The sequence below is a fragment of the Suricata suricatta genome, chromosome 15, assembly GCF_006229205.1.
Source record: "Suricata suricatta isolate VVHF042 chromosome 15, meerkat_22Aug2017_6uvM2_HiC, whole genome shotgun sequence".
NCBI lineage: Eukaryota > Metazoa > Chordata > Mammalia > Carnivora > Herpestidae > Suricata > Suricata suricatta.
Genome location: NC_043714.1, coordinates 16,013,424 through 16,085,512, shown reverse-complemented (window position 1 = coordinate 16,085,512; position 72,089 = coordinate 16,013,424). Strand labels below are relative to the sequence as shown.

At 37.4% G+C, this 72,089-nt stretch overlaps 1 protein-coding gene, 2 long non-coding RNA genes and 1 other non-coding gene across 6 annotated transcripts; 2 read left to right on the top strand and 2 right to left on the bottom strand.

Annotated features, from left to right (window-relative positions):
- Window positions 1-6,374: 6,374 nt before the first annotated feature.
- Window positions 6,375-6,845, bottom strand: LOC115279415. Its single transcript, XR_003903436.1, has 2 exons — window positions 6,809-6,845; window positions 6,375-6,572 (listed from the first exon to the last, which is right to left on the bottom strand). It is a non-coding gene; the product is annotated as an uncharacterized LOC115279415 (long non-coding RNA).
- A 106-nt stretch (window positions 6,846-6,951) lies between these two features.
- LOC115279602 lies at window positions 6,952-7,058 on the top strand. Its single transcript, XR_003903531.1, has one exon. It is a non-coding gene; the product is annotated as a U6 spliceosomal RNA (small nuclear RNA).
- A 17,075-nt stretch (window positions 7,059-24,133) lies between these two features.
- Window positions 24,134-33,834, bottom strand: LOC115278749. Its single transcript, XR_003903081.1, has 2 exons — window positions 33,690-33,834; window positions 24,134-24,363 (listed from the first exon to the last, which is right to left on the bottom strand). It is a non-coding gene; the product is annotated as an uncharacterized LOC115278749 (long non-coding RNA).
- Window positions 33,835-34,038: 204 nt separating this feature from the next.
- Window positions 34,039-64,506, top strand: VCPIP1 (valosin containing protein interacting protein 1). 3 transcript variants are annotated; one of them, XR_003903079.1, is made up of 4 exons: window positions 34,039-37,154; window positions 45,489-45,575; window positions 57,746-60,040; window positions 61,277-64,506. XR_003903079.1 is itself a non-coding variant. In XM_029923248.1 (3 exons), the coding sequence occupies exons 1-3, from the start codon at window positions 34,442-34,444 to the stop codon at window positions 58,615-58,617; spliced, it is 3,672 nt and encodes a 1,223-aa protein (XP_029779108.1). In that variant the 5' UTR covers window positions 34,039-34,441; the 3' UTR covers window positions 58,618-64,506. The 3 variants fall into 3 exon arrangements, 1 of the variants encoding a protein (XP_029779108.1); XR_003903080.1 differs by having other exon boundaries at window positions 57,746-61,447; window positions 63,731-64,506; XM_029923248.1 differs by having other exon boundaries at window positions 57,746-64,506.
- The last annotated feature ends 7,583 nt before the right edge of the window (window positions 64,507-72,089 follow it).

Here is a 72,089-nt window from a genome sequence, read left to right as displayed (position 1 = left end):
AAAATACAAAAATACTGGGGCGCCTGGGTGGCTCAGTTGGTTAAGGGTCTGACTTTGGCTCAGGTCATAATCTTACACCTTGTGGGTTCGAGCCCTACATCGGGCTCTGTGCTGACAGCTCAGAGCCTGGAGCCTGTTCAGATTCTGTGTCTCCCTCTCTCTGCCCCTCCCCTTCTTGTGCTGTATCTCTCTCTCAAAACTAAATAAATGTTAAAAAACTTAAAAAAATAATTTAACAATACAAAAATACAAGGGACCTAGATTTTCTAACGTTTTTTGTGAGTAGTATTTTCCTTTTAAGGTAAACTTTTAACTCTGAAAGAGAGACTAACGCCATCCACCCTCTCTTTTAAGTGTACATGTGTTTTGAAAGAAACACTTTAGAGAATATTTGAAAATTATGTTCAGATATATTTCTATCACTGTATAATTTTGTTGCAAAAACATTGTGTTTGTGTGTCCTTTTTAAAAAATTTTTTTTAATGTTTTATTTTATTTTTGATACAGAGAGAGACAGAGCATGAGAGGGGGAGAGCAGAGAGAGAAGGAGACAAAGAACCGGAAGCAGGCTCCAGGCTCTGAGCTAGCTGTCAGCACAGAGCCTGACGCGGGGCCTGAACCCATGAACGTGAGATCTGACTTGAGCTGAAGTCGGAGGCTTAACCGACTGAGCCACCCAGGCGCCCCAGTATTTTTGTTCTTAAAAAAAGTACTTTAAAAAGTAATGAATTGCCAAGTAATAAAGTATCAAATGAAAGCAAAAAGACTCTTCTATGATTAATAAAATATCATTAAATTATTTAAAATATATTGATTAGGGGCGCCTGGGTGGCTCAGTCGGTTGAGTCTCCGGCTTCTGCTCGGGTCAGATCTTGCGTTCGTGGGTTCCAGCCCCGCGTCAGGCTCTGTGCTGACAGCTAGCCCAGAGCCTGGGGCCTGCTTCCGGTTCTGTCTCCTTCTCTCTCTGCCTCTCCCCCTCTCATGCTCTGTCTCTCTCTGTATCAAAAATAAATAAAACATTAAAAAAAAATAAAATATATTGATTATTTCATGGTCTTAAATTTTGGTTTTCTGGTTTACTGTGTGTACAATATATAGCATAGGAGGTCATAAATACATAATTTATATATGTGTACATGTTGTTGGTGTCATCTAAGAATTTATTGTCTTTTGTTCTATTTCTTATATATTCAGTAGCTATTTGTTGAGTACCTAGTGTGTGCCAGGTACAGTACTATGCTCAGAGAGGTAGAAATTAAAAATATAATTCTCACCCACAAACAGTAGTTTAAGTAATTTATGAAGCATATAATAAAGAACTGTTCTGGCAACTAATCTTCATAGAATCACCTATTTCTCAGCTCCCTCCCCTACCTTTTCTCCCAGCCCTTGGCATAGATAATGATTTCCTGTGGGCCAGGATTTGAACTTAAAACTGTTCATTTGAACACCCACTTAGCTTTCATATGGTTTATTATTTTTTAATGTTTATTTATTTATTGGGGGGAGGTGCAGAGAGAGAGGGAAAGAGAGAATCCGAAGCAGGCTCCGCATTGTCAGTATAGCCCCACTGATGTGGGACTCGAACTCATGAACCATGACAGCATGACCCAAGCCCAAATCAAGGGTAAGATGCTTAACCGACAGCCATCCAGGCACCCCTCATGTAGTTTAACTTTTTAAATTAATTTATTTATTTTGAGAGGGAGACAGGGAGTATGAGTGGGGAAGGGTAGAGAGAGGGAGAGAGAGAATCCCAAGCAGGCTACATGCTGTCAGAGCAGCGCTCAGTGCAGGGCTCAATCCCACAAACTCTGAGATCGTGATCTGAGCCGAAAGCAAGAGTCAGATGCTTAACCAACTGAGCTACACAGATGCCCCTCCTATAGTTTAAAGAAACCATTTACGACTTATTTTCTCTTCTAGATATCTGCAAGGTGCTTTTCTACAATCATCTGTAAATATAAATACCACTGATTCAATAAGCATTTCCTCTTCAAAGCACTGTGTTAAGACAGTGTTCAATGGGGCATCTGGGTGGCTAAGTCAGTTGAGCGTCCTGCTTCCACTCAGGTCATGATCTTGTGGTTTGTGGGTTTGAGCCCCGCGTCAGGCTGTGTGCTGACAGCTAGCTCAGAGCCTAGAGCCTGTCTTCGGATTCTGTGTCTCTGTTTCTCTCTGATCCTCCCCTGCTCATGCTGTCTCTCTTTCTCAAAAATACATAAAACTTAAAAAAAAAAAAGACAGTGGTTCAAGTTACAAACATACACTGTGCTTTCAAAGGGATTTAATATCCTTGATAGGAAATGAGAAAAGCAGATTAATTTTTCTTTATGCTATGTGGACTGCTTTCACTATTAAATATTCCTCAGTACCTTGCCTTTTTAACTATCTCACTACTTCTGCCTGGTGTTTCTTTAAGTCTGGTACTATAATGTTTGAAAGTTTACAAGCATGCTATTTGGTTTCAACCACCTCTTTAATTATCTCATTACCTGTAATTTCAACTCATGACTGGGATAAATTGCTTTTAATTGCTAGTTATTTCCACTGGAGAACAATCATGAAAAATGAGAAACAGAAGAAAAAACTACTAGAAGTTAAGATCATGGAAATTAAATTCCTACAGTGGAATCTCATAACATTTCCCTAAATAGCAAAATAATAATAATAATAATAATAATAATAAAATTTTTAAAAATAACCCAAGCCAAACCAAACCAAACAACAGTACTATGAGGTACTGAAGGCAAGAAACTGGGTCACAAAACTACCTGCGGTCTCATTTACTTTTAAACTCTGCAAAGTCAAAGATCACAGCCTTTAGAGGAAACTGTATCTGTTTGACTTTTTATTTTTTTAGAATTTAAAAAAAATTTTTAATGTTTTTTATTTATTTTTGAGAGACAGAGAGACAGCGTGAGCAGGTGAGGGTCAGAAAGAGAGGGAGATACAGAATCTGGAGCAGGCTCCAGGCTCTGAGCTGGCAGCACAGAGCCCGATGCGGGTCTCCAACCCACGAACTGTGAGATCATGACCTGAGCCGAAGTTGGGATGCTTAACCGACTGAGCCACCCAGGCTTAGTGGTATTAAAAATTTGGGTCATAGTGTGGAAAATCAGACTTAGTTGCAAAAGTCTGTGATAACATAAAATTCAATTTAGAAAAATATAAGCCGCACATTAAGGCAATAAAGACACAATAGCTTTATTTAAATTTTAACTGATACATATAAACTCCTTGGGCTATCTGTCTCACCCCCCAAATTCCAATTTTCACTATAATAATCATTTTCATAGAAGATAGAAAAATACCATTTGAGCAGATTTCAGAACAGCATTAGTGATTAGGCATATGGCTTTAGAGGAAAACAGCTCTGGATTTGAATCTTACTGCTGCCTTCCAGCTCTGGACCCAGGCACATTTCCTGACTCCTCAGCCTCAGTTTTCTTACCTGCAAAAGTAGTTCCTACTTCACAAGGTTGTTGTGAAGATTAAGTGAGGTAACTTATACTTACGTACCTACTCATTATGGAAGGCAGAATGATGGCATCCCAAAGACATCCACATCCTTGTCCCTGCAACCTGTAAATATGTTACATGACATGGCAAAGAATTAAGTTTGCATGGACAATATGCATGGACTTTCAGGCCATTATGCTAAGTGAATTAAATCAGACAGGAGAAGACAAATCCTGTATGATCTTACTTATATATGGAATCTGAAACAGAAGAAAACACAAATGAACTCAGATACAGAGAACAGATTTGTGGTTAACAGAAGCAGGGGTTGGGGGGAGGGGTGAAACGAGTGAAGTCACAAGGTACAAGCTTCCAGCTATAAAATAAAGAAGCCATAGGACGTAATGTGCAGTATAGTGACTATAGTTAATAATACTGTATTATATATTTGAAAGTTGCTAAGAGAGTAGATATTAAAATTTATCATAACAAGAAAAACGTAACTGTGTAGTGATGAATGTCAACTAGACTTGCAGTGATTATTTAGCAGTATATCGAATCATGATGCTGTATACTTGAAACTAATATAATGTCATATGGTAATTATATCTCAATTTAAAAAATTAATTAAAAAAATTAAGGTTACAGTTGAGATAACGATTGCTAATCAGCTGACCTCAGGACATCCTGGATTTTTTGAGTGGGTCCAAGGTGATCACAACAGTCCTCCAAAGTGGAAGACAAAGAAAGCAAAAGAAGAGTTAGAGAAAAAGATGTGACTACGCAAGGATGGTTGGGGAGATACAACATTGCTGGCTTTGAAGGTGGAGAAAGGGGCCTCAAGCCATGGAATGTCGGTGGCCTCTAGAGTTGGAAAAGGTAAGAAAAGGATTCACTCCTAGAGCCTGCAAAAAAGAGTGCAGCCCTGCTGACATGTTAATTTTAGCTCAGTGACACTGATGTCAGACTTCCAACCTAGACAGCTACAACATTTGTATGGTTTTAAGTCTCTAAATGTGTGATAATTTCTTACAGTAGCAGATTAAAAAACAAGTTAGAAATATAGCTACATCACCAACTCTTTACAAAAGTTGCAGTGTGAGGGCAAGTGGGGCATATAGAGAATTCTCCTCCCCCTCCCCACTCCCAGTTTTGGAAAACATGCCAACTCACAAACATTTCCATTTTTATTTTCTTTATATAACTAACTGCAAGACTTCAATTTACCGTGCCACGGGATAATTCTCCAAGCAATCTAAGTGCTGTTGGCTAACAGCTTAACCCATTATGGGTCCTTGATGATGGCAGGTTATAGTTATAGAATATAAATTTTACCTAAGTACTATCTGGTTTCATATATTTTATTTATTTATGTTTATTTATTATTTTAAAATATTATCTTATTTTTTTTAACTAAATTCTACCTCGGCATGGGGCTTAAGCTCACAACCCCAAGATCAAGAGTCCCATGCTCTACCTACTACTGAGCCAGCTAGGTACCCCTGGATTGTTACATTTTTATTTGTGTCTAGCACCTGAGAGTATCATACGGATTAGTTATGAACTGACCATGCCAGAGACTCTCCGGAGCAGCCCTGTCCTCTCCTGAGAGGTGAGCACAGCAGTTGCCAAAGGAAGCAGGCCACACTCACTGAGTCCTTCCTGCCTCTTCTTGGCTTTACCAGAAACACATTATATACATAATTGCCTTTAATCTATGTAACATTGCCATCATCATCCCCTTTTTACAGATAAAGGAACAGAAATTCAAAGAGGTAAAATAACCTACCCAGGTCACAGGGCAGGAAAGTGGCAGACTGGAGTCCATTTGATTTGAAGCTTGTGGCATTTCTAGAACCTTCAATGTCAATGGGTGGTTTTGGGCAAAAGGCAGCAAGGACCATGTGTGGAAGCTTACAAACTTAAATGCTGAAAGCACTTGGGAGGCACCCCAAATGGTGAGTGTCAGAAGAGGTGAAAGTGAGGTGGTAAATGGCAACTGACCATCAGTCTTCATGAGTGGCAAGAGGTGCATGCCCTCTCTAAAGGGAACGGCTGATGGCTGCTACCGGCTGATGGCCGCTATGTGAGCACAAAGCCCCAATTGCCAGATCCATTAATTTTTCAATAAAACTAGCAATACACATTTTAAATGTGAAATGGCATGATTACAAAATGCTAGGAACGAATTGAGATTTTCTCAAAATGCTGTACAGGTCAAATACGCCACATCTATCAAGCCAATTTTCCATATGGGCTACCAATTTGAGACCAGTAGGATCCAGGGGAGTAGTCCCTAGTCTTGCTAACAGAGAAGCTATGGAAAGGATTGAATTTGATTCTGACTGAGCTCACTGAGTGAAGAAACACCCTAAGCTAAGAACAAGGGAGGCTTATTCCAGGGCATTGGGACACATTGAAGAAGAGAATATGACTCAGCTTTCTCATAAGTCTTCTTAAAGAGACCAATAATTGGGGCACCTGGGTGGCTCAGTTGGTTGAGCATAAGGCTCTTGATTTCAGCTCAGGTCATGATCCTGGGGTCCTGAGTGTGGAGCCTGCTTAAGATTTCTCTCTCTCCTTCTACCCCTCCCCCACTCACTTGCCCATGCTCTCTCTCTCTCTCTCTCTCTCAAATAAAAATAAAGTCATCTTAAAAAAAAAATCCAACGAGACCAATAATTAAGGCAACTCTAAACACATCAACCCATCTGGGGTTGCTAATACATAGGCATGTTGGGGTGAACCATCATTGATAAATAATATGCTTATCTGCCATATATCTGTACATGATCATTAGAAGCCAGATTATTTTAATTTTTAAATAGAAGATAGCTTAATTAATAACATGAATCTAATTATATATGCAAAAAAGATGACATATAATATCTGTTGAATAAGAAGACATGGCATAAAGCTTTGAAAATATTTATTCAAAATAGTACAATATCAAAAATGAAAACTACACTTAAAATTTGCTGATGCGTGTACTCAGCAGAAAGCTCTGGTTGGAGAAACACAGACATCGTTGTAGGACACACTGAGGGATGAGCTGATGCAGGAGAGATGCAGGCTGTACAGGAGATGTCATCTTTGAAGAGCTCTGCAGCCTGGTATAGATATGGGGGGAGAGACAGCCGGATTAAACCCGGGTTAGGAAGGTTGAAGAGAAGGACAACGGAGGAGGGAAGAGGGCCCAACTGGGGGTCAAGCCATTCACACTTATTAAGGAAAGGAGGAGGCAACAGGCAGAAAGATGAGGACAAGGGCGAGTGGCACTTGAACAGGCACAGGTGAGGCTCACAAAAACCGACTTCACATGTTTACACTATTAGTAATAGTTTACATTTGGGACGCCTGGGTGGCTCAGTCGGTTACGCGTCCGGCTTCGGCTCAGGTCATGACCTCATGGTTCATGGGTTCGAGCCCCGCGTCAGGCTCTGTGCTGACGACTCAGAGCCTGGAGCTGCTTCCGATTCTGTGAGTCCCATGCTCCCTTTTGTAGCACATATACTAAAATTGGAACGGTACAGAGAAGATTAGCATGGCCCCTGTGCAAGGATGACACCCAAATTCGAATTCTGTGACTTCCTCTCTCTCTCTGCCCCTCCCCTGCACATGCTCTGTCTCTCTCTCTCTCTCTCTCTCTCTCAAAAATAAACATCAAAAAAATCTTTTTAAGTTTACATTTTAAAGTACACTGTAATTTTCAAAGCATTTTAAACAATAGACTATTTTTTAGAGCAGTTTTAGGTTCATAACAACATTGAGCAGAAAGTGTAGAGGTCTCATATAACCCCTGCCCCCACACAAGCACAACCTGCCCCACCATTACAACATTCATTATAATGGATTGCCGGAGTCCAGCTCCAGCAGGTCCAGGGTTCCCTGAAGGATGGATGGTGTCGGCAAGAGAGAATGAGAGCGCCAGGAGTTTCTTTCTGATCACCAGGCAGGCATCTCTGCACTGACTTGAGAGTCAGCTTTATTTATGGAAAAAAATGTATGGAGTACACAACAGAAGTGGCAATTGCCTTAGACAATGATTTCTGATGACAAATTCTTTGGTATGTAAAAATTTCCCAGAACATGGACTGGTAGAAGACTCATGCATAATCTCTATCAACAGTGATTGTTGTAGTGGATTTAGATGCTTATCATATGGGGAAGGAAGATATTGTCAGCATTCAAATACAAGGCAATGTTTTTAGCATAGCAAAAGCAAAAGTTAGTTCTTTGCGAGCAGGGGTCAATAGCCTGTTTTCTTGAGGGGAAGAAAAACGGGTTTCTCAGGAAATGTAGTATTTGCTCCTATAATCACAAAAGGAGAAATTCCTACAATAAGTTCCTTCACAAGGTGCAATTAGCATATTTTAGGATAAGGGGACAAGTCACTCCTGATACCAGTCAACAAGGTGCCTTGGGGGTCTGTACTCAAGCAAAACTAACTGAGTGGGGGTGGACATTGGTCACCGTCTGACGGCAAAGGCCTTGCAAACTTGCCTCACCTCACAAAAAGTTTTCTCAACTTCAGTGAGTTCAGAAATGTCTTCCAACAATGCATGAACCTACATTGACACATCATTATCATCAAAGTCTAAGATTTACATTACAGTTCACTCTTGTTATATATTCTGTGGGCTTGGAAAAATGTATAATAACATGTCTTCAGCATTACAGTGTCCTACAGAATAGTTTCATTGCCCTAAAATCCTTTGAGCTCTGTCTATTCATCCCTCCCTTCCTCCCTACTCCTGGAAACCACTGATCTTTTTACGATCTCCATAGTTTTGCCTTTCTCAGATTGTCAGTCATATAGTTGGAAAAATATGGTATATAACCTTTTCAGATTGGCTTCTTTTACTTAGTGATTTGCATTAACCCACCCCCATCTTTTCAAGGCCTCTTGCCATCAGATGGTTTAATAACTCATTTGATTTTAGAATTAAATAATTTTCTATTGAGGGCCGCCTGGGTGGCTCAGTTGATTGAGCATCTGACTCTTGATTTTGGCTCAGGTCATGATCCCAGAGTCATAAGATCAAGCCCCACACTGGGCTCTGTGCTGAGCAAAGTGCCTTAAGATTCTCTCTCTCTCCCTCTGCCCCTCTCCCCTGCTTGCATGCTCTCTTTCTCTAAAATGAAAATTAGTTAATTAATTAATTTTTATTGTCTGGATGTACCACCATTTATCCATTCACCAACTGGAAGACCTGGTTGCTTCTAAGATTTGGCACTTATGAACAAAACTGTTATAAATTCCATGTTCAGATTTTTGTGTGTGAACAATACATTTTAACCTTCATAGTACGAATTACAGAACAAGTGTTCTAAGTAAAATCCTTAATAGCCACTAAATCAAAGCATTTATCAATATAACTGGTAGAGTTTATCTTTTGAATATCCTTTGAAACAACAGACAGTATGTTACTATGTTAGGAATAAAAAACTCTATATTGATGGTTTCAACTAATGTTTTGAGGAATGACCTATTATGTAATTTCCCCCTCTCTTGTCTCTGCTTCACCCCTTCCCAACCCTGAGCACAGTTAAAATAATACAGTGGATCAGTGGATGCTGTAGCCGGGTTATTTGTGTTTGTTTCTGTTTGACCAATTGAGGCTCTGACACTTATGACCTGAATGACTTGCAGCAAGTTACTCAACATCTTTGGGCCTCTTCTTCCTCATCTGTAAAGCAGGGGTTTTTAATAGTGCCTACCTCATGGATGAAATGAGTTTATATCTATAAACTCTTAGAATAATTACCTGGCACATAAGTGTTTGTCAAATAAAATGAAATATACGTACGTGGATCTCTTGTATGAATGCTGGTCTCCCAGGCTTGTAGGCAATTCTGAATTGTGCTGTTGAGTCAAACTGTTAGGTCTGCAATTTTATTTTATTCTACGTACAAGCCAACAAGTTAACCTTTACTGTTTCACAGATGCTGAAAGAAGACATGAAATATCTGAGGAAGAGGGGGAAAAACTTTTTTTTTAAGTTTATTTATTTATTTTGAGAGAGGGAGATCAGGGTCAGGGCAGAGAGAGAGTGCGAGAGAGACAATCCCAGGGACGCTCCACACCATCAGGGCAGAGCCCGATGCAGGGCTTGAACTCACAGACTGTGAGATCATGACCTGAGCTGAAACCAAGAGTTGACGCTCAACTGACTGAGCCACTCAGGCAAAAAAAAATTTTTTTACCCACAGCACAGCACAAAAGCCAAAAATTATTTACATTAACTCCTCTTGCCCTAAGTCCCACAGGTATGATATCAACGGCCCCAGAGAGATGCCATATGTGCAGTGGATTTGTGTTCAGTGGGGCAAACAGTGAGCTTGGGGAGCCCACTGCCTTTCTAGCAAGCAACAATCTAAGCCAGCTTCTCTTCCACCGAGGGAGACATTACTTCATTCCTCAAGACTGCTTGCTATAAGGGATCCTGACAGGCTCAGTCAGGGTCTTGGGGTTCTTAAGTTCAAGCCCCAAGTTGGGCATAAACATAACTTAAAAGAAAAGGGCCGGATGCCTGGGTAGCTCAATTGGTTGAGTGTCTGACTCTTGGTTTCAGCTCAGGTCATGATCTCACAGTTGTGAGATCAAACCTAACATCAGGCTCTGTGCTGGGTGTGGAGACTTCTTGGGATTCTCTCTCTCCCTCCCTCCCTCTCCCTCTCTCTGCCCCTCCCCTGCTCTCTCTCTTTCTCAAAATAAATAAATAAACGTAAAAAAAAAAGACTGGGGTGCCTGGGTGGCTCAGTCGGTTAAGTGTCTGATTTCAGCTCAGGTCATGATCTCCTGGTTCATGATGAGTTTGAGCCCGGCGATGGGCTCTGTGCTGGCACCTCGGAGCCTGGAAGCTGCTTTGGATTCTGTGTCTCCCTCTCTCTTCCCCTCCCCGCTCAAGTCTGTCTATCTCTCATTCAAAAACAAATAAACATTTAAAAAACTTTTTAAAAAAAGATTGCTTGCTGGAAACACCACCATGAGAAATGGTTGGGTAAAGAGTGATGTGGTGGAAGGCCTCTACCAGGGCCCATGAAGGTTCTTGCCTTCTGGTATTCACTCCTCTGTGTCATCACCTCCAGACTGGGCTAGACTTCCTGACTCATTTCTAACTAATTTAATACAGCACAAGTGACAGGATATTGCTTCTGAGATGGGTAATAAAAAGATTGTAGCTTCTGTCTTGGGCACCCTCTTATGTTCTCTCTCACTCACTGTGAGGCAGACAGCATGTTGTGAGCTGCCTTATGTAGAGACCTGTATGGCAAGGGAAGGGTGTTTTTGGCCACAGTGAGTAAGAACCTGAGATCTGCTAACAACTGTGTTGAATGAGCTTGGGAACAGAATCTCCCTCATTCAACACTGGGGATGACTGCACCCCGGCCAACACCTTGACCTGGAGCAAGGGCACCTAGCTAAGCAATGCCCAGATTCCTAATCAACAGAAACTGTCAAAAAAAAAAAAAAGTGCTTATTGTTTTAAGCCTCTATATTTTGGAGTAATCAGTTATGTAGTAATAGATATGTAATATAAACTGTCAGGATTTTGCACTCTTGGCACACTAAGACATAAAGAGGTATTAGAAACCCACAGATAACTATCCCAAACAACAGGGTAAAGCCACAAACCAGGAGCAGACAATGCCATCTTTCTAGAAGAAGGCTGACAAGCTAAGTGTCCAATATGTAGGGAGAGGCAGACACTGAAACTGGAAACTAGAATTTGGAAGGAAGCCCTTAGCTGTAACTAGCCTTACTAACCTCAGAGACAGTTCTTGAGGAATTCTGCTTGCTTGAGGACATAGTGCAGGATAGAAAAAATGTTTTCTGCTTTGTGCATGCAGTAGGAAGCAAGGTATTTCAGTGTCAAACACTGAAATGCCTACTCTGCATTCAGTGAACCAAATTATCTAGTTTTGTATTACTCCCTGTATTCATTTGCCTTCTGTTCATCTGAGCCCTTTGTAAACTTTGTTTAAATATTTTCCTGATCTTATCTGTACTTAAGGGAATTAGCAAAGGCTTGAGCCACAGTATTAACAGGGAAACAGTGCCCCCTGGAGGCCAGAGTGGCAATGCCCAGAGATCACAAAAGGAGAATCTAGGATAGGCAAGGGAAATGACAAAGTTCTTTATAAACGTTAAGTAAATATTTGATTAAATTAAAATCTCTTTGATTTAAAGCTTGTAAGAAATTGGTTTGAAATATTTATAACTAGGGTGGTGATGGATGTTAACTAGATTAGTGTGGTGATCACTTCACAATATATACAAATATTGAATCATTGTGCTGTAAACGTGAAACTAATATAATGTTATAAAAACCCATTCATAAATTTTAAAAAAAAAGGAAGAAAAGGGGCTCCTGGGTGGCTCAGTCGGTTGAGCGACCGGCTTCGGCTCAGGTCATGATCTTGCGTTGTGGGTTTGAGGCCCGAGTCAGGCTGTGTGCTGACAGCTAGCTCAGAGCCTGGAGCCTGCTTCTGATTCTGTGACTCCCTCTCTCTCTGCCCCTCCCCTGCTCACGCTGTGTGTGTGTCTCTCTCTCAAAAATAAATAAAATTAAAAAAAATTTTTTAAACCATTCATTCGAAATTTTAAAAAGAAATAAATTGGTATGGAAGATTTCTTTACATAATAAAGAGATTATTTTTCAAAGAGAGTCAACTTTATACTCTACATAATAGAGGGCCAGCAGTACTGTTGTTAAGAACATGGACTTTGGAATAGACAGGATTTCTTTTGGTTAACTGTGTGTCACTGGCCAAGCTGATAAATCTGACCTTATTTCTTTTTTTTAAAGTTTATTTATTTATTTTGAGAGAGAGAGGGGATGGGCACAGAAAAAAAGCGAGAGACAGAATCCTAAGCAGGCTCCATGCTGTCAATGCAGAGCCTGATACAGGGCTCGAACCCATGAACCTTGAGATCATGACCTGAGCTGAGATCAAGGGTCTGATTCGCTTAACCGAATGAGCCACCCAGGATCCCCTGAGCCTATTTCTTCATCTTCAAAACAAGGATAATATCTCATTGGTTTATAGAGATAATTAAATGAGGTTATAATATCCTTAGCACTTAGGAAGCACTTAGTTTTTGAAGGCAGCTATTACTATTACTACTACTGCTGCTTCTACTACTACGACTACGACTACCACTGTATGAATAAGATAAGAGTGTTAAGTATTATTTAATATACTATTCTCCATGCTGGTAATGGAATTTTCGGATAAGAAGAATTTACAGACGGGGTGCCTGGGTGGGCCCTGCTTCGGGCTCTGACAGCACAGCACAAAACCTGCTTGGGATTCTCTCTCTCGCTCTCTCTGCCCCTCCCCATGCTCATTCTCACTCTCTCTCAAAATAAATAAACTTAAAAAATTATTTAAAAAAGAGAATTAACAGAAGACATAAAGAATAGAGGAAAGGAAGAATCAATGGGTAGTCAAACCAAAGAATATTTGTAAACATATGGGAAAAATATATAATCTGTTAAAACTTTCCATCCAATTTCTATCCAATTTAGAGGGAGTTGTTACAAATATCTTATTAACATCACCATTCTATTGGATAAGAGGCGAAAGGAGATGACAAAGAGGTTTAACAAGTGTGTTATCTAACAACCTACTTCTTGGTTAAGAAATGCAAAGTAAAACAACTTTCAGCTCTTACATACCTTTTAAAGTTTGAAATGTAAATGAAAAATAAAAAGTATAGGTATTGGATGGGGCACCCGGGGGGCTCAGTTGGTTAAGCATCTGACTCTGGGTTTGGCTCAGGTCATGATCTCACGCTTCATGAGTTTGAGCCCTAGTCGGGCTCAGAGCTGCTGGTGTAGAGCCTGTTTGGGATTCTCTCTGCCTCTCTCCTGTGCTCTCTCTCTATCAAAAGTAAATAAATAAAATTAAATAAGTGCTTTAAAAAAAAGTATGGGTATTGGAGAAGGCATTGACCGTGGAACACAACACATATGACTTTGCCTCCCACCAGCTTTGAGTGCAGATGTTACCCTCTCTCTGTGCCTCAGTTTCCTTATCTGTCCATATGAGACAGCAATAGCATATTATAGATTCATTGTATTAAGTGAGAAAAGATATGGGAAGCCCAGAGCATAACATGGCTCTTACCAACAGTCACATCACCCTTGTCATTGTTATCTTCATCATTATTACTTGACTTGCTGATATTATTATTACAGGCAGAATTGGAAAGGGGTCTAGCCCTCACCGAGATTACTCAGAGCAATATGTAATAAGAGCCATAAAATTCCATACACCCTTTAATCTGTTTTTCCATTTGTGGGAAGAAACTTAAAGAGAAAAAATTACCTGTTTAGAGATGTTTATAGCAATGCTAATTATGACTCTCAAAACTTACAAGCAACCTAACGCCCAAAAATGGGGGAGAGTTAAGTAAATAAAGTGCAGTAATACAGGATACTAAGTACAAAAAGAATATATAAAAATCATAATTTTACTGTGTATTAGGAAGAACCAGTTAAAAAATATAATAGAAAAATGACACATAGTAATCACAACTCTCAAATACTTAGAAATTGGGGTGCCTGGGTGGCTCAGTCGGTTGGGCATCCAACTGTGGCTCAGGTCATGATCTCACAGTTCATGGGTTTGAGCCCTACATCTGGCTCTGTGCTGACGGCTCAGAGCCTGGAGCCTGCTTTGGATTCTGTGTCTCTCTCTCTCTCTCTGCTCTTTCCCACTCCCTCTCTCTCTCCCTCTCTCTCTCTCTGAAAAATAAATAAACATTGAAAACAACAATAAAATACCTAGAAATAAAATTAATAAAAATATTAAAAACCCATGAAAAATTACACTTTACTGAAGGGTATATCAGTTTTTGCAAATGGAGAGTCATATATAGATAAGAAACAATCTTTCTTAAAAGCCAATTCTCCCCATATTGATCTATAACTTAAATGTAATTTTTATCAGAATCTCAATGGAATTTTTTAAATTTAAAAGTTGATTCTCTAGTTTATCTGGAAGAGTAAATGTTTGAAAATAGCCAAGAAGGTTTTGAAAAACTGTAACAAAATAATTGGCTTATAAGATACAAAAAGAACTATGAAACTATATAGTAAATAGGGTAGTATGGTACTGATCAGAAAAAGACAACTAGATTAACGGAATGGAACAGAGTCCAGAAAATAACCCAGGTTCATACTTACAAGATTTCACAGGTGCTCAAGGTGGCATTTCTTTCCTTCCTTCCTTTTTTTTTTTTTTTTTTTTTTTTAGTATCTTATTGTTAAGTAATCTCTACAGGCAACATGGGGCTTGAACTCACAGTCCCCAAGATCGAGAGTTGCATGCTCTACCTCTTGAGCCAGCCAGGTACTCCTCAGGGTGGCATTTCAAATCAGTGGGGGAAGACTAGATAATTCAACATAAACAGCAGAAGGATAATTGGCTTCATTACCCATAAACCATGGGTGATTTAAAAATCTAAATGTAAAAAAACAGAACAATAAAACTATTTGTAACAAAAATATATAGAAAAATATCTTTACAAACATTGGGTAGGAAAAACTTCCTTAGCCAGACACAAAAACCTGGAAGCCATGATGCATTGATAAGATTGTATGAAGACGAAACACTTTCATAAAGAGTGATGCACTTCCTTGTGGTCATCCTTCTCTCCTTGGAATCCCCCGGGGAGCAGCATGGGGTGAGAAATGGGAGTCTGGAGGTAAGTGGAGGGAGTCCAGGAAAGCCACCCTGCAGCCTTTTGCCATGCTTTGCTTGGATCCTGAGCATTGCTCCCTGCTCAGATAAACACAGTGGACTTCCCACTTGGAATTTGATAGGTTTTAGAAACAGATTCCTTAGCTCCCGGTATTTCTAATTTTAAATGAATTTAAATGAAATGAAAACTCACTTGTACCTTCTGTTAAACACCAACATAACTTTCAAATAGCAAGAGAGACTATAACGTTAAAAGATGAGTGACACACAGAAAACATTTGCAACCTGGGCAATAAGGGGCTATTATTCATCAAATATGGAGAACTCTTTTAAAATAAGGAAAAGAAAATAAAATATTAAACTGACACAAAGGAAATGAATAGGCAATTCAGTGAAAAGGAACACAAGTTGTCAATAAACAAATAAGCATGCGTTCAACCTCACTACTAATCAGAGAAATGCAAATAAAGCAAGATTTTTTTTTTTTTTTTACCTAGCAGCAGCAGTATATGGAAGGGGGATAGGCGGTGAGCAGACAGCAGGAAGGAGGGCTCAACATAATAATAAAACATATCATCATGCTAATTCTAAAATACGTCATTGGTAAAATACTCTTCCCTATGGGGGGCAGGCTGCTCATGCTGCCTGACGTCAGCAGGCCCCTATCAGCACAGCGAAAATGTAAAAGATTGATAGCATCCCATGCTGGTACATGCCATATACTGTTGGTAGGAGCATACAGCTCTTTTGGAAGACAAACTGGAAGGACTTAATATTTTCAATGTGTTTCCTTTGACCCAGTAATTCCATTTTTTGAATCTAGAGTACTGAAATATCCCTAATATGTCTAAAGATAAATGTGTAAAAAATTCACAGAAACTTTGTAAAGGGGACAATTTGGGACACAACCTAAATATTAACCATTAGAGGAGTGGTAAATAAATTATGGTACAAAGCAGAATTCTCTGGAATGGCGGGGAGCCTGGACTAGATAACTCCCCAGATCTCTTACAATCTTCCAATTATATGACCTTTAGGTTTTTGAGGCCAGTTCCAAAAGAGGGGATTAAAAAATAATTAAACCAATGACATCATTACCAGAATAACCATACACTCCCTAAAGATAATCATTTAGAAGAGGAAATTAATATTTAAAATGTCTGACCATGATATAATTTTATATTTAGAGGAGTTGTAAAGATAGTACAGAGTTCCCATATACCCTTCTTCTGGTTTTCCCTAATGTCAGCATTTTACATAACCATGGTATTGCTGTCAATACTGTTCATGCACACAATACAATCTGTTGAATCAACAAAGCCAAAAGAACTAGTGATCTAATTCTATTTACTGCAAGTAATAAGACTGCTCCATTGGCAACAGAGGCTAATTATAGCAAAGAAATCAAAGTCATCGTTCTCAGAGAGACTGACATCGAGGTGAAGAAAACACGTATTATTTGGTCACTGCTTCTTCTGTGCATCCTTAGAGTGAAACCAAACTTGGCTTTGATTGATGCCACCTCTAGATCAACTACTTTAAATTTTCTAATATCTGAAGTGTAAAAAGGCTGAGGTTAGCAAACTTAAGCATTATCTTAACTGCTTTTAAAAACATCTGAGAAACTGCTATTTTCAGATTCTGTTAATTTAATAACAGTAGGCAAATCACAGTGAGTAAGCAGGTCAAGAACCTGAGAAGACTGAATGACAAAATGAAAACCTGAAGCACAAACACTCTTATTTAACAGCCTTCGTTATGCACGCCAAGTGTGGTGAGTGTTGATGGCTTACTGGTTGTGTTGTATGTCAGACACTTCAAAGAACATTCCAGAGAGATGGTCTGACTTACTGGAAGTTTGAAGGCTCAAACTCCATATTTTATCCTGTTTTTTAAAAATGGTGTTTATTATGAAATATTTAGACATTTTACAGGATTAACAAATCCAGTGTCTACAATAAGCCAATAATATAAATTTTAAAAAAGGAAAAAAAGAGAAAAAAAGAAAAATGCAGTGCTGTGGATTAAGAGATTTAAAAGATATAACTACCAAATGCATTGTGCAGATCTTATTTAGATTCTGATTTGAACAAACCAACTATAAAAAGACATTTTTGAAACATCAAAGAAGTTTGGTTATGGAATTGGCATTAAATGTTTGCAATAAATTGTTAATTTTGTGAATATGGCTTTGTGGTAAGAAAATGTTCATATTTGGATCCTTAATATATGAAGGGACAAAGTTAAATATTTAGAATATGCTTTTATGTAGTTCAGCAAAGGGGGCACCTGGGTGGTGTCTCAGTTGGTTAAGTGTCCAACGCTTGATTTCAGCTGAGGTCATGATCTCATGGTTCATGAGTTTGAGCCCCACATTAGGCTCTGCGCTGACAACACGGAGCCTGCTTGGGATTCTCTCTCTTTCTCTCTCTTGCCCCTCCATCCCTGCTTGCATTGCATGAACTCTCACTTCTCTCAAAACAAACAAAAAAAACAAATAAACTTAAAAAAATAGTTCAGCAAAGAAAGAAACAGAAAGCAACAGATGAAGTAAATGTCAGCAAAAGACAACCATTAAGTAATTCCCAAAGTAATGGGAATTAATTGTATCTACTTATTTATTAAGTTTATTTATTTTGAGAGAGGGAGGACGAGCAAGCAAACACAAGTTGGGGAGGGGCAGAGAGAAAGGGAGAGAGAACCTCAAGCAGGCTCTTCACTGTCAGTGCTGAGCCCAATGCAGGGATCAAACTCACAAACTGTGAGATCATGACCTGAGCCGAAATCAAGAGCCAGACACTTGACTGAGCCACCCAGGCACCCCTGTACTTTTTTAAATGAAGGTTTAAATTTTCCAAAGTAAAATGTTCTCACAAGATACCCACAAAATTTAAATTGGGGGTGGAGTTATGGTTATAACTCTAGACCTTCCAGACCTGTGAAGAGTCTATCATGGTCATCGCATGCTGTATAAGTGATCTTTTACAGATGATGTTAAAGTCTGTTTCATTTGCCCCTGTGGTTTGAGTAAACTCTCTGATAAGAGAGAAACATACTCCGAGCTCACCAAACCCCCCACTTGCTAGGGTTGCTGTGAGTGGGATCTGGGCTTCCATTCTTGATCTTCTGTAGTCATTTCCAGCTTCCAGCTAGAGTGATATTTAAAATCATAAATCTAGTCACCTCATTCTCTGCTTAAAACCCTTCAATGGATCCCAGTTTCTGGAATAAAATCAAAAGCTCTAGCACGGCTCACACGGCCGATGTGAGCCAACCTGTGTCTCTCCTAAGGCCTCCCAGCTGCCCACTCTGATCCCTCCTCGCTGGCCTCTTTCAGCTCTTCACTGCCAAGTTCTGTTTTGGCCCAGGACCTTTCCAACCTGGTCACCCCTCCCCCAACACATCGTCACAGGACATGCCCCCGCCATTTTTTCCCTTTTAGAAATTCTTTTCTCGTTTAGCAATTTTCACAATTTATTTGGTTTTACTTATTTCATGTCTGTTTTCCCACTCTTCATGTGTAGTCTGTTAACCATAATATAGCCAACAATATTCAATTTTTAGTGAATCGGTTAGAAACACTTCTTCCCAAGTTTCTAGTCCTAGAATTATAGGAATATTGAAATTTAGTCTTGAAATATTAGAAAGAGGAAATTGGGTGAATATTATCCCCCAAAATTGGCTTAAACTTCAGAGAAATTATGGTTGAGGGACGGGGGCTGGGAGGGGTTTGGGGGGGATGGTGGAGGGCATTAGAGAGGAGAAATATCAGAGTGTAGCAAATGATGATTAGGCTGCAGAGTGGCCTTACCAAAGGGAAATGTCAAGGTCACTGATTCTCGGTGGGTTTGGATTCATAAACTTCCATTTCCCTGTGACGCTTTTTCTCTTCAGTCAGGGCCCTGATTTCCACCCTAGTTCTCTGCTATGCGATGAGACACTACCAGGGGTGGGATTAGAGGTGCGGCGCAGACAACTGACCAGGATTTCTCTCCTATGCCTGGGAGCGAAAGTTGGCGGAATACACACAAAAATGTACAGATCCACATTCATAGGAAGATTTTAGCAACCTTCTTTAAAAACAGAACTCAAGGGGGTGTCTGGGTGGCTCAGTCAGTTAAGCATCCGGCTGAGGTCATGACTTCACAGTTTGTGAGTCTGAGCCCCACATGGGGCTCTATGCTGACAGCAAGGAGTCTGCTTGGGACTCCCTCTCTCTCCCTCACTCTCTGCCCCTTCCCTGCTCATGCTCATTCTCTTTTTCTCTCTTTCTCAAAATAAATAAGCAAAAACAAAATTTTTAAATAAAAATGGAAAGTTCAAGCATTTGAACAAAATTTGAATAAGATATACAATATACAAAATTTGAATAAAACAGTTAACAAATTTGAGCCAGTGGACTTATATATGACTGTACACCATATGATTTAAAAAATGTAACACTACTTAGTGTTGATGATGTGTCAGGCACTATTGCAAGGGATTTACACCTATTGGCTCATTTAAAAGTTGCAAAAGTGATCATGTACAGGTTCACAAAGCAAGTCTCAACAAACAATGAAAATCCAGTATCTTTAGATCTAACCATATGTAGCAAAGGGACAAAAACATGTAAGATAGTAGGCTCCCTGACAAAGGCAAGGAGAGGCAGGGAGGGAGAGAAGGGGTGGGTGAATCAGGGAAGTATTAGCTCTAATGTTGTATTTGAGACAAAGAAAGAAAAAAAAGAAGGAAGGAGTGAAAGAAGAAAGGATTGAAGGAAGAGGAAGGGAAATTTCTGTTAAGTGGTCCAAAAAATAATCTGCATATGTAATACAGAGAGACAAGGATAAGCAAGTGTGGTAAAAGTGTGAAAAGTGTGTGGGAACTCTTTGTAATATTTTTTCTATTTTTCTGAAAGTCTGAAATTATGTTATAAATTCAAAGATTTATTACAATTACAATAATGTCAGTTTATGGGTAAAGGAGTATCACATTATCTTTTTTAAAGTATTTATTCATTTTTGAGAGAGAGAGAGAGAGAAAGAGAGAGAGAGAGCAAGTGGGGAGGGGCAGAGAGAGAGAGAGGAAGAGAGAGAGAATCCTAAACAGGCTCCTCACTGTCAGCGCAGAGCCCTATGCAGGGCTCAAACCCACAAAACCATGAGATCATGACCTGAGCCAAAACCAAGAATTAGACATTTAACCAACTGAGCCACCCAGGCATTCCGGTGGAAAGACATTTTGATTAAGTGTGATAGATGTTAGAAAATATTAGGCAGAAGAATGAAGTGGTAAATTGTACTTTTATAGAATCACTCCACTATGGTTATTCTACAGAGAATAGAAAATAGTGGGGTGCCTGAGTGGCTCAGTTGGTTGGGCATCTGACTTCATCTCAAGTTATTATCCCATGGTTCATAGGTTCAGGCCCTTCATTAGGCTCTCTGCTGTCGGCAGAGTCTGCTTTGGATCCTCTGTCACCTTCTTTCTCTGCCCCTCCCCCACTTGTTCTCTCTCTCTCTCTCTCTCTCTCTCTCTCTCTCTCTCAAAATAAAAAAGTAAACTTGAAAGAAAAAAGAATAGAAAATAGAGGACCAAGTAAATGCAGGGAAACCAATTAGGAGGCTATTTCAGTATTCCAGATAACAAACAGTCATAATGGTAAAGTGGTGAGAGTATTTGTGATTTTTTTTTAGGGGGGGAGGGACAGAGAGAGAGAGAGAGAGAGGGAGAGAGAGAGAATCCCAAGCAGGCTCTGCACTGTCAGCGCAGAGCTCGACTCAGGACTTGAACTCACAAATCATGAGTGATCTGAGCCGAAATCAAGAGTTGGACGCTTAAGCAAATGAGCCACCCAGGTACCCCACATTATCTTTTTTACCTTTTAAGTATTTAATAATTAAGAGAGAAAAAGAAAACAATTAAAATCAAGCATAGCAAGTTGTAAGAGGAACCCCTGATGTCAGAAAAGACAAGTCTGTGGCTCCCCCACAGAAGACTGCCTTTGAGACACCTGAAATAAGGAGGCCTTAGGGGGCTGGGGGAGCGGAAGGGGCGGAGGGCTTGGTCCCCACTCTCCTCTGCAGCTGCTGGCCTGTGCAGGGAGTGGCCTGCCTGCCTCTTCAGCCCTGGCTCCACATCCCATTTATCTGCATTTGGCAGTTTTTCTCTATGACGGAATAAATAGATGAATAAACATTAAGACACTCCTAAAATTCTTGACCCATCATTCAATTTCTGCCCATGTTGTCAAGTCACTATTTATAGTATGCTCACCGTAAACAAAGCATGGCCCTGGATATAGTAGAAAAGTGTAAAAATAAACATAGATGGGGCCAAATACTCACTCCAAACCCACAATGTGACAGAGAAAGGAAAGGCATAGGTGTGCCAGAGGTTGTAACCTTCATTTTTGCTGCCTCATTTAATAGGTTTCATTATTTCCTATTTTATGCATAAGGAAGCCCAGAGAAGTCATTAACTAGCCCAAATTACACAAGCGCTAAGTAACAAAGTTTAGGCATGTCCAATTCCAAAGTCTGTGCTTTTTCCACATCACCATGTTTATGAAAGTCACAGAAACGTAAATACTGTAAAATTTCACTTACTCAACACTCCTGGGGATGAGTCATGCTGCACAGATGAGTAAGTAAAAGGCCATTCTCTAGGCAACATTGTTCAAAACCTTCTAAGATTAGAGCAGAGAACACTCTAGAAGCTTCTGGGGAAGAGGATTTTCTTTTCCCTCCTCAGCTTCTGGCACTTGAAGCCCAGGACACCTGGTGTCTGATATGTTCTTCCTGACAGTTCCCGCAGAAGACACCCAAAGGTTCCTTTTTCCTTTTGGCCCCCTCAAAGTACCAATGGGACAGACTGGTAACTCAGAAATAATTTCCGTACATACAAAAGGAAAACACAACCAGTGTAAAAACAGCTGGATTTCCAAAGCACAGTTGTCTGATTCCAGATTGGGTTGGGCACCCACTCAGTCCTGAAAGTTAGAACACTGCCCCTCAGTCTCTAAGGAGGCTCTGCAGGCCTGTTTCTCATCTCCTTTCTCTGCCTCTGCTATCTCCTGGTCAGGCACCTTTCAGTATTTATCTTGTCCTTAGTCCTAGAAACGGGTCTAATAACTCATCCTATTCCTTCCATACATAACCACATTGAATTTTAAGTTTCTCATCTTTATTAAAAAAAAAAAGGGAATACAAATATCTGAGAGCTCACATGTAGGTATATGGTACATAGTAGACACTCCTAAGTTTTTCCTCTCTTCCCCATCTCGGCATCACCATCATCATCCTGACGATAGCCATAGCTGATGGTTGAGCATCTACTGCGTCGCAGGCACTGTTCTAAGCATTTTACACCCATCACTTAGTTTAATCCACATCGCAATCTTATGAGTTACAATCACCACTTCCATTTTAATGAAAACACTTTCATTTAAAAGCTGGGACTCAGTCTAACCAGTTGAGGTCCACGACCTGTGCTTCTAACCGTCACGCCACATCACACACACGGGGGACTCCTGTGCTGAAAGTTACCGCATGGACCTTCACAGATCCCTCCCCTCACTCTGCCTACAAGTGGACAGGAGAGCAAGAAGGACAGAATGCAGGGAACATAAAAAGAGCCAACAAGTGTATCCAATCATATATAGTGATATAATTTACAATTAAAGGTGCAGCAACTTTATAATCATGGGGACTGTTTGAATTCTTAGACCAGGCATTTAAGACTTCCAAAATCAACTTTAAAAACATGTGTAAAGGTAGATTCATTTGGAGCAAAACATTAGCAAGCATAAGTAACTTTGGAAACAAATTTTATGTAGGAGGAAGTTGTTGTGGGTTTTTTTTAAGTTTTTATTTATTTTGAGAGAGACAGAGAGTGCGTAGGGGAGGGGCAGAGAGAAAAGGAGAGAGAAGCCCAAGTAGGCTCTGTTCTCTCAGCACAGAGCCCAACACAGGGCTTGAATTCACAAACCATGAGATCATGACCCATGCCGAAAGCAAGTCAGATGCCCAACCTACGGAGCCACCTAGGCACCCCAGCAGGAAATTTTCTGCTTGTTGTTTATTTTAGTGTCAGTTAAACTACATTAAAACAATAGCTTATCAGTAAGTAGTGAATATTTTCCCATATAATTAGGATAGTGATAAGAACAAGGGTTAAGAGCAGACATGTGTTGAATTCTAGCGATACTACTTCACTAGCTATTTGAACTAATGTATTCTCTTCTATGAATGGGAATGATACCTATCATCTAGGGATATTTTGAGTCCTAAGGCAAGACCGTTAAGGTGACTGGTACAGTGCCAGGTTCGTCACAAGTATTCAATGAGGTAGTTTTTAAAAATTATTATTATTTATTTATTTTGGGGAAAGCACAGGTAGGGGAGAGGCAGAGAGAAGGAGACAGAGGATCCCAAGCAGGCTCTGTGCAGACAGGCTGACAGCAGCAGCCTGAAGCAGGGCTCAAACTCACAAACTGTAAGACCATGACCTGAGCTGAAGTTGGATGCTCACCTGACTGAGCCACCCAGACGCCCTGGCAGTTTTCTTTTCACACCATCACTGTAATGGCTAATGAGTATTTCCATCTTAGGCTGTGCCAGGGTCCATTTAATCCATCCCACCCTTAAAAATCTGGAACATTTTCAAGACTATTAATAAACAATAGCAAAATTTCCCCATACATTTCTGGTAGTTTCTTTAGGGTTAAATCTTATAAGTGATTTAGTGAATCAAAGAATATCCACGTTGTAAACTTGTGACACACATCATCATATTCATATTATCAACACTGTATAGTTTTACGACGTTGATCTTCTATGTATGTCTCTTGCCTGCAACAGACATTTTAAAGAAATATGCTAATTTTATGGGTCCTCCAAAATCTCATGTTGTTATTTATTTCTTTTTTTGTTAAATTATAAAGGTCGCAGGTATGAGACTGGAAGAAAAATAATTGAGATATGTAAACATTTTAATGTAGCATATTACCAATGGGGCTTTTCATGACATTTATGTGGGAGTGAGTTTTTCCAATGGTTTTCAAAGTTCACCCTTTGGGGAGGGTGGGAATGGAGGTAAGTACTGCCGGCAAGCTGGAATAACTCTCATTTGTTCTCATTTCAATCATATTGGTCTGTCTTACACATTGAACTTATTGACAAGTTGATCTGGAGGGTTCTGGACCTGAAAACAAAACCAAAAACATACTTAATGCAAGGTTTGGGGATAACTGGTATTTTGCAATATAAAAGAAATAGATAAATAAAATCAGTTGAATCTTTCCCTCACATCCTATGCAAAAATACATTATCAGCTCAATTAAAACATTAAACAGAAAAAAACCTCCTAAACTACCAGAGAATATAGGCGAGCATTAACTCCTTAAACATACTGATGAAAGTAGCGGCCATAATGAGAGGCACGATGTGTTGGCTTTTCCTAAAAATATGTGCCTCTGAAACCAATTCAAATGTTTCTGTGGCTAACAAAGTGCAGAAATGCTACATATCAATAATAGCGCTAAGGTGGCTTAGGGCATTCACACCCCTGTTATCTGTCAGCACACCCAGAATACCCCAAAATGTACACTGTAAACAAAATAATGTGCAAAATGAGAAATGTAATACATTCGAGGATCTTAAGCTGCAAGCAGACTCTTGCCATTAAGCCCTTCTTCTCCCTAGACATTCTGGAGGCATCACTGCTTTTCCTCTGGAGTCACAGTGTCATCAGCATAGAAAGGCTCCGAAAAGTCCTCAGTAGAAAAAGAAAACTAACTTCATTTACCCATTGTTTCCTAAACTTACTTCACTGTAGAACTCTCCCCTCAACATGATACCCATTAATATCCACAGAATTTGTGGAGCACACTTAGCAAATGCCAGGCTGAAAATTAATATATGAATGGGAAAATGCTAGGCAAGAGGTGTCATGAAAGACACACCATCCATTTACTGCGATTTTACCAAGCCCAAATTGAGGCACGCTGCATTGTTGTGATCTGCTGACACCTAGTGCTGATGCTTTAATTTAGTACATGAATACATAATTTTCAAGAATTTCCTGTCCACCTAAATAAAAATACCTGCTTGCATTGCCTTGGATTTATATTCTTGTACATAATTATAATGCACTTATATCTTGGAATATTATGCAAGGATTTATGTAAATGACCTAAGGGACTAAAAAAGTATGCTGCCTTGTACTTTTGCTCTTCTCTTACCCATTCACATATCTTATGAGACTATACATATTTTAAAAATGTGTCAAGTAATGCTTATTCTGACTCTTTATGTCATACCCATGAAAGGAACTGAATTAGACTGTGTTTAGGGGATAGAGCCAGAAGGTTAGAGACATCAGGCCATTCTACAAAAACTCAAGATTGTTACTGGGATGAGGAGAAAGTACTTCTTTCAGTAAACTCTTGAATTTTACTATCTTTTACTCCCAAAGTACCCTTTGAGTCCTAAGTAAAGGGACAAGAAAAGGAAGAAGGAAAAGTAATATAACGCAGTGATAAGCATTCTCCTGTTCCATAGACATTGGTAATTTGGTCTAGCCATTTAAAATTAATGTTAATTTGAATTGTAAGCTGTTAGGCTTATGAATCTTAAGATGTAACCTCTGATCTATATTAAATGTGTCTCTGTAGGTTTACTTTAATAATGTCATTGCAAATGACACCTGTTTGCACAAATACACTGCATTAATATCTTCCAGGTTTCCTGCTGCTAATTTGAGAAGATTAGATCACATACTTCAATAAAAATTCTGGTGCTACAAATTCCTGGAATGCCAATTTTAATTGAGTATCACCTGATAACTGTAAAGCAGTCACTCATTGTAAGATAGGGCTAGTATTTTTGAGTATTTGACATTCTCTTTTTTTAAAGTAAGCTCTATACCCAACATGGGGCATGAACTCGGCCCTAGGATCAAGAGTCACATCTTCTACCCACTGAGTCAATCAGGCACACACCACTTTAAGTATGGCATCTTAATTAAATGCTGTCTAATCTGATTATTGCTGGAAACCATAAAACAATTCCTTACTGTGTATTTACTAGTTCACATACAGCTACTAAGTTCCGAATATATGAGTGTGTGTTTGTGTGTGCATATACACATGCATAGTTTGTGCAATTTTTTCTAACTGGAATATGGCACTGGCAGTTAAAGTCCTAGTTCTTTTGAGTTTGGCAAGTCTGGGCTACTGTGTCCCATGTGATGACCCAACTCTATCAAAATTAACGTGAAATCTTTATCTACACATTTTGTCACGATGTCCTTTGGTTTTTACCTGATACAAACAAAATCCTAAACTCTACCTGAATTCAGGCATTCAAAACTTCATGTTTTAAGGTGCTCATTTGGGAAATCATAATATTATTTTAGATTAGTATCAAGTTGACACTACAAAATTTAAAAAATATTTTTAGAGAATTTGTAGATTTTCGATGAATGCATGCCTCGATCTCAGGCTGAGAAACACTGCCATGGATGATAGCCATTCATTCATTCAACAATATTTATTGAGGCTACTGTGTGCCTGGCACAGGGAATCTAACAATCAACAAACTGCCTGCCCTTATGAACAGCCTTACAGTCTAATGGGGAAGGAAGACAATAGACAAGTAATTATATAATTTCAGATAGTGATTAGTGCTGTAAAGAAAGTGAGCAGGATTAAAAAAATGGAGAGTGAAAAGGGCAGAGGTGCTGTTTTAGAAAGTCTGGCAGGAATGGCATTTTGCTGGAGCTGACATTTGAGCAGATACTTAAAATGATTACCTGGGAAAAGTTTTCCAGTCAGAAGAAGAGCAAGTGCAAAGGCCCTGAGACAGGAATGTCTTAGTGTTCAAGAACTAACAAGGTCAGTGTGGCAAAGCACCAAGCAAAGGAAATAAATGTCTGAAGTAGCTAAGGCACCAGCTCACAATGGGTCCTATAATATTGTAGTAATGACTCTGGTGGTTCTTAGGGAAAAAATGGGATTGCAGAAGGCATGCTTTAGATAGACTAGAGGTGGAACTCCTGCTCTGGAACTCAGCTCTTTTTTTCTTTTACTTTTTAAAATCAGCTTTATTGAGGTATAATTTACTTAACCAACTGAGCCACCCAGGTGCCCGAGGTATAATTTACACACAAAAATGCATCGTTTTTAAGAATTCAATCAAATGAGTTTTGGCAAATGTATACATCCATGTCCTCATCACCATAATCAAGATAAACAATATTTCCATCATCCTAGAACAGCTCCCTTGTTCCCTTCTGCAATCAGTCTTCATCCCTTGACCCTGCACCAGAGCCAGGAACTCACTGGAATTTGGGGAATCATGATTTTTAATGAAGACTTGGTAGCTGTACGGACCTAGATCTGTGCTGACAATTGAGAGCCACTAGCCACTTGTGGCTACTTAAATTTAATTAAAACTAAATAAAGTTAACAATTCAGTTCCTGGGCGCCTGGGTGGCTCAGTTGTTAAGCATCTGACTTCAGCTCAGGTCATGATCTCTTGGTTCATGAGCACAAGCCCCACATCCGGTGAGCATGTGCTCTGCTTCAGGTGAGCTTGAGCCCCACTTCAGGTGAGCTCCACTTTTCTCTCTCTCTCTCTCTCACTCCCCCCCCCCCACCCCCTGGGATTTTCTCTTTCTCTGCCCCTTGCTCACTTGCACGTGCTCTCTGTCTCTCAAAAACAGAACTAAAAACAAAAAACAATTCAGTTCCTGAGTTGCACTAGCCACATTTCAAGGGCTACATGTGCCTCGGGGCTGCCATATTGGACAGGACAGACAGGGCTTTTCCATCACTGCAGATAGTTCTATTTGGCAATGCACAGATGTTACCCAGGTGGAATTTGACCTCTGCCACATGAAGGTAGGCTAAGCAGCCTGAAAACTGAGTAAACCATACAAGTCACATTAGCTAGTTTTATGTTACTATCTGTAAAAGTTATTACCTTTATCACCAAATAATTTAAAAAGCTCATGTATGGGTCAAGCTGTTGAAGGAGGAGGAGTGTTCACAGGGATGGCATGATAATGGCAACAATAATTATGGAGTTGTTTACTACACAGAAATTCTTCCTCCATTACTAAGCGTAAAGGATGTCCTATTTTTATTTTTTTATTTTGAGAGAGAGGGCAAGCAAGGTAGGGCAGAGAGAGGGGAGAGAAAGAATCCAAAGCAGGCTCCATGTCATCAGTACAGAGCTCCATGCGGGGCTCGAACTGACAAACATGAGATCCTGATCTGAGCTGAAACCGAGTCAGATACTTAACCAACTAAGCCACCCAGGCACCCCAGGATATCCTATTTTTATTAAGGGAAATGGTGATTTATTTTTTAACTCCTAAGGCACAATTTTGTCATGTAAAATTAAATCTAAAATTACAGCCTTACTAAACTACATATTTTTCTTTTTTGAAAAGGGGAGGTTCAAAGCAAATATGCTGAAATATTAACATATGTTAAACCTGGCAGTGGGTGCATGAGTATTTTTATATATTTTTTTTCTGTACACTTGAAATACTTGAAGCATTTTAAAAGAAAAAAGTAGGCTTTCATTTTAAATGTCGGACAAGAATATTTAATGTTATCAAGATTGTTCATGATTTGATTAAAAAATTCTGGTTAAAAGCAGTGTGCACAGTAGTACACCCGAATGGTCAATATAACAGAAGACTCAGTATAGTGAGCATCATAAATGATTAAGCACATAGGCTCTGGAGCCAGATTGCTTCGGTTTTTGTCCTAATTATGCCACTTACTAGCAATGAAACACTGAGCAAATCAAATAACCTCCCTGTGCCTCAGTCCTCATCTGTAAAATAATAATAATAATAGTACCTGGCTCAAAATATAAGGATTAAGTAAATAAATGTAAAGACCCTGGTACATAATAGATTCCTAATTAGTGTTAATTTAATAGCTACTATGATTATGAGGATAATGATGATACAATTTTGGTTTCTTAAAACTTCTAGAAAAAAGGAAATTGAACAGTCCATTAAAAGCGTTAATAATTGTAACCCTCTAATTGATAAGACTCATCTTAATTTCTTCTTTGTTACTTATTTTCTAAACATTCCATGTCAATTCCTGTTGTACTTAAAACAACAGAAACACAAAACCAAAGTCCGGGCTTTAAGTCCTTCCCCAAATGTGCTCTACAGTCTGATAAACACTCATTTCCCAAGTGTGATCCTTGGACCAGCAGTATCAGCAGTACTAAAGAACTTGGTAGAAATGAAAATTCTCAGGCTCCATCCCAAATGCACTCATTCTGGGGTGGAGCCCAGCAACCCATTGTTACATTCGATTCTGATGATCATTCAAGTTTGAGAACTGTGGTGGGTGCTAAGGTATAACTGATAACTCTATTAGACCTCATTCACCTTTATATAACGAGAAATTCTGCCGATCATACCTCTTCAAATACTCTCTGCAACTCTTGTTCACAAAGTCCTTCTTCCACCCTTTGAAATACCTTTCATGAGCCTTTTGAGAATAGCTCCTCTCTATCCCCCAGTTACTGCCTTATATAGAAAACACAAATGCTTTCTGGAGCCAGCCAGGTAATATGGATGGCTTAAGGCGTCCTGGCATAGAGAGTCAAGTGCTGGCCACTCCACAAAGATGTTCACGTTCAAAAAAATAAAAGTTAAACTGCTGTTGGCCAAACAAAAACACATGTTAAGCCAAGTTTGGTCACTGGCCACCAGTTTGCATTCACTTCTTGGCTAATTCTCTCTCAAATCACTAAGCAGCTGTGATGTAGTGGAAAGAGTAAATGCTAAACATGGAAGAAAACCTTGATTTGAAGCCCAGCTCTGCTACTTGCTAGCTGGATAGTGTTGATGATGATAATGTTAACCTTCCAGAGTTAAACCTACCTCACAGGATTATTTTAAAGATTAAGATAATATTCTGGAAAACACTTACCCTACAACAAGCCCTTACTGAGCTTTTCATAGTATTTGTGGTATATACTTTCTGATACTGTTTTGATTGATCACATACTTTTTTCTACCTATATTTATGAAGAATTTAGTTTAGCTTATTTCTTCTATTAGACTCTGAGTTCCTTTGCATCAAGGATGGCCTTCTGCATCCCTTCAAGTTCTCACAATACCTATTGCATAATTAAGTCCCTCACATAACCACCCTCAGCTTCAACAAAAGCTTGTGACTCAAAGTCTCATTCTCTGGGGTAGAGATCTGGAGGAACACAGTCAACTCTTAGCACTTTTGTATATTTCATATAAGAAAGAATATAAGAATATGGCTGACTTATAACAATTCCCAAAGCTATGATTCCCATCCTTTTCCAATACAAAAGAAAAACAATGATGGTTATTCTCTTGTTAAGTGGATGCCTCTTGCTTTTACATTTACTAGGTTTGTTAAAAGCAATACAGGAATTTTAGGGGTGCCAGGCTGCGTCCAACTTTGGCTCAGGTCATGATCTCATGGTTTGTGAGTTCAAGGCGCTGCATCAGGCTCTGCTGTCAGTGCAGCGCCAGCTTCAGACTCTGTCTCCATCTCCTGTCCCTCCCCTGCTCACATTCTCTCACTCACTTTCTGCTTGCATTCTCTCTCTCTCAAAAATAAACACACATTAAAAAAAAAAAAGGAACTGCTAAAAATCTCATAAAGATCTTATAAAAGTTATTAGGCAATTAAGATCATGGATTTTGGGAAGAAGAGAAAGGAAGCATATGTATCACACATAAGCAAGTTAGAAGCTTTCTGCACTCCTATGTATGGCCTTATAAGAAACAGCATGTCATATTTTATCCTAACAAAATTTTCTTACTTTACAGGTACCCATGCCTTCTAAATGCCTGTAAAAAAAATAATTCACACATCGAACCTACCGTGGTTAATACACTGCACCTTTGTTAGCCTTACTTTCTGAACTTTTCATATACAGACTCGTTAAGTGACTTGCAGGTTAAATGACCCAATTTAATTCTAGAATTGATTGAAAACTAAACTCCTTTCCCTCCTCCTCTGAACTGTGCTTTATATCAGGGTATATATATTTTTCCTTTCAAAAGTATCATTCTTAAAACTAGAACTATATGTAACAAATGGGTTTAGATGTCAGATTTAGGGGTTCCTGGGTGGCTCAGTCAGTTAAGCATTGACTTTGGCTCAGGTCATGATCTCACAGTCCGTGGGTTCGAGCCCTACATCAGGCTCTGTGCTGATAGCTCAAAGCCTGGAGCTTGTTTCAGATTCTGGGTCTCCCTCTCCCTCTGCCCCTCCCCCGCTCTGTCTCCCTCTCTCAAAATAAAAGACATAAAATTTTTTTTCAATGTCAGATTTAGTTTTGGAAGAATATTTCTAACTAATCAAAGTTCCACAGAGAGAAATGAACACTGGATCAGTCAGATGGATTGTTCTCAAACCAGCGAAAGGCTACCCATTTCTTCAGTAAGGTGGGAAATGATTACTTTGTCAAGTGTGAGTTAGCATGACATATTCAGATGCAATTAAAAAAAATCTATTTCACTGTTCACAAGTATTATCAGTAGGGAAAATTTAGCTTGGTGATACCAAAACATAAACGTGCACGCCAATGTGTACACTGCCGTCACTTTTCATGTGTTTTGAGGCTTTCATAATTCAATTCTTTGGATGCTGTATAAGGAAAATAAAACTTCACTGTAGGTGTAACTTCTCAGTAACAGTGGACAATAATTTCCACTTACTGGGCATATTCAATTTCTCAACTTAAAAATACTCAAAAACCAGTTCCAAGACCATGTAATGTAGTTGCCACCAAACTATTGTCAGAATAGAAATAAACAGCTTTTCCTGCATGAATTAAGAAAAACTTTATTGAAAATTATCCCCTTCAAGATAAGTAACATTACCTATCTTGTATGACGGTAACATCATTTGTGCATGGGCAGGAAGAATTAAGAAAATAACATTTAAAAGAATTTCTCCTTCAAAAAACTTTTTTTAATGTTTATTCATTTTTGAGAGACAGAGAGAAACAGAGTGCAAGTGGGGGTGGGGCAGAGAGAAAGGGCAACACAGAATCCAAAGCAGACTCCAGGCTCTGAGCTCTCAGTACAGAGCCCAAGGCGGCTAGAGCCCACGAACCATGAGATCATGATCTGCGCGAACTTGGACACTTAGTCGACTGAGCCACCCAGGTGTCCCAAGAATTTCTCTTTCAAACATCATTTCTTTTGAAGAAAACTGTATACAATAGTTAGGGTGAAAGTCAGTACTAATACCCTTTAGGAATGTCTTACAGATGGTTCATTTCAAAGCATCAAATTCTATTTACCCAAAAAAGCCTAATAAGGTAAACAATTCCTTTGGCAGCTACAGAAGACTCAAAAGGCCTCATGGACTGCACTGATGTATCTATGTTGTGCCAAATGTTTCAGAAAGTTTGAGATAGTTCACTTATCTAAGGTTTCAGAAAACAAATTTCCAGAATAAGTGAAAGGAGCTGACTGTACAATAATAATTAAAATACTAGCTTTCAATTAACATACCAATGTGTTGTATACGAAGAGGAAATTTCCAAGCACACAATAAAATAAAGCTCTGCTGCCTCCTTAGGGGTAGACATCTTTATCACTCCTTAAGTCACTAAGAGGTCCAGAGGCCTAACAAAAGATCTAAGCTTAACAGCTCTTTTCTTTTGTAGAAAGTAGTGTAAAAAGCATTCTCTGGTTCTGAGATACACTGGTGGTTTGACCTTGGACAAGTCACTTAATTCTTAGTCTGTTTCCATAATTGTAACTGGAGTCGACAATACCTGGTATCGTATTACAGGACTGGTGTGAGAATGAAATGATATATGTGAACATATTATGTAAACTATAAAGCAATAGTAATCAGAAATTAGTTATCATTTTATATAATACTGGCCTAACCTTTCCTATGTCCCTGTCAGCAATATGGGTACATTATCTAGATCTGAATGTCTCACCGTCACTTACTGGTTGTGTGAACCTAAGGAAGTCATTTCCTTTCTGGGAATGTTTTCTAACAAGGTTTTTTATGAAGAACAAATAATATAGTGTATGTAAAGGCTGCGACAGAAATATATTGAGAACTTAATAAATGATAGCTGTTATTATTCTTGAGAAGAGGATCGTCAGTAGAAAATTACATCTAGTTAAAAGGATTTGCACGTATAAACGACTCTACACGCATCCAAAGTACTGTTATTTGTACTGTAAACTGCAAAGACGTACACGGAACTAGGGAACAAATGGCGCCTCAGTGACCCTGAGTACAAAAGGGGAATAAGGCAGAAAAGGGTACTTAGGCGCCTCAGTAGCTTGGAATAGCGGTAGGAATGAGAAAAGAGAAGTGTGGCAAAAAAAAAAAAAAAAAAAAAGACCTTATATACTCCGAGAATCAATTCATTGCTTTCTCCCTTTTTCTATTACGACCTCCGGCCTAGATTAGGCCATTTCATTCAACTTCCCAGCCCGCCACACCGCTGGACAGTTATTTACTGTACCTTCTTCACTGAGAGCCTTTCAATTCCCCTCCCCTTCTACGAGTCGTGAACTTCAGACCCTCCGCTTCCGACACCCATTCCCTTTAATTCTGTTTTTACCAAGCTTCCCCGCATCCTTCTCTCCGCCTAAGAGGGAAGTGAGGCTGAACGCACCGCAGGGCATCCTAGGAAATGTGGTCTCTCATTCTCTTTTGCTTGCGCCCCAAAGTGGGGAAGACGACAAAGAAGATCCAGCTAAAACTACAACTCCCGGCAGGCACCATGAGTGACTATCTTCCTTTCTGCCCCCCTTTCCTATTGCCTTCCTCTTCCTCCTCTCCGTGAGTGCTGAACTGCATGGCCTCACGGTATTGTAGTTCTTTGTGGATCCAAGATCCTAGCATTCAATGACCAGGAGAGAACCTGCAAGACACTAATTCCCAGAGGGCAGAGCGGTAGCTGCGCCTGCGCACTCCCAGAGAGGGCGTGTATGTCTGTGTGCCTGAGGGAGAGAGAGAGCGAGAGTGAGTGAGTGTGAGTGCTGGATAGGGTGGTGGCCGTTACGTTCGGGGCAACGGCTACGGCAGTGGAGAAGTAAGAAGAGAAACAACGTCCGACGCTTCCGCCTTCTCTTAGGAGGAGGAGGAGCTGGTAGGGAAAGGAAAGTGATTCGTCCCGGGCCTGGACTAGACAGAGTCGGGCCGGTGGGTGTCTGGGCTATGAGCCTTTGAGGGTCGCTTGGGACGCGGAGCGAGACACGAGAGCCGAGAGGTATGTCTCAGCCGCCGCCGCCGCCTCCGCTGCCGCCGCCACCTCCTCCCCCTGAGGCTCCGCAGACTCCGCCGTCCCTGGCGGCGGCGGCGGCGGCAGCTCCTCCGGGGGGGCTCTCGAAACGGAGAGACCGGCGAATCCTCTCTGGGAGCTGCCCGGATCCGAAGTGCCAGGCGCGTCTGTTCTTCCCGGCCTCCGGTTCTGTCAGCATCGAGTGTACCGAGTGCGGACAGCGGCACGAGCAGCAACAGCTGCTGGGGGTGGAGGAGGTGACCGACCCGGACGTAGTGCTACACAACCTGCTGCGGAACGCGCTGCTCGGGGTGACAGGGGCACCCAAGAAGAACACGGAACTGGTAAAGGTGATGGGCCTTTCTAACTACCACTGCAAATTGTTGTCGCCCATATTAGCTCGCTATGGAATGGATAAACAGACAGGCAGGGCTAAGCTTCTCCGGGACATGAACCAGGGCGAACTGTTCGATTGCGCTTTGCTAGGTGACCGCGCCTTCCTCATCGAACCAGAACACGTTAACACTGTGGGCTATGGCAAGGACCGCTCCGGAAGCCTTCTGTATTTGCATGACACTCTTGAGGACATCAAGCGAGCCAATAAAAGCCAGGAATGCCTCATTCCAGTTCATGTGGACGGGGATGGACACTGCTTGGTGCATGCTGTGTCCCGTGCTCTAGTAGGCCGGGAGCTCTTCTGGCATGCCTTGAGAGAGAATCTTAAACAGCACTTTCAGCAGCACCTGGCCCAATATCAAGCTCTGTTCCATGACTTCATTGATGCCGCTGAATGGGAGGACATTATCAATGAGTGTGACCCTCTGTTTGTACCACCTGAGGGTGTACCCTTGGGTCTAAGGAACATCCACATATTTGGCCTTGCCAATGTATTACATCGCCCTATTATTCTGCTAGACTCTCTCAGTGGCATGAGAAGCTCTGGTGATTATTCAGCCACCTTTCTGCCTGGGCTCATCCCTGCAGAGAAGTGCACAGGGAGAGATGGTCATTTGAACAAACCAATTTGTATTGCATGGAGTAGCTCTGGTAGAAACCATTATATCCCCTTGGTAGGCATAAAAGGGGCTGCTTTGCCCAAATTGCCTATGAATTTGCTGCCTAAAGCTTGGGGTGTGCCTCAGGACCTTATTAAAAAGTACATTAAACTTGAGGAGGATGGTGGTTGTGTAATTGGAGGAGACAGAAGTTTGCAGGATAAATACTTACTTAGGCTTGTGGCTGCTATGGAAGAAGTCTTTATGGACAAACACGGTATCCATCCTAGTTTGGTTGCTGATGTCCATCAGTATTTCTACAGGAGGACTGGGGTGATAGGAGTTCAGCCTGAAGAAGTTACAGCAGCTGCTAAAAAAGCAGTAATGGATAATCGCCTTCACAAATGTTTGCTCTGTGGTGCCCTTTCTGAACTTCATGTTCCTCCAGAGTGGTTGGCTCCTGGAGGGAAACTGTATAACCTGGCAAAAAGTACTCATGGACAGCTGAGGCCTGACAAAAATTATAGCTTTCCTTTGAACAATTTAGTTTGCTCATATGATTCAGTGAAAGATGTTTTGGTACCAGACTATGGATTGAGTAACCTGACAGCGTGTAATTGGTGCCATGGCACATCTGTGCGAAGGGTCAGAGGAGATGGGTCTATTGTATATTTGGATGGGGACAGAACTAATTCTAGGTCCACTGGCGGCAAATGTGGTTGTGGATTCAAACATTTTTGGGATGGTAAAGAGTATGACAATCTACCAGAAGCTTTTCCTATTACTTTGGAATGGGGTGGAAGAGTCGTCAGAGAAACAGTGTATTGGTTCCAGTATGAAAGTGATTCATCTTTGAATAGTAATGTTTATGATGTTGCAATGAAACTTGTTACCAAGCACTTTCCCGGTGAATTTGGGAGTGAAATCCTAGTTCAGAAAGTTGTCCATACTATATTGCATCAGACTGCCAAAAAGAATCCTGATGATTATACTCCTGTAAATATAGATGGTGCTCATGCCCAAAGAGTTGGAGATGTACAAGGACAAGAGTCAGAGACTCAGCTCCCAACTAAAATTATTCTTACTGGACAGAAAACAAAAACTTTGCACAAGGAGGAATTAAACATGAGTAAAACTGAAAGAACTATTCAACAGAATATTACGGAACAGGCTGCTGTAATGCAGAAACGGAAAACCGAGAAGTTAAAACAAGAACAAAAAGGGCAGCCCAGGACTGTTTCTCCTAGTACCATTCGTGATGGTTCATCCTCTGCACCTGCTACTCCTACCAAGGCTCCCTATTCACCAACAACTTCAAAGGAGAAGAAGATCCGAATAACAACTAATGATGGCCGACAGTCCATGGTTACACTTAAGTCTTCAACAACCTTTTTTGAACTTCAGGAAAGCATAGCCAGAGAATTTAACATTCCTCCATATTTACAGTGTATTCGATATGGCTTTCCTCCTAAAGAGTTAATGCCACCCCAGGCTGGAATGGAAAAGGAACCAGTTCCTTTACAGCATGGTGACAGAATTACAATAGAGATTCTAAAAAGTAAAGTGGAAGGTGGTCAGTCTGCTGCAGCACACTCTGCCCACACTGTGAAACAAGAAGAGATTGCTGTTACTGGTAAACTATCTAAGGAACTTCAGGAGCAAGCTGACAAAGAAATGTACTCCTTGTGTCTTTTAGCAACATTAATGGGTAAGATCATTTTAACTCAGATGGTATTTCTTAAATTGTGAATATTTTTCTGTTGTCTTCATGGAAAACAATCCGTGATCATCATAAAAACTATTTGATTATATATATATATATATATATATATATATATATATATATTTCTTTTTTTTTAGGAAGAAATTATTTTCTTTCTCCTAAATAGATGGATGTTAGCATGATTATCCACTGAGTAAATATTAGGACAACATAACTAAGAAAGTGAAAGTAGTCCCTTAACTGTCACTGGATTATTTAAATATAACTTATTCTTATAATTTTTAAATCGCCTTATAATGTATCTATTTAAAGTCTTTTAAAATATTTTCCCCCAAGCCTGTATTGAGTCTGCTCACTTTGTCCCTTTTCATTTATTTTTAAATTTTCTTTTCCTGCATGTCATGTGATTTCAGGACTTCCTGTTTGATGAATTGCAGTTTCTGGTGTTTATATTCTCCCTGCACTCCCACCTAATAGTCTCTGTCCTCCATTTCCTGTTCTTCCCTTCCTAGTTCATCACATTTTTATTTGTACATTAGGATTTGTGTTTAAATAATTCCCTTACTCAGTGACTCTTTGCTTTCAAATGTATTGAACTATTATAACTCATGAGAAATATAAGAAACAAGGTGGATGTTAATGGGTTGCTTAAGAAGCATTTCTTTTAATAATTCAGCATAAATTAAAAATATCAACCAGATATGTAATCTAAAGCTTTAGATGATTTGAGATATGATCCAATGGTGCACTTTTTACATATTTTTATTTGCTTAATCTTTGTTTTTAAGTCACTGTTAATATGCTTTAGTAAGGCTTAGAGTTAAAATTTATATTACATATTAGAAGGCCTTGTTTTTGCTGAGATTAGAGCTTTTAACCAGAAAAGTGATCTGGGTTTTGCTTCTGTTTTCTATGAGTACTAAGTATCAGTGAATTGGGCCTTGACCTACCAAAATGAAGATTATTTATTCCTAGCTTGTTAAATTTGGGGGCCTAGAAGTTAATGTGTAAGTCCTGTACACATTAATAACTTGATATTGATATTGTTGATTTTATTTTGGCAGACATAGCCATCAAATCAGAGGATGTGTCAAGAAATGTACTAGGCACTCTGTGTATTTCTATCTCTTAGAATTTTTAGTTTCTTAGAGACTGCATGAAATAGAAGAAAGAATCTTTGGAGTCAGAAACACCTAGAATTTGAATCTTGGCTCCACTACTTTTTAACTTAGTGATTCAGGCCATCTGTTTAACTCCCCAATACTTCAGTTGCCTCTGTACAAAATACTTTCTGGGCACATTGATACACAGGGCAATGGTAAAATACTCCTAGAACTGTGAAAATCAAATAACATCAGTAAAGAATGGATAAAATTGGATATATGCAGAAGGTACTTTAAAAACTGGCAATCTCTCAGGTCAAAAACAGGAAAGAAAAGATCTTCCTCAGTAGAAGATGAACGAACTCTTGAGGATGGGGCTCATTTCTTATCTAACCTTGAATGCTCAATACCTAGTATAGTGCCTAGCCATTGTAGGCACTTTGAATGTTTTTGATTGGATTAAATAGGTGACATTAACGTGTCTAAAGAAAGGCTGTGTCAGCAGAAATGGAATGGATGGTCAGCATTGAACATTGAAAAAGAATTGAAAAGCAGAATTTGGCACTGTTTATATATACACTACTGTACAAAGGGAAAAGATACATCATCTGGGGTTCATGAAAATTCTGGTAACTAGAAAGGTAATCTCTAGGGGCTGGAATATTTGATCAGTCCTCACCATGGCCGGGCTGAAAGAACTGTATCCCTTTAGGGATTCTGTATTCATCAAGTATTTTGATCACTCATTTAACTTCCAAAGTATTGATGAACAGTGAGAATTAATCTGTAGCCTTAATTTAGAAGGCTGTGCTCTCCATTGTAGAAAAATTGGCAAGGGTGAGATTATGATCAGTACTGTAAAAGTCTGGTCAGCATAATAATATATTTTATAATGAAAATTAGTAAAATCTAGTTCTGATTTAAATTGGTCACTTTTTGAGTTTAGTTTGAGGTTTCTCAACCTGAATATCTGAGTATTAGACTGTTGACTGCAATGAGTTCAATAAGGTCATGTCTTAATGTGATCCCTTTCCTCTCTACGTCCAACATTTATCTTGCTGCCCTTCTCAACCCACAAATCTCTTTAAATCTTCTATTCCTGGGGCGCCTGGGTGACTCAGTCAGTTGAGTGTCCGACTTCGGCTCAGGTCATGATCTCACAGTTCGTGGGTTTGAGCCCTGCGTCAGGCACTGTACTGGCAGCTTGGTGCCTGGAGCCTGCTTCCAATTCTGTGTGTCTTTCACTCTCTGCGCCTCCCCTGCTCATGATGTCTCTCTGTCTCTCAAAAATAAATAAATGTAAAAAAAAATTAAAAAATCTTCTATTCCCAATACAAAATTTGAGCATAAAAAGAGTGTTTTGCTAATTTCGTAGTGTAGCACTTGAGAGACTTTCTGCTTTAGTGTAGTAAGACAGTGCATGGCCTGTTAAATTAGTGCCTCTATTAAACAGTTTTTTTAACCTCTCATTTTCTTATAACTGTATTTGAAATATATAGAAGATAGTCTTGATAAAAACTGATGTGTTGGTAAAAATGTCAATTTGGGGATAGTTATATATACACACAACCTTATGTAAAGAGTGCTGGAGAACTATTGATGTTTAGTTTGGAGAGGCCTGGAAAATGGAAAATGACAGGGCTTATTTAGAAAGTTGCAAATTTCAAAAGGCAGAAATTGCTTTCTTAATTACCAGATGTGAACTAAGCTGCTACATTATTTTAGAAAATAGTTCATCAAGTCTTATGCTGTTTGAATCATTGACTCCTTCTCATTTAGGTTTAGGCTTAAATACCACCTTAGAGAGGCTTTCTCCTGACCACCTTATTCTAAGGGTTTGAGAGACCTTTACCAACCACTCTAAGTAGGTCCCCTCTACCATGGCACCCTGTTCATTTCTCTTATAGCACCTATTACAAGATTCCGTTAACTTATTTGTTCATTTACTTATTCATTTGCTTACCCCACTGTAAACTCTTCAAAGGCAAAGATAGTAGCCTATATATGAATTTATACTATCATACTTGGAAGATTAAGTTAAACATTGACTCTATGCCTTTCTGTGCTTAGCTACTTTGATATTTTTAATTTTCCTTCCTATTTTTTAATTACAAATAAAATTTTTTAAATTCAAAGAATTCAAGTGTGTATAAAGTAAAATATGATACTTAACTTTAACATTTTTACTCCCCAGAGAAAATCAGACTATGTGAGTGTGTGTGTGTGTGTGTGTGTGTGTGTGTGTGTGTGTGAGATAAATACATAGTTTAATGCTAATGATGATGCTAAAAGTTGTATGGGTTGGATATACTTCAGGGATTCAGTATAAGGAGAAAAACAGGCATGCCTTTCTTAGAAATGGTTTTGACTATTAATAAAGTACATATATTTGTAGATGGGATGATCTGCAGGAAGAGTGGAGAGATGACAGTAATTCTTTCAGCTAATGAATACTTTTAGGAGTATTTCTAGTAGAAACAGTCCCATGTTCCTAGTTTAAATTTACATTTTGGCCAGTTTATTTTATGGTCATAGATACGTGAGTTCAGAGTTAATGTTTGGTATCTTTGGGTGACTTTAAAAATATAAAGGGGGGGTGTCTTTAAAAATATATTTCATTTCACTACTCAGCCATAAAAAAAAGAATGAAGTCTTGGCATTTGGAACAATATGAATGGACCTAAGGGAATTATGCTAAGTAAAATAAGACACAGTAAGACAAGTGCCATATGATTTTATTTATATGTGGAATCAAAAAAACAAAAAAGCAGAAACAGACCCATAAATACAGAAAACCAACTGATGGTTATGGGGGTGGGAAGGTGGGCAAAATGGGTGAAGAGGTGTGGGAGGTACAGGCTTCTAGTTGCAGAATGAAAAAGTCATGGGGATGAAAGTTAAAGCATAGGGACTGTAGTCTGTGGTATTAAAATAGTATGTGGTGACAGGTGGTAGCTACACTTGTGGTGAGCGTAGCATAATCTATAGAGTCGTCAAATCACTGTGTTGTACACCTGAAACTAATGTAGCATTGTGTGTCAATTATACTTCAAGGAAAACACATAAATAAATTTCATATAGGTGTTAAATTTTAAAATTTAACTTCATAAATTGCAAAGTAGAAAGGGGTGCCTGAGTGGCTCAGTTGGTTAAGCATAAATTGCAAAGTAGAAACTTCAAATTGCCTTTTTCAAAACCTAATTAGAAAATTAAAATGAGGGCGTTCCTGGGTGGCTCAGTCTGTTAAGCTATTTTGCCTCAAGTCATGATCCTGGGGTTGTAGGCTGGAGCCTCACATCGCTTAGTGTGGAGCCTGCTTGGGGTCCTCTCTCTCTGTCCCTCTGCCCCTTCCCTCAAATAAAAAGAAGATTGGAATGATGAGCTTTTAAGCCCACATTTAACCCCATGTAACCCCATGTATTAGTAGTAAAAGTTAGGAAAATGAAAAATAGAAAAATGTTTCATTTTAACATACTTTTTAAAAATTAAAGATTGCTTCTTAAAGAGGAAAAAAAGTCAGATAAACCAAAAGAAAAAACACCCGTAATACCACTGCTATATATAACTATTTAGATAGAACTGAAGATTTTTAGGAGAAAGGATTTGAGGAAGACAAAGTTTGGACAAATTAATGATGATGATGGTACAGACTTTTTTCTACATTTATACATACACACAATATGTTGAATATAAATATTTTACTTTTTACTGTAGAGAAACAAATGAATTGTAAAGTAAAATTGGGACACCTGCGTGGCTCAGTTGGTTAAGCATCTGGCTCTTCAGAGTTATGCTAAGGTCATGATCTCACAGTTTGTGAGTTCAAGCCCCACGCTGGGCTCTGCTGATATGACGGACCCTGCTTGGGATTCTATCTACCTCTCTGTCTGCCCCTCCCTCGCTTGTGTGCACTGTTTCTCTTTCAAAATTAATTAATTAATCCAAAAAATTTTAATAAAGTAAAATTAATTGAGGACTAATAAGAATATGAATTGATATAATATTTGCTCAATGTTTTACCAAGCTATTCCTATTCTCTGAGTTTGCTTTCTAATGAAATGGTAGAAAAATAATTCTCTCCCTTTTTGTAAGATCTACTTTCTTAGTAACTTTTTTTCTTATTTTTTTTCTTAGTAACTTTCAAATAGACAGTACAGTATTAATTGTAGTCACTATCCTGTACTTTATACTCCCATGACTTATTTATTTTGATAACTGGAAATTTGTACCTAAAAGTCTTTCATTTTGTTTTTGTTGTGATTTTTTTTTATTAGATTCATGAAGAGGTATAGATGGTTCCATTAGATATATTTTATTAGTATTAACACCGAAGAACAGTTATCTTTGTGCTGCTTCAGTTAAGTTTTTCTGAACTTGTTTGAGGCACTATTAAAAGGAAAAATCTCATTTATACGGTTCATTCATATACATTCATTCAACAAATGTTAAGAGTGATACTGTCTACCTAGCATTGTGCCAGGCCCTGGAAATAGAAAGTCAAATAGACCAGTGACCTTTTCCTGACTTTGAAAGGCTAGTCTAGAATGCTACAAAGAATGCTAGAGAAGGTAACACCTAAGTTGAGTTTTATAGAATATGTAGCAATTATTGGCCATTGGGAACCAGAGCATTTTGGTGGTGGTGTTTTGTAAAACTCAAGTTTAGGTATGATGTGAGATAGGAGAGAATACAAGGATTACTCTTGTCTGTCATGAAAAAGGAGCTTGGACTTTACCTTATGGCAGTATGGAGGACAAGATTGGGGGGAAAACCAGTTAGGAGGTGGTGGCAGTAATTCGCATAGGAAGGCCTGAATCAGGGCACTTGTAGAATTGATGGAGACAAATGCAGTGTAGAGCCATATGATGCTGATGGGGCACTTGTGCAGAGTCACAATCCCTGTTTCCTGATCCCTAATCTCTTTTTTTGTTCCTTTGCCAATGAGTGGAAGTATCTGTATACTAAAGGAAATAATTTGCCTCCTTTTTCCTCCTAACCAGTTGTTGATGCCATGGATTTCTGTAAGAAAAGACTGCGGATAGTTCTGTCAAATTTGTAGTAACACAATTTGACCTCTGGTAGAGGTTTAATATCAGTGGAAAGGGAAGGTTTAACCTTTGGAATGATAACAGAGGATTCAAATCCTGGCTCTGCAACTCACTAGCTGTTCGACCTTGGGAGAATTGCTTAAACTCTGAGCTTGTTTCTATTTCTGTAAAATAGGACTTCGTTGTGATGAGAAAATGAAACTATGTAAAAGTTCCAGCTCAGAGCTGGGTAGATAATAGAAGTTTCGATTTATTTATCCTTCCCTTTAGCAACAGAGCATGCATACTCAGTGGGGCCACATACTGTTCTGAAAGGGGCTGAATTTGGTTCTTGGGAGATGGAAAGGGTGAAAATAACTTTTAATGAATGAAACTCTGATATACTGTAGTACGTAGATAAACACTATATCTGAATATCTGTAGTATTCAAATGTATGAAGGAGGCAGCTTAGGAATATAATGCCTTAAAAGGATCCTTAGGAACAACTAAAAAAAAAAGAAGGATCCTTCGGGGGACAGAATGAAAACAGGGTTAATAAACACTCCAGTAGAGTTCTAATTGGTTAGAGTTCTGCCTGCTTAAGTAAGGAATTAGTTATGTAAAACACTAAGAAATGTCATTTCATTTTTTTACTAGTATTTAATGGTGGTCAGTTCTGAAGAGTTCACTATTTTCAGACCTCTTTAGACTTTTACCAGAAAAACTTACGTGCTACCATTATAATTTTTTATGTTTTCCAAATAAATTATATTCTGATATTTTATAAAATTGATATTGATAAGTAAATGAAAGGTTATCATAGAAATAATTTATCCAAATGGAGTTTAATGATAAGTTCAGCAATCAGAACTCCTACTAGAAGTTGTTCATTCTGTATTTGGAGGATTTTATTAATATTAAAATTTTAAATTTGTATGCCCACCCTTAAATTTAGCCATACTATATCATTAGTGAATGAAGAGTTCGTGTGTAAGTAAATGTTCTAGTCAACGGAAACTTTAAGTGCCTAGGCTTTTAAAATGTGCATACTTTAAACTGATGTACTGAATAACTTGAGCCAACTGCCATGCAAATTCTTATTCTTGTTTATAAATGTAGGAAGGGGTTAGAACTCTAAGAGATTGCACGTACATGGTGATTAAGCCACGTCATCCAGTAACCTCCATTCAAAGCTCAGACTCAGTATTACCTTCTAGTAGGAAAAATAAAAACCTTTTTTTGTTAAGATTAACTTGAAAATTCTGATTGTAAGAGTAGTGCATATACATTATCAGATGAGAAAATAGTGAAAGTAAAAGGAAACAAAAACAACCATTCCAGTAGTTACCAGAAGTAACTATTATGTTCCTTCCATTTTTTATTACCTTTTTGAACAGTGATTATCTTTCTTAACTTTTTATTCGAAACTTCTTATTGAAATAGTCACTGTCAAAGGATGTTCTTGAAAAAGTATTTTGTGAAATGGTGATTTGCTTGGGGACATTTTATGGACTTCTAAAGGTTATTCTAAATCTCTTCAACAAGTCATTCCCCACCTTCACCCCCCGCTAAATTTCTATTTTAAAAAGTCAACTTTGGAACAACACAATACAACATCAGTTACTTATCTTCAGTCTGCCTATTTACTTTTCTCCTTAGCCCCGTCCATCTATTTTATTTAGTTTTAACATAAATATAGAATACACTATTCTGTATTCTACTTGTTAACGATAAATATCTTCCTGTAACTAACTCTGTTAGTTTAGTTCAGTGTTGAGAAATACTTGCCTTTGAATTGGATCGAGTCTTCACATGTATTTTGTTTAATATGCCCAGTATTGACTCCTGCAATTTTAAAGACATTTTGAATTTGTTTCTACATTTAAAATTTGGGAGAATCCACATGGAAAACCTAGGTTTCTGGCTTCTCCTGAAAGGCCATCTGGTCTTAAAACATTGGGCTTACACTCCACTATGATGGCACTTAGCAGTGGCTGCCACCTTCAGAGAGGTCATGGGTTTCCTAGTTTACCACAGCCCATCACTCCATGTCATCTCCTGTGTTACACCAAGCTGCCTCACTCATTTAGGAGTTCTGCCTTGCCGTCTCTGTTCAAGGTTAATTATTAAGCAACCCTGAGTTGAATTCTTTTGTTTGTTGCTAATACTGTCTGTTTTTATTTTACAGGAGAAGATGTGTGGTCTTATGCAAAGGGACTTCCTCACATGTTCCAGCAGGGTGGAGTGTTCTACAATATTATGAAGAAAACCATGGGTATAGTTAATGATTTTATTCTTAGATAATATCTCCATTTAAGCCAACGTAAGATTAAGGAAGATCAGATAGTATTCTTCTAAAGCTATTTCCTGGGTAGCTTAGTTAGTTGAGCATCCATCTCGATTTCGGCTCAGGTCATGATCCCAGGGTCATGGGATCGAGCCTTGCACTGAGCTGTGTGATAAACATTGAGCCTGCTTAAGATTCTCTCTCCCTCTCTTCCTCTGCCCTTGTCTCCTTCCCATGCTTTCTCTCTCTCTAAGATAAAAAAATTAATAAAAATAAGGCTCTTTCCAACATTTATTTTAGGTATATATTCTTCAGCAGTCTGCCTAATTAAAATGGATTGTTCTTTTAATATGATCCGCTTATTTTCTCGTATAAAAAGACTAAAAAGTTTCCTATCATTTTCTTGCTCCTATTTTCTCATTAAATTACGTATATGATTCTAAGGACAAATTATGAAATTAGAATGAAATTATTATGAAATTGTAATGCTAGTGACTTCCAGAACCAGATAATACAGTATTTCTGTGGTTATTGTATTTCGGCTATTACTATTATATACCTCAGTGTTTTCTGGATTTTAAGAAATAGTTCATTTTACATTTAATTTCTCAGATTGTGTATGCATTGTAAAGATATGTGCAAGTATGCAACTGTATTTTTAGAGTTTTCAGGTCTTAAGAGAAATGTTGGCTGTGTGTGTGTGTGTGTGTGTGTGTGTGTGTTTGGACCTCACATGTTTTTTTCAAAGATTTCATGTGAATCATTTTGGTCCTAGACTTTATCACTTTGGCTTTTCTTATTTTTTCACCTATCTGACCTCTGTAGACATTAAATGCATAATCACTATTTATGGTTCTTATCTCTTACACACTTTTTTTCCTTTAAAAAAAATAACCCAACTTGGCTGTTGTAGAAATGTTCAAACATATATAAAAGTAGCAAGAATACTATAATGCGCCCCTGTTAACCCACCACTTGTCTTCAGCAATTATCAGTACATTTCTATTTACCTCAACTGGACTATTTTAAGATAAATCCAGACATAATATAACTTAATCTTTAAGAATTTCAGTATGTATCTCTAAAAGTAAGAACTTCCCTTAAAAAAAAATAAATACTATTATTACATACTAAAAATATGAAAAAAATTTAAAACATCACCAAATATCCAGTGAGTGTTTAAATTTCCTTGATTTTTGATTGACTCAATTTTTTTTTTCTTTTAGTTTATTTGAATCAGGGGCAAAAGAATGACTGCCTGCCTTCCTTTCTCCCTTGATCTCCTTTCATTCCTTTCTTTCTAAAACAGGATTGTTGGAGCATATTTTGCAAATAGTAAAATTCACCCTTTATAGGTATTCAGTGTAATATGAATATTCACAAACATATACAGTCATGTAGCCACACCATAGTCAAGATACAGAACATTTCCATCATTCCAAAAAGTTGCCTTGTGCTCCTTTCTAATTGATCCCTTACCCCTACCCCCAGGCCCTGACAACCACTGATATTATTTCTGTCTCTTTGTTTGCTTTTTTCATTATTACCATATAAATGGATTAATTTAATACAACCCTTTGTATCTGGCTTCTTTGATTTAGTACAGGGGTTGGTAAACTACTGCTTGTGGGTCATATCAGGCCTGCTGCCTGTTGTGTATAAAGCTTTATCAGAACACAGCCCCTCCCCTCAAAAAAAGAACACAGCCATACTCATATTGTCAATGGCTGCTTTCATACTACAATAGCAGTTGAATAGTTGTAACAGAGACTATATAGTCTGAAAACATAAAATATTTACTGTGAGGGTCCATTACAGGAAAAATTTGTAAATTCCTGTTTTAAAACGCTTAATGCTTTTGATATTTCATCTATCTGGCTGAATATATTAGTAGTTCATTGTTTTTTTTTTTTTATGCTGAGTAGCATTCCATTGTATGGATCTGTCACGTTTTTAAAAATGCATAGCCAATTGAAGGAATATGGATTATTTTCAGTTTTGCTCTACTATGGATAAGGTCTTTTGTGTATAGGTCTTTGTGTGTGGACATACGTTTCACTTCCCTTTTGTAAATACCTATGAGTGGGATTGCTGAGTTATATGGTAAGTATATGCTTGTCTTCCAAACTATTTTCCAAAGTAGCTGGATCATTTTGTATTCCTACTAACACTGTATTGGAGTTTCAATTGCTCTGTATCTTTACCAGCACTTGGTAGTATCAGGTTTTGTTTTTAAAACTATTTTAATAGGTTTATTGTACTATCTCATAGTGGTTTTAATTTGCATTTCCCTAATATCCAATGATGTTGAGCATCTTCTCATATGTTTATTTGCTTCCTACTTCTTCCTTTGCTCTTTGTTTAAAATGTTTTATTTATTTTTGAGAGAGCATGAGTGGGGTAGGGGCAGAGAGAGAATGGGACAGAGGATCAGAAATGGGCTCTGCTTTGATTCCAGTGAGCCCTCCTTGGAGTTTGAACTCATGAAATGTGAGATCATGACCTGAGCCAAAGCTGGACACTCAACTGACAGTCATCCAAATACCCCATCCTTTGCTCATTTTTAAATTGGCTTGAATCTTTTCTTTTGAGTTTTGAGAGTTCTTTATATATTCTGGGCACACATCATTTTTCAGGTAAATTTTCTGTAAATATTTTCTCCTGGTTTGTAATTGGTGTTTTCATTCTCTTAACAGTATCTACTGAAGAGCAGAGATTTCAATTTTGATAACCAGTTTAACAATTTTTTTCTTTCATGATTTATATTTTTTGTGCCCTATCCAAACAATCCTTGCCTACTCACTCAAAGGTCACAAAAATTTTCTTCTATGTTTTCTTCTAGGAGGTTTTATAGTTTTAAGTTTTATATTTAGGTTTATGATCTATTTCAAGTTGATGTTCTTATATGTTGCAAGGTATGAGTTGAGGTTCATTTTTTTTTTTAATGTATGGATATCCAATTGTTCCAGCACTGTTTGTTGAAAAAAGTATATCATATCGATTGAATTACTTTGGTACCTTTATCAAAAATCAGCTGACCATGGATTATATACTTGAAAAGGGTATATGCAAAACCTAGCATCAGTAAAATTATTTTTAATAACCAATTGACTATGTATGTGTGGGTCTATTTTTAGAGATTATTTTCTGATCTATATGTCTCTCTTTTAACCAATACTGTAGTCTTGATTATAGTATCATAGTAATTTTTGAAATTAGTTGGTGTGAGACTTCCATCTTTATTCTTTTTTTTCCTAGTTTTTAAAGTTTTAATTTTAAATTCTAGTTGACATAGAGAGTAATATTAGTTTCAGGTGTACAGTATAGTGATTCAACACTTCCATTTAGCACTTGGTCATCACAACGAGTGCACCCCTTAATGCCCAAACCTATTTAACTCTTCCCCCACCCACCTCCCCTCTGGTAACCATTAGTTTGTTCTCTGTAGTTAAGAGTCTGTTTTGGGGCGCCTGGGGCAGTTAAGCCTCTGACTTCAGCTCAGAGTCTGTTTCTTGGTTTGCCTCTTGCCACCCCCCCCACCCACCTTTTTGTTTCCCTTTGCTCATTTGTTTCTTAAATTCCACATGGTGAAATCACATGGTATTTATCTTCCTCTTTTTTTTCCTATATTTTATCTTATTTTTGAGAGACAGAGAGAGACAGCACGAGCAGGGGAGGGTCAGAGAGAGAGGGAGACACAGAATCCGAAACAGGCTCAAGGCTCTGAGCTAGCTGTCAGCACAGAGCCTGACGCGGGGCTTGAACACACAAACTGTGAGATCATGACCTGAGCTGAAGCCGGATGCTTAACCAACTGAGCCACCCAGGCACCCCTATCTTCCTCTGTTTTATTTCACTTCACATAATACTTTCTAGCTCTATGTCATTGTAAACATCTTTATTCTTTACCAAAAAATTGCTTTGGGTATTCTAGGTGCTTTGCTTACCCATATAAATTTTAGAATCAACTTGTCAGATTCTATAAAAAAAAAATCTGGGATTTTTATTGTGATTTGTTGACTAAATAAATCAAATTGAGGATAATTGATATTTTTACAGCACTGAATCTTCTGATTCATGACAGCTTTGTATTTCTCCATTTATTTAATTTCTCTCATCAAAGTTTTGTAACTTTCAGCATATAATTCTTGCATATCCTTTGTTTTGGGAATGCTCTTGTAAAAGATGCTTTTTAAAAATTCCAATTTCCTTTTGTTCTTTGCTAGTGCGTAGAAAATAAGATTGGTTTTTATGCATTGACCTTGTAAGGTGTGACCTTGCTAAATTCACATATTATAGTAGCTTTTTAGCAGATTCTATGGGATTGTCTATGTAGGTTATATTTTTTGCAAATAAAAAAGTATTTTTTTTTTTTTTACTGAGAAGTTATATCTTGAATGGATGTTGAATTTTATTTGGTGCTTTCTTCCTGTATCTGTTGAGATGATCTTACAGTTTTTCTCTTTAGTTTATCAATAGGGTGAATTAGATTGATTTTTGGATGTTGAGTCAACTTTGTGGCTGGATTCAAATCACTAATGTTTTGTTGAGTGTTTTGTGGCTTCTTATGTGGTCATAATGGCATGTAATTTTTTTTAATGTTTATTTATTTTGAGCATGAGTTAGGGAGAGGCAGAGAGAAGGGGAGATTCCCTAATAGGCTCCATACTGTCAGAGCACGGTCCGACATGGGACTCAATCCCATGTACCAAGAGATTATGATCTGAGCTGAAATCAAGAGTCAGACATTAAACCAACTGAGCCACCCAGGCACCCCCGTATGTAGTTTTCTTGTAATGACTGTTTAATCAAGGTAATGTTGGCTTGATAAAATGTTTGTTTCTCTTTTGTTTTCTGGTAGATTTTTTTTGTTGTTGTTTGTTTTTTTATTTTATTTTTTTATTTTTTTAAAATAGTTTATTGTCAAATTGGTTTCCATACAACACCCAGTGCTCTTCCCCACAAGTGCCCTCCTCCATCACCACCACCTCGTTTCCCCCTCCCCCTTCCCCTTCAACCCTCAGTTCGTTTTCAGTATTCAATAGTCTCTCAAGTTTTGCGTCCCTCTCTCTCCCCAACTCTCTTTCCCTCTTCCTCTCCCCCTGGTCCTCCATTAGGTTTCTCCTGTTTTCCTGTTAAACCTATGAGTGCAAACATATGGTATCTGTCCTTCGCTGCCTGACTTATTTCACTTAGCATGACACCCTCAAGGTCCATCCACTTTCCTACAAATGGCCAGATTTCATTCTTTCTCATATTTTCTGGTAGATTTTTGTAATAACTGATGTTACTTCTTTTTTTTTCCTTCAAATTTTTATTTAAATTCTAGTCAGTTTACATACAGTGCAGTTTTGGTTTCAGGAGTAGTATTCAGTGATTCATCACTTTTGTACAACAAAAGTGCTCATCATAACAAGTGCCCTCCTTAATACCCATCACTCATCTCTCTCATTCCCTGCACCCCCTTCCTCCATCAACCCTCAGTTCTTTGTTATTAGGAGTCTCTTATAATTTGTTTCCCTCTCTTTTTTCCTCTTCCTCCCATCCTTTCATTTCTTTTGTTCCTTGAATTCCACATATGAGTTCAATCATATGGTATTTATCCTTCTCTGCCTGACTTATTTCATACTCTAGCTTCATCCATGTCATTGCAAGTGGCAAGATTTCATTCTTTTTTATGCCTAGGTAATATTCCATTGCAATATATATCACATTTTCTTCATCCATTCATCTTTCCATAGTTTGGCTATTGCTCATAATGCTGGTATAAACACTGGGGTGCCTGTACCCCTTTGAATCTGTATTTTTGTATTCTTTAGATAAATACTTAGTAGTCCAATTGCCAGATTGTAGGGTAGTTCTGTTTTTAACTTTGAGGAACCTCCATACTGTTTTCTAAAGGATCTTATTTCTTAACTATTTGGTAGAATCCATCAATGAAGCCATCTGTACTTGGAGTTTTCTTTGCTGGACATATTAAACTATGAATTTCTTTAATAGAGTCCTCTTAAGATTATGTCTTTTTTCTTGTGTAAGCTTTGTTTTGTTTTTTAAGAAATCTATCCATTTCATCCAAGTTATCAACTTTATTGACATAAAATTTTTATAATCTTCCCTTACTATTTATTTAATATCTGTAAGGTCTCTAGCTCTTTCATTTCGATACAGGCAATTTGTGCGTCTCTTGTTTTGCTGGCCAGTCCAGCTAATGGTTTATGAGTTTTATTGATCTTTCCAAAGAAACAGTTTCTGGTTTCACAGGTTTTCCCGATTGTTTTTCTGACTTCGTTGCATTGATTTCTGCTCTAATTAGTTTTTCCTTTTTATGCTTGCTTTGGGTTTAATTTGCCCATTTCCTTCCAGTTTCTTTATATAGAAGCTTAGATTATTGTTTATAAATTTTTATTCTCTAATAAATTGGCATTTAAAGTTCTAAATTTCTCCCAGCATCCTTCCCTCTGTTTTTTAAATCTCTTTCTTTTTAACTTCCTATTTTCACTTTATTCTACATCCTGAACTATACTGATACCAGTTAATAGTTTTTTAAAAGTTAGTATTTAATTAGGATTGATCATGGTGTTTTCTGTAATTAGGGTAAGTATGCAATGTCTTTCATGCAGCTTTTGTTTTGCATGTGGGGGAGGGAGGTGGTGAGTGGTTGTAGGAATGATTCTTGATTATTTACTAAACAATTTTTATGTTTCTGGTTTGAAATTATTTTTAAACTGTTAGCTGTAATGCTAAGACAATTTAATAAAGAAAGAATAATTTTTTCAACATATGGTGCTGGGATAACTGGGTATTTAAACACAAAAGAATGAAATTTGACCTCTACCTCATACCAAATGTATCTACTTCCTGGGTATAGGAAGTAAAACTAGAAAACTCTAAGAAAAAAAAAATAGGCCTAAAATTTCTTGACTTTGGATGTGGCAAAACCTTAGATATGACACCAAAAGTACAAGCAACAACAGAAAAAAGTAGATAAGTATAAAAAGCAAACTTTTGTGCTATAAAGGATACTATCAAGAAAGTAAAAGGACAGCCCACAGAATAGGAGAAAATTTTTGCAAATTATATACCTGATAATAGATTTGCATCTAGAATATAAAGAACTGATCAATAAAAAGGCAAATAACCCAATTAAAAAATTGGCAAAATCTGTATAGATGTTTCTCTAAAGAAAACCTGTAAGTGGCTAGTAAGTACATGAACTGGTGTTTAGATGCTCAGCATCACTAACAATCAGAGAAATGCAAATCAAAACCACAATGAGGTAGTACTCCACACTCACTAGTATGGCTATAATTAAAAAGGCAGATAATAAGAACTATTGGCAGAGAGAAACTGGAACCCTCATACTGCTGGTAGGAATGTGAAATGGTACAGCCATTTGGGAAAAACGGTCTGGCAATTGCTCAAAAGATTTAACATGGTCACAACCCAGCAATTCTACTCTTAGGTGTATACCCAAGAGAGATGAAACCTGTCCACACAAAACTTGTACACAAATGGCCATAATAGCATTATTCATAACAGTCAAAAGTGGAAACAACCCAAAATTTCCATCAGTTGATGATTGGATAAGTAAGATTTAGTATATTCATACAACGGAATATTATTCAGCAATTAAAAGGAATGAAGTGCTCATATGTGCTATATCATGGATGAACCTTGAGAATATTATGTTACATGAAATAAGCCAGTCACAATAGACCATACATTCTACTATTCCATTTATATGAAATGTCAAGAATAAGCACACGTAAGACAAATCAGTGTTGCCTAGGGCTGAGAGTTAGGGAAGGGGGAGGAAATGAGAATGATTGCTTAATGGGTTTGGGTTTCTTTTTGGTGTGATGAAAATCTTCTAAAAGTGATTGTGGTAATAGTTGCACAACTCTGAATATACAAAAAACCATTCAATTGTGCACTTAAAATGGGTGAATTGTATGTGAATTATTTCTCAATAGAGCCATTATAGTTTTTTAAATGATACCGGTGTTACTTATCCTTATTAGGAAGTAGTTTAGAGCTCTGAAGTAAGAACATCTGATATCAAATTTTGGTTCTACCATTTACTCCCTGTGTGCCTTTTTTCTTTTTAAGATTTTTTTTAAAAAACCTTTTTTTTTTTAAACTTTATTTATTTTGAGGGAGAGAGAGAGCCTGAGCAGGGGAGGGGTAGAGAGAGAGGGAGAAGGAGAGAGAGAGCGAGAGAGAGCGAGCAAATCCCAAGCAGGCTTCGTGCTGTCAGCCCGTAGAGCTGAAACTCACAAACTAGGATCATGACCTCAGCTGAAATCAAGAGTTTGAAGCTTAACCTACTGAGCTACCCAGATGCCCTTACCTGTGAGACTTCTAAGTCTCAATTTCTTCATTTGTAAAGTGGATATTATAATCTAGGTGTTGTTAGGATCAAATGAGATCCTGCACATGAAACAGCAAAGGGCCTTGCATCTAAAAATAATTAGCTAATGTCTTTTATTATTATTAGAATTTCAGCTGTTATTTGCAGAATAATTAAAATTCTTTTGACTATAACAGCCATTTGAAATGGGTCATTGTCAGAAAATTATTTTACTCCTCAAAATAAAATTTCTTCTAATATTTGTGGCAAAGTTTTACCTCTTTTCAAAAAAAATATTATTTAAGTATTCTCTACATCCCACGTGGGGTTTGAACTCATGATCCTGAGGTCAAGATTCGCATGCTCCTCTGATTAAGCCAGCCAGATACCCGATTTCTCCTTTTTTTTTTTTTAAGGACAGATCCATGTGGCAAATCATTGTTATTATCCTGTGGTCAAGGAATCAAAGTATATCAAGCCCTTTTCACCCCAAAATATATACCCATATCCTCCAAAAATTAGAACATATTTCTCTTACTTTTTTCAAATCCACTCTAACAGATGATTATATCTACATTTGAATAGGAATGTTTCTCTATATAACTAAACTAGACTGTTAATATTCCCAGTCTTTATATTTGGAAAGATATTTTAAAATTCATTTGTTTAAGGGGTGCCTGAGTGGCTTAGTTTGTTGAACATCTGACTCTTGGTTTAAGCTCAGGTCATGATCTACTGGTTTGTGGGTTTGAACCACATTGGGCTCCATGCTGACAGTGCAGAGCCCACTTGGGATTCTCGGCCTTTCTTGGCTCCTCCTCCTCTTTCTTTCTCCATCTCTCAAAGTAAACAGATGAACAGAAAAAAATATTAAAGTTCATTTGCTTAAAATGTAGTAAGATTCTTTGCAGGTCTTTATACAGAGATAAATGCAGACATGAATGACAAATTTTGTTTGAAAACTTGTATAGATGTCTTTAACTTTATAATGTGTTTGAACTTTGTGAAAATAGACATTGAAAATTATGCTGTATACATTCTCTGATTTGCTTCTTACATGCAACAGTTTTTCAAATTCATTCATGTATATGGGTCAACTACATTTTCACTGCTGCATAGTATTCTATTGTATCATTTTAATATTATTGATCTGTTCTCCTGATGCATTTTCGGGTTGTTTTATATAAGGAAGAATGTAGCTATAAATATTAGTATACATATTTTTTGGTGTATCCAATGTGATGGAATTATTGATATGTGATATAGGAATTTTAATACACTTTGGTTCTTAAAAGTCAAAGGACTGTGTAAGTTACATAAGATGTAAATGATTATGCTTAAAGGGGTCACATCCCTCTAAGTATCTGCAGTGATTTTTTAATACAATTTAAATTTTTTTAATAATATAAAAGGTCTAGAAATTATAGAATTGGGAAACTATAATTTTTATTTTTATTTATTTTATTTTATTATGATTTTTTAAATGTTTTATTTTTGAGAGAGAGACCGACAGACAGACAGAGTGAGCAGGGGAGGGTCAGAGAGAGACACAGAATCTGAAGACAGGCTCCAGGCTTTTAGCTGTCAGCACAGAGCCTGACACAGGGCTTGAACCCACGAACTGCAAGATCATAACCTGAGCTGAAGTTGGCCGCCTAACCGACTGAGCCACCCAGGTGTCCCACCTATAATTTTTAAATATTTGTTTTATACATACATGTTTTGGCCAGATTGTAATGATAGTACTTAGATTTGTTTCCTGCTTATTTGTGCACATTTTACTATATATGAAACATCATAGGTTTCTTATTTATGTCAATTATTAATAGCTGGATATTACTTCCATTAGGGAGATAGACCGTAATTTTTTTAGTGAATCTCTTCTTGTTGAAAGCTTATTTAGATTGTTTCTGGTATTTCATTATAAATAATACTGTGATGAACATATATTGGACTATGATTCTTTCCAGGGATGGCCAAGGGAAAGCATCACAGTAGCAACCTGGAAACAATTACAAAACTTTTTTGATCTATTAGAGGAATTAAAACTATTGGCTGCCTGATTTCTATTAGGCAGTATGTGGTATATGCTTTACATGTTTTCTCATTTAATCCTCAAATAATCAGTGAAATGATTAGTATACCCATCATTATATTTACCTGATTGTATTGTAATGAGCTGTTTGTGTCTGTCTCCTAAGAATTACATTTTATTTGAATCTTCAGGGTCTGTTTTAGTTCCTGGCACATAGTGAGACTCAGTAGATATTATCTACTGAAATGAATGTAAGTTTTCCCTAGGGTCATCCATGGGCTTAACCATTCAAAATTCTCTTCTCTGCTACCTTTGTTTCTTGAGCCAAGTTTTACAGATCTCTGAGGGAGGGGATGGGTAATAAACTGATTTCAGGGTTGTGGCCTAAAAGGCACTATTAAGACCACATCTCTGATTTTAAACTTTTGTCTGCCTCTTTTTGTCAGTTTTTTTCTGCCAAAAATGTTCTGCCAAGAGGAAATTTTAGTAGGATTTGTATTAATGGATACTTTACTTACTACTAAAGTGAATGTTTAAAATTACTATATGTTATTTATTCATTTGCAGTTTACTTCTTTCCTCTGGTTATTTGGAATATTCACAGTGAGATACATGAGAACCACTCTGTAACCTTTTTTCAGTGGACGGAGGAAGAACTATTCTTAACAACCAACAAAACTGGAGACTACCTAAATGCCCACTGCGCGTTCTAGGACTTACTCACTCTACACCTCTGTATTTCCACAGCACTTATTAATTTCATTCATTTTAAACTAGTTTGCTTATTCCTTTATATTTTGCCATAAACATACCATTTTCATCATATATTATTAAGAGTTCTATACTTCATCCTTCTCTTTGTTGCTAACATGGAAAATCTTTGATTTTTATACCCCTATTTTTGCATACTTGGAGTATAATCTGAGTAACAAATTTAAAATGTAAGAATAATACTCTGAGTAACAAATTTAAAATGTAAGAATATTGAATAGTTTAAAACACACGTATTTCTTATACATGGGCTGGAAAAAGTACACAATCTTGGAATGCCATATAGTGAGAGATGCTCAGCTAGAAAAGAAAGAGAAGCTGCTTTCAAGTTCTTCTGTTGCTATATTAGTTGACAATCAGAAGTAAATTGCAGGAGCATCTATAAGTCAGTCTGGTTGTGACTTACCAGAGAGGAATAAGAGAAGTAACGTGAAATATAGCTTTTTCAAAGGAATTGAATTAAGTAAGATCTTTTAGATCTTTTTTAGTTTTCCTAAATGCTCTCTCATAATTACTATTTTAACTATGGGATATCTTGTTTTGAAGGTTCATATTTTTTATATTTGTGAAAAGTATGTACCTAAGGTATGATGAGAAAAACCACTTTTATTCTGGTATTCTGTAATTCATAGAATTACATATGATTTTTTAATCTTAATTCACACTGTGCAGCTTATTTGTACAACACTTTGCCCTTATAGGTATTTTTGCAAAGTTTTAAATTTGAATTTTACTAATATATTTTCTTAGCTCAGTTTGTTTCAAACCCTTTTCCTAACTTTGTAATGGGTTAATGGTGTTCTTTAAAAAAAAAAAAAGTCCCCTGAGGAACTACAATAGGGTCTGTTATATATTTTTTTAGTAGTATTAAATTCTAATTAGTTTTGTTTTTCAAAACTGATCTAGCTATTGTTGAAAATTCACTATTTCAACTATAATGGTCTTTACTACATTTTTAAGTAAGATTTTAATATGTTAAACACCTTTTTCCCCCTTCTTTAGGTATGGCTGATGGCAAGCATTGTACTTTTCCACATCTGCCTGGCAAAACCTTTGTCTATAATGCTTCTGAAGATAGACTGGAGTTGTGTGTGGATGCTGCAGGACATTTCCCCATCGGTCCTGATGTTGAAGATTTAGTTAAAGAGGCTGTAAGTCAGGTTCGAGCAGAGGCTACTACAAGAAGTAGAGAATCAAGTCCCTCGCATGGGCTATTAAAACTAGGTAGTGGTGGAGTAGTGAAAAAGAAATCTGAGCAGCTTCATAATGTAACTGCCTTTCAGGGAAAAGGGCATTCTCTAGGAACTGCATCTAGTAACCCACACCTTGAATCAAGAGCTAGGGAAGCCCCAGTTGTAAGAAAGCATAACACAGGGACAGACTTTAGTAATAGTTCCATTAAAATAGAGCCTTCTGTATTCACAGCTGCTCCTAGTAATAGTGAGCTTATTCGAATAGCTCCTGGAGTAGTTACAATGAGAGACAGCAGGCAGCTTGATCCTGATTTGGTTGAGGCCCAGCGAAAAAAATTGCAGGAAATGGTTTCTTCTATCCAGGCTTCAATGGACAAGCACTTGCGGGATCAAAGTACAGAGCAGTCACCATCTGATCATCCTCAAAGGAAAGCAGAAGTTGTGAGTTCTTCTGTGAAGTCTGGGAGTCTTCAGACTGGTTTACCTGAATCTTTTACCTTAACTGGTGGCACTGAGAATTTGGATATAGAAACAACTGATAGCTGTGTGGCAGAGGCACTGGGAGCAGCATTTGCCACAAGGTCAAAAGCACAAAAGGGAAATTCAGTGGAGGAGCCTGAAGAGATGGATAGCCAAGATGCTGAGATGACAAACACAGCTGAGCCAATGGATCACTCTTGATATAATTAGAGGCTGATAATAAAGGCAGAATGTTTATTGTGAATATGTAACATTTGTTGGCTGGGCCACATAACTTGATTAGTCATAAAAAATCTTGTACGTATATAATTCAAAGATTATATCTTGTTATTCAGTGCATGACAGCAAGTGTGTGATTGGCAATAGCTTTTAATATACTGCTGCCCAGGCTGGCTCTCAATTCCTATAAATTAGTTATTAGATCTGCTGAGATGAGATTCTTCCATACATGTGGTTCATTGAAAGTTTTCTGTAACTTTAATTCCACGAAAGTCTTAATGTTTCAAACATGACAATTCTCTTGCTAATGTTTGATTTCTGGAAAGGATAGAACTGGGGGGAAATGAGATTTTGCTAATGTTGATGTCATCAAGATAACCATTCCACATATTTATAGAGTGTCAAAAGATTTATGTAAATTTGAAGGTTATCTGAACTAAATTGTATCTTAAAATTCATAGAAGGATTTGTTAGATACTGGGATCCTGACATTTCCATGAATGAAAAAACATTCATAGAGATATGGATTCTTGGTGAAAAATATCTTGAGAATAAAATGTAATGATATAACATTTTGCTGATTTAAGCAAATGGGGGAAATACCTATTCTAGAATGATAAAGTCAATGTGATTCAGTAATGTTGCTGTCTGAGCCAACACAGCCAATTGTGTGCTCTGTTGTTGATAATAGGTTACCATTATTTTCTTAATCCTGGCCTGGTCAAGTACCACTGAATTTTTTTTCTTTAATCTTGCAGAAAAGTTGATTGCAAAGTGTGGTAGAAAATATAAAAATAATGGTAGCAGTAGTTAATCTCTAATTTTCCGAGTTTGTCAGATTCACAGAGAATTTATATATAAGAATTTATCTTTATGAATGAGTTACATTGTTCTACAATTTTGATCAGTGGTATTTAAGCTTGTATATGCTAAGTGTCTTTGAGCCCCTTTGAACCAAAAATATTTCCTTTTTTTTCCTTAGCATCCATAAAATTTATTTGTTGGCTTCACTTGGATATGGATGCAAATTTTACTGCATCATACCCTGATCAACTGGGCATTTGCTTAAATAGTGTATTCATCAAATCTTTAGTGCCAGTTTGCTCAAAAAGCAGCTTTTATGCTTATTTTACACCCTAAAGACAAAGAATGTTTATCCTGAGATTGGTATTGCACTATTTTATCCTATTCTGCAAATCTGTATTCTGAAATGTACATTTCAATCCATCTTTTTCCTTTGTTCACTGAAATTAAGTTGAATTTGAATGGATGAAAGACAAAATGTATGTTAATACAATCTCTTATCTAGAGCATTCAAAGCCTGGCTGTCTCTGTTTGCATATGTAACAGATGCAGAACTGTGTTTGCTGTCTAAGAAACTGTTCATCAGAAAGTACATTATCAGGTGATTCAAAATTTCAACCTGTTGATTCATTAAGGCATATATATTTACATATACAGTACTTTGACTTGTGTTTCCAAAGAAGGGAGGTTTTGGATTTCTTTCTATGAAAGTATTTCTGACTTAATTCACTTACTAAATGAACTACTCCATTTTGAATAAGGAAAGAATGGAGAATCTAGACATTTTGCATGTGATATCTGAGCAAGATACATATATTCGGGTTTTATCACATCACATTTTAAACCATATTTTATCTCGATTCTTCTAAATTTAGTTTCAATTATCTTAATATCTAAAGAGCAGGAAAATTTAGGACTTTTATATTGTGCACTAGTTTTGCATAAGGAACTGCAGCTACCAAATAATTATTAGTATAGGTGGCTTCTGTGTATTAAACTAAAAATTACAAATACCACTAACCACTATAATAATTTTTGGCTCTTTCAGCCACTGAAACTGGCTTTTCTTACTAGTTTAAATACAGGAAAACTGTTCAACAAGCAGATGTGCTCCTTCCAGGAAAATGATATAATCACCTTTTCTTTAACAAATATTTTCTTCACCTGTGGCTTGGCATATTTAGTTAATAACTGAGAAATACACTCTCCTGGCATGAAGTAAAAATGTCAAAAATTTTATCTTCCTATTATACCAAATATTTGCATTTAGTGAAATTAGAAAGCACCTGTGAACATTAGAAGATGGGCTTTAAACTCTGATAACACTATCAATTTCTCTTGCCACAGCAATGCTATTTAGAAGCCGGTTAGGTATGAGTATTCTAATAGTTTGGGTTCTCCCTCAATGAAGAATAAAAGGCTTAATTTTGAGAATGGTCAGATTTTCTGAAATTATTTTAAATCTGCTGAAATTTGCATGGAGCAATTGGTAGTTTTTGAGAAGTGGGCCAGGTATCATCTTCACAAAGAAGTTTTCGAAAGAATTTAAGTGCTTAATTTTCATCCTTTGTTCTTCCATATGGTTACCGTAATCAAATATATGACTATAGAATTCTTAGTTTTTAATACTGCCATTTGTGATCACCACAACTTTGAGTTCAAGCTAGAGATCATAAACCGTTAAAATATTATTTTTAGCCCTAGATATAACACTTTTTTTTAGCCCTAGCTATAACAAAACCATAACTCAATCTTATAATTAAATTCTATTTGTGATGTTTCACTGAAACTTGAAATAAAATTGTAAATTTTTCTCTTCACTAATAATATTTTATAGGTAGTCATACCAAGTTTGAATTGATGACGAGAAGTCCAAGTAGAGTTGAAGATGGTGTGCGTTTATAATACTGAGAAACTGTTGATGTTGAAGAAAACAAGACACTGCCATATATTGTGAGCTAGAATATAATGAACTCCAAGGGAATAGTTACTCAGGAACTAGTTAAAAGTAAGCCCAAGGTCTATTTTTCCCCTTTCACTATGTTTCAAGTATTTTATTGGAAAATGTTAGGATGAAGACCTGAGAAACTTAGCAAATGCTATTGACTGTGAATTTTGCTTTATATCTTCTGATGATTTTTAGTTTGGTTTTTACAATCAAGCCTACTGCTTGCAATTAAGACATCAATCTGAAATGCATCTGTGAATCCCAGCCACAGGTCCTTACTGCCATTCTTTTTAAGTCTCTAACTTGGTTTGAAATGAGCAGACTTTTGTGTATGGTCTTTTACCTCAGGGAAGATCACTTGCTAGCAACTGATATATTACTAATGACAGGTTTTTGAGAATTGTACTGACATCACATGTTAGCTACTAAAGGCAAAATTTATAACAGTATTACTTTATGGAGTTTCCTACTAATACTGGCTGCTAGTGAACATTTCCTTAAAAATTTAGAATTCACTAATTACTAATCTTTAGGTATGAAGTAAACATAACTTCTGTCATTAATTATGCTTTGGTCAACATAGTGACTATCAAATACTGTGTTTATTTCAGAATATCAGTATAGTTTTGTCTTCATTTTTCCAATAGGAATTTCACTTGGCCCACACTTAAAATACTGCAGAGTAGATTTTGAGTTTCATGGTTCCCAAAACAAGATCTCCATATTAAGATTTTCCTAAAAGCCTTTGCAAAATTGAATTAAACTGTACCCAATACAAATTTAAAATGACCTTTATCATAGCAGTAGTGAGTTACATACATACTCTACATAAGTTGGGTAGATATATCCTACAGTTCAAGGTTATAATTTAACAAAATTGTACATTCTCAAGGCTCTTCACAATATAAGAAATTAATTTTCAAACCAGAACTGTTCACTTGAAAACATACCACAAAAGAATGTTTACTTAAGAAACAAAATAATAGAGCGGAGCTATTGTATGATTGATAGTTAACTGTAAGTTCTGCCATTCTTAATTCTTTGAGACGCTGTGTTTCAATTCATATTTAATGATAATTAAATTGTGGGAATTTTAACGTTTGTTCCAAAATAGAAATTGTAAAAATTGTGAATTATTGGAGAAAATGCCATTACTTGTATATCAGACATTTAATTTTTTAAATTATGGAGTCTACATGCTTTTGTAGTGTAATATTAATACAATGATTATTCTCTTGTAAAAGGAAAATTAGTAAAAAAAAGTTCTAGTTGATATTATCTGCTTGTGAGTATCAATTACTTAGTATTTAAAATTTGAAGGTATTGCATATTTTTTCTTTAGAATGCACAAGTCCTTGAGCCTTTTATGCCTATGATAGGGTAATAAAAGACTTAAAACATTATCAATATTTTCAGGTTTATTTGACTTTAAGAATGAGTGCCAAGAGCTGGAGAGTCTAGTTTTTTGGAGAGAAATACTCTTTAGAATATGTAAAAATAAGTGGTAATGTAAATATTTAGAAAAATCACATAGCAAGTGCTTTAATTGCTCAATTAAATACTACAAATGTTCTATCATCCCTAAGGCGCTGGCTGTTACCCATTATTTTCTGATTTTGTGGTTGCTGTATATATCACATTTGAGTAATAAATAATTGGTAATAGTTATAACTATATAGTGTTCTGCAGCACACCTCACTGTACAGTATTTGAAGTTTTCTTTTACATTAATAAAACTGTAAGTTAATACATACTGATTTTCCCCTTGACTTCTCCACAGCAGCTTTTAAAAATAATTTTTTATTCTTTAGTTTCCTGGAGTTTTACTTTAATAATATAATGCATGAAAATATAGTTCAGTTTTATAAAGGAATTCTTATTGTAATAAAGGTCTTTTATAAACTTCTTTTAGTGAGACATCATATAGGGACAGAAGTTTCCCCCTTTGATGTGATCTTGGTGCAAATGAAAAGGACTCAATTAGAAAAGAATAAGCAAACTTTCTTTAGACATTTTACATAATTGGGTTATGGAATGCTTACTGAATATATAAGGACAAAATAGACATGTTCTAATAAAGGCAGAACTTAGTTTTGTGCGTTTTTTAAAAATACTAGTTAGACATAATGAAGTGAAGGGAAATAAAGAATATAGTAGTAACATTTGTATAGCTTAGCAATCAACATGACTTACATTTACTTTTAAGTTTTAATATGTATGTTTAATATCCTATTTGTTAGATCTATTTAACTTAGAGCAGAGTCTCAGACACTGGACGTCTAGAACTGAGTCTGAGCACACTGCTTATAGTGTGATCTCTTTATGCTTCATTTTCCTCTCTAGGAGGAAGACGAGGACATCTCCTGAGGTGGTTGTGAAGATTAAATGAGTTAATACTTATCAGATTATTGGAATAGTGCCTGGCATAAACACTCAAATGTTTACTATAACTTATTTACATATCACAGTAATTCAGTAGAGTTCAGTTGCCATTTAAAAGGGATAAATCCTCATATATAGGGCACACATTAAATTGTTTTGTTAGGTTAAAACCTGCTTTGTTTGTGATATATGGTTAATGGGCTAAAAACTTAATGGTTTGTATGTTCAAATATTTATGCAAGAGCTTTATGACCACATGCAATACTGAAAATCTGGAGAACGGACAGTCTGTGTTTCTAACTTGTTCTGTGACCTAAGGCAAGTCATGGAGTCTGTCAAGGCCTCCATTTTTACTATAATCTTTTGGTTCTACAGTTGTTACCCTCTTGTTCTGCTGATCATGTCATCACAGGCTCACTTGCTGATGGTATAGTACTGATGGGACAAGTACATTGGTGTGGGCTCCAAGTAAACTAAACAATTAGCTTTGTTTTATGCTTTGGCTGGCTATACTTGTCCCACACTTGGACTTGAGGTCTTGTACATGCATCCCAACTGGTCACATACCATATAGTTTAAAGCTCTAAAAACTTCAGTGAATAAGATAAATATCCTACTCATGACAGTTCAATATGGATTTTATTTTTATTGACTGGATTTTTCAGACCCCAGTAACTGCAATTATGACTGCATAGTTGATTGTTTCTAATCATTAAAAATGTATACAGAAAAATGAACTAAGTCTTTAATTGATTTTCTAAACTGTATATCGTATACTGAGATGAAACACTTAATGAACCTGTAGTCCTTCCTTGTTGGAACTAAACCTGTCTTTGGTCCATTTATCATACCACATAAATCTTTAAAAACAAATTGTGTGGGAATCTGGGAGGATTATTCCTGCTTGTCAGTTCCATGTATAGAAAGAAACATGTATAGTATGAGGTCTCCCTTTAAAATAATGACTTATTTTTATATTTGATTTATGGAATCAATATTATACTTGAATCATTCATTCATTTAATGTTTATTAAGCACTAATCAAAAGCCAAGCTTCTGTTCTAGGAACTAGGGAAACAGTTGCTTACATCCCAATGATGGAGACAAGCAATAAACACATTCATAACTATCCTTTAGTGACCATTCCCCTATATCCAGACAGTAGGTAAAACACAACATGTAAAATTAGTTTAAACTTCAGAACAACTCTTTGTGGTTGGGTAACATCATTGTCTTCATCTTTCAGGAAACAGGCTCAAGTAGGTTAGGTATTTCACCCAAGATCCTGAACTTGATAGGTAGCCGAGTACAATCTGGTGGTCACATAAGTCTATATAAACATCTATTGTTAAATCTAGCTCGTTTTCAGGTACACCAACCTGGTGTGAAATTATTTCAATGTGTGTACTACACGGCTTTAATTTCACTTCCTACAATTTTCCTTCCTGAACCTTGGATTTTGTTTCTCCAAATTGGGAGGTGCTTTAGAGGACGATTTCAGAATTTCTTAGATTATTGATCTGGGTCAATTTGAGAATCATTGGTTAGATAAAAGTCCAATTCCCTCACTGGCTTGCATCTCCCCTAGAAAACATTTCTACGAAATCTATCATGTGCCAGGTACTTTGCTAAATAGAAGAAATAATAAAATGGTAAGAAAGACCTACTGCCTGCCATCATAATCTTTAGTGAAGGAGAGAGTCATTTAAACAAGCTCACTTGTCATCATGGGCATCCCTTAGTGGTGAGTCTCAAGTTATACTACAGGAGGAACTAACCTGACTTACTAGTGGCTTACAGCAGGTTTCCTTAGAGGTGATGTCATTCGAGGCCAAAAATTAATATGATGTTTAAAAATTGGCAAGATTCAGTACTGCCAAAAATATTAGGGCAGTTAATCAAACAAAATTAAGTGTGATTTTTATGTTTGCCACACTTCAGACTGCAAATCCTGTAAGAAGGTGGTGATCCTGTTGAATGGATAGGGATGACAAAGTTTGAGAAAGCTTATGCAAACAGGGTTCCTAAGGAAAAGGAAACACACTGTAACAATGAGATTCTACATTCAGTTCATAAAATCAGTTTGAGAATATGAGCCTATTCTTTGAAACTAAAAGGTATCCTTGCTACTGATTTGACCAGTATAAATTAGATGCATAGATGTATAACAAAAATTTTAGGAAAATAGTAAAGCAAGAATCAAATTAGGAGCTAGAAACCCTCAATTATTTGCTTTTTTCCCCACCATTACCAGGATTATAGGAAGATAATTTCCATTTCCTCCTCTAGTTTCTCATGGCCTTGTCATGGTATTTGTCATCTCCTCTGTTTCCTTTAGCAGTAGTACTGCCTAAGTAACCAATGTATAAAGTTGCACTTCCAATATTGCTTTAAAATTTTTTTTAATGCTTTTTTATTTATTTTGAGGGAGAGAGAGAAAGAGTGTGGCAGAGGCAGAAAGGGAAAGCTTGATGCGGGGCTCGAACTCAAACCATGAGATCATGACCTGAGCCAAAATCAAGAGTCAGATGCCTAACTGACTGAGCCACCAGGTGCCCCCAATCTTGTTCAAATTAAGATTATTTCATTTTGTGATCTTTCGGCAAGTGATTTGGTTTTTTCTTTAGTATAATAAACTTTACAATGTTATTAAATTTATTTTTGGTACGGTGATTAGAAAAATGAAACCCATAGCTAAAAAAGTACTCTCTGAAAGTTTTCATTGAAATCGGGCATGTTTTCCTTTTAAAAAAGTTATTATCAAAACAATGAATGTATTTGACTAAAAACAATTTCAAATCTATATAGAATGACACCCAGTTCTTTCCTCTCAATTACTAAATCCACTATTTCTATTTTGGTGGTTACCTCCATAATAGGTCTAATCTCTTCATTTATCAACTTTAGACAGTATTTGATTCCTCCATTATGAAAGATGAGTTCGCTGAGTTCCCTTGTCCTTTTTAGCTCATCTTCTAACAACATTATATATTTAAGTCTTATTGAGCCATTAGTTTTATTTTAATATTTTAAAGTTTATTTTGAGAGAGAAAAAGCAAGGGGAAGGGGCAGAGAGAGAGAGAGAGAGAGAGAGAGAGAATCCCAGAAGGCTCTACACATTCAGCACAGAGCCCCATGCAGGGCTCAAACTCACAAATCATGAGTTCCTCCTTTTCTACTTCCTTTTTTTTTTTGATTACTATTTATTTTGATTACTATTACTACCAAGCATGAGAGGGGGAGGGGCAGAGAGAGAGGGAGACACAGAATCAGAAGCAGGCTCCAGGCTCTGAGCTTATATCAGCACAGAGCCCGACGAGAGATCGTGAGACCATGACCTGAACGTGAGCCAAAGTCGGAGGCCTAACCGACTGAGTCACCCAGGCACCCCTCTACTTCGTTTTATTAGATACACTATTATTGTTATGTTGCTAAGGCTTATCGTATTCAAAATACGTTTTGTACCCATAATTGCTTTAAAAGTAACCTATAGATTGGAAACAGGCGAGGTAGGTAGTCCCAAATATCAAAATGAGAAAGGTTTTCTGAGACTCCAGCTAGAAGTTGGAATTTTCCCAAGGTAGATATTAGAATTGAAATAGATTTCTGTTTTAGGGGCACCTAGGTGGCTAAGTTGTTTAAGTATCCAACTTCAGCTCAGGTCATGATCTCACGGTTCATGGGTTCTGGACCTGCATCAGGTTCTGTGCTGACAACTCAGAGCCTGGAGCCTGCTTCAGATTCTGTCTCCCCCTCTCTCTCGGCCCCTCCCCTGCTCTCGCTCATGCTGTCTCTGTTTCTCTCATAAACATTAAAAAATTTTAAACAGATTTGTGTTTTAAAAGATCCCTTAGGTGGTCAAGTGGAGAATACAGTGGATTGGACAAGACAAGAGGATGAGAGATCAGTTAAAACACTTGCTGTAATTGGGGTGTCTGGTATGGCTTGGTTGGTTAAGGGTCCAGCTTCGGAGCCCCGAATTGGGCTCTGAGATCTTAAAGCGCAGAGCTTGCTTCAGATCCTCTGTCTCCCTCTCTCTCTGACCCTCCCCAGCTCACACTCAAAACTAAACATTTAAAATAAAATAAAGAAAGGGAAACTGTCCCTGATAAAGTAGAAGGTAATAAAATTGAAATTAGAGGTAGAAAGCTTAGAATTAAAGAGAAACACATACCTTCGTATCTTGGCACATGTCATGTTTCCCACAGATGAGTGATAGTCCTGCTTTAAGGATTTTGGGGGCTCTAGAGGAGAATCCAGTTCCTTGATTTATTTAATAGCTCCTGTAGGCTGCCTCCACTCCTTGGTTCATGACCCCTTTCTCCATTTTCAAAGCTAACTCATAACATCTCCAAATCTTTTTCCTGCTTTCTTCTCTCTCTCTCTCTCTCTTTTATTTATTTTTGAGAGAAAGAGCAAGCAGGGGAGGGGCAGAGAGAGACAGAGACAAAGAATCTGAAGCAGGCTCCATGCTGTCAGCACAAAGCCAAACATGGCACTGGGCCACGAATTATGAGATCACCACCTGAGCTGAAGTCAGATGCTCAACTGACTGAGCCACCCAGGTGCTCCTCCTTCTTCTACTCTTAAGGACCCTGTGATTACATTGGGTCCACCTTGATAATCCAAACTAAAGTCCTCATGGCAAGACCCTTAATTTAATCACACCTGCAAAGTCCCTTTTGCCATGAAGGTATTACAGTCACAGGTTCTGGGAATTAGGACATGGATATCTTTGAGGGGCCATTATTCTATCTACCACAAAAGAGTAAAGAATATTGGCTTGAAATAGGGTTACTTTAAGTTTCTATTTAAATTCCAGTTCGTTAACATACAGTGTAATATTAGTTTCAGGTGTACAATACAGCGATTCAACACTTCCAGGCAACATCAGGTGCTCATCACAAGTGCACTTCTTAACTAACCTCCATCACATATTTAACCCATCTCTCCCCACCACCTCCTGAAATAAGGACACTTTAAAACATTTTTTTCTCTTATGATTTTTTTCCTTGTAGATCAACCACTCTTATTTTTACCTTTAAAAGCTAAACTAAGAATTTTATAGCTGCTTATGACAATATGATTTCTCCTTATAATTTCCATCAAATTTAAAATAGCATCCTAAATGTAAAGTACAGATTATCAAAACATATAGGTGGGGAGACAGAGGTTGGAGCAGACATTATGTATCCAAGATGTAGGTTTTTTGATTTTTTTGTTTTTTTAGAGAGAGAGTGAGCAAGGAAAGAGGGGCAGAAGGAGGGAGAGAGAATCTCCAGCAGGCTCCACGTTCAGTGCAAAGCCCAAAGCAAGGCTCGATCCCACAAACCTGGGATCATGACCTGAGCGGAAATCAAGAGTCCGGCGCTTAACTGACTGAACCACCCAGGTGCCCTTATAAGATATCTGAACCTGAGTTTTGTTTTCAGATGGAGCACATAATATATTGTTTTATCATTTCTGCCAAAGCATACCTACTTAGCATTATTAGTCTTGTTTTTATATATCATACTTACACTATTTCCTTCTATTTCCAGCTCATTTTTGAAATTAAAAAATAAACAAGAATTTATGCTTTAAAAACGTCAAATAATATAAAAGTATATAGAGTTAAAAGTTAAAGCCCACCCTGCTCCCATCTCATCCCTTTCCCTAAAGTGAAACACTGTTAAACAGTTTGTGGTGTGTAGCCCATAGACCATTTTCTATAATGTTAGACACATACCCACATACACATATACCCTGAGTTCTTATGTATATGAATAACATATTAATCATTCAGTTTGCTTCTAGCTTTTTGCTCTACGCTACACTATCTCTATAGTATACTATACTGATAGTTGGAATGCTCATGGATATTAGGGTAGCTTTGTTTTTAATTCCCATCTGGTTCTGCCATTATATGCCCTTGGACAAGTTAACCTTTTGGTGCCCTATTTTTCCCATTTATAAAGTGGATGAAAATAATAGTACCTACCTCAGAGGACTGTTACAATTATACAAGTTGTGAGTATTTCCCAAGATGATTGTATGCTAAACACCTAGAAGGGCCCAGTAGTATAATAACCATTTAATGGCATTGGCTTAATATTATACTATTTCTACAAGCTGTACAATTCTTCCCTGGTGATGAACCATTTAAACTGGTCTTAAAATCTGGGATGCTTGGGTGGCTCAGTCAGTTAAGTGTCCAATTTCAACTTAGGACACGATCTCACAGTTTGTGAGTTCAAGGCCCATATTGGGCTCTGTGCTGACAGCTCAGAGCCTGGAGCCTGCGTCGGATTCTTTATCTCCCTCTCTCTCTGCCCCTCCCTTGCTCATGCTCTGTCTCTCTCTCTCTCAAAAATAAACATTAAATATTTTTTAAAAAATTAGTCTCAAAATACGAATACTTTCAAATTGGGGTTTTAATGTAATATAATGCTATAACCATTGAACTACATCTTTTTTGCTTACATTGAATTACAGAATTTTAAGATGAAATGTCTGTTATAGGCTTTTGCTCAGTATTGCTTTCCAAAAGGATTATACCAGTTTCAGTACTAATATCAAGGAATTACTCAAACTTTGTTGGCAGGATTTAGAAATATTTTACAACCTTAGCACTCATGAAATGGTATTTCAAACTTAATTTGTACTTTTTATATTTATTCATGTGCTTATTATTTGCCTTTGTTTATTCATTGTATACTGATTGTATTTGAGCATATTAATACTCATACTATTCTAGGGACTGCAACGCTAGCAATAAATAGACAAAACTCTATTTATGGGAATGAGAGATACAACTGTTTTAAAAGTACAGCCTCTCAGTACATTAAGCTAGCAAAAGATTTTCAAACTAACAAAGCCTGGGAGTATTTTGCCTTTGTGGGAAGACAAGAAGAAGTTGGTGTAGCCATGGAAGGCTGAGCATGGTGCATCATACTGCTGAGTTATTTAATAATAATGAAGCAATTTAGCAATTTATTTAAAGATTTGGCATAAGAAAGTAAAAGCACATACTTGAAAAATCATTTTTATAATTAAAAACAGGAATATATTTGTCATGGAGTAGAAAGAAAACTTTATACGAGATTTTTTTCTTTTTTTTGAGAGACAGGGAGGCAGAGGAAAGGGAGAATTCTAAGCAGGCTCCAGGCCCAGCATGGGTGGACATGGGGCTAACTCTCACCACGTTGGGATCATGAACTGAGGCAAAATCAAGAGTTGGACACTTAACTGACTGAACCACCCTGATGCCCCTATAGGAGTTTTTAAAGATAAAATAGTGTTGAAAGAAATTTCCAACACTTGTCCCCAATCTATCTTCTCTTGGTATTCAGTTCCCTAGATCTTAGTGGAACAACTTGGGAAGCTTTAACAGACTATTCAAAGCCAACACCTGGTATTGAGAAGAGTGACAATGAGAAAATCATCCTTTTGAGTGTTTGCAGTTTTTGGTGATTACAAATAAGGCCACAGTAAACATTTGTTTTCCAAAATGGCTGTTCTATTTGCATTTTTACCAGCAATGCATGAAAGTTGTATTTGCTCAGCATCTTCACCTTCACCAACACTTGTACAGTCAATCTTTCCCTCCCTTATTCTAGCTGTGTGGTAGTATCTCACTGTGGTTTTGATTTGCATTTCTCTAATGATTAAGGATGTGAAGCATCTTTTCAAGTGGCATATTTCCCTTTCGTATATCTTTTTTGTGTGTGTGTGTGAAGGGACTGCTCTAATATTTTGCCCATTTTTCATTGCTTTTCCCCCCTCATAATTGTTTTGAGAGCTCCTTATATACTCTGAATAAAAACACTTTTAAAATGTTTTGCTAAAAAAAGAAAGCCACTCTCAATTACGTTCAAGTATATGGATTCAAATGACTGAACTACTTGAACTGCACACTTTGTCCTTCTCTAACTGATGTCAATGAATTTGCAATGTGGTCTTTCTGAGGAATTACCTTTTTCTCTGTCTCTAAAATGAGGGATATTTAGTTTGTCAAAATTTAAATACCTGCCATCAGGCTCTAAAAAAGTATTCTGTATAAGAAGCCTAAAATATAACAGAAACTCTGCTTCCTGTTAGAATATAAATAAGCCGAGTAAGGCATGAGTCGGGTGTAAATCAGAAAGCACTATTTTCAAATGACATTACTTTCTAAATTAAGTTTTAAAAAAGTGAAAGAGCAACACAACAAGTAATGATTTAAAAGGTATTTTACCGTCCCCAAATCCATACCTTGAGAAAAAGGAACTATACATAAAAAGGCGTTTTAAGTTTGAAAGTAGTGCATGCAAGCCATTCAATTCACATTTGCACCTGCATC

What these genes read in the sequence shown, in the direction of transcription:
- VCPIP1 (XM_029923248.1), top strand. Translation starts at nt 34,442, where the DNA reads ATGTCTCAGCCGCCGCCGCCGCCTCCGCTGCCGCCGCCACCTCCTCCC. An exon ending in TCTTTTAGCAACATTAATGG is followed by an intron (nt 37,155 to 45,488) that starts GTAAGATCATTT and finishes TTTATTTTACAG; the next exon opens with GAGAAGATGTGTGGTCTTAT. An exon ending in TATTATGAAGAAAACCATGG is followed by an intron (nt 45,576 to 57,745) that starts GTATAGTTAATG and finishes CCCCTTCTTTAG; the next exon opens with GTATGGCTGATGGCAAGCAT.